The 68,429-nt window shown below is 27.0% G+C and overlaps 3 protein-coding genes and 1 pseudogene across 3 annotated transcripts; 1 reads left to right on the plus strand and 3 right to left on the minus strand.

The window, feature by feature from the left end:
• The first annotated feature begins 4,264 nt into the window (after positions 1–4,264).
• Positions 4,265–13,200, plus strand: LOC111614523. Its single transcript, XM_023355896.1, has 7 exons — positions 4,265–5,063; positions 5,624–5,694; positions 7,289–8,393; positions 10,643–10,845; positions 11,441–12,080; positions 12,809–12,933; positions 13,086–13,200. The coding sequence occupies exons 1-7, from the start codon at positions 5,015–5,017 to the stop codon at positions 13,170–13,172; spliced, it is 2,280 nt and encodes a 759-aa protein (XP_023211664.1). The 5' UTR covers positions 4,265–5,014; the 3' UTR covers positions 13,173–13,200.
• A 1,664-nt stretch (positions 13,201–14,864) lies between these two features.
• LOC111614527 (protein ALP1-like) lies at positions 14,865–16,163 on the minus strand. Its single transcript, XM_023355899.1, has 2 exons — positions 16,153–16,163; positions 14,865–16,077 (listed from the first exon to the last, which is right to left on the minus strand). Exons 1-2 carry the CDS (start codon positions 16,161–16,163, stop codon positions 15,057–15,059), a joined length of 1,032 nt encoding a protein of 343 aa, XP_023211667.1. The 3' UTR covers positions 14,865–15,056.
• A 1,378-nt stretch (positions 16,164–17,541) lies between these two features.
• LOC111614522 lies at positions 17,542–18,665 on the minus strand (annotated as a pseudogene).
• Positions 18,666–23,901: 5,236 nt separating this feature from the next.
• LOC111614520 lies at positions 23,902–25,408 on the minus strand. Its single transcript, XM_023355894.1, has 5 exons — positions 25,104–25,408; positions 24,932–25,029; positions 24,700–24,859; positions 24,201–24,314; positions 23,902–24,109 (listed from the first exon to the last, which is right to left on the minus strand). The coding sequence occupies exons 1-5, from the start codon at positions 25,363–25,365 to the stop codon at positions 23,973–23,975; spliced, it is 771 nt and encodes a 256-aa protein (XP_023211662.1). The 5' UTR covers positions 25,366–25,408; the 3' UTR covers positions 23,902–23,972.
• Between the last annotated feature and the right edge of the window lie 43,021 nt (positions 25,409–68,429).

Raw genomic sequence — 68,429 nt, forward strand, 5'->3', positions numbered from 1 at the left:
TAGAAATTTGTAATAAGATACATAATGCGGTTATAATAAAATATTGTGCGATTATTTTCATATAATTAAAATTAATATTTATTTATTTTTTAGAGAATACGAGGGAAGCGGCGCTTCCAACGCTTCTAATGACGGCACGCCACTGATTTTGATACGCGCTTCTTGTCCTTAATTACTCATATATTTTCTCATGGAGTTTCTAATTCACTGGCCAATGAATTAGAAACTCCATGCATATTAAATAAATGTAATTTTGCAGCTTATATGCAAAACACTTGAGTCATATGAGTCACAATGTGTTCAGAAGCTTCTATTTAAGAATGCTGCTGGTCAATATAGTCATTAAGTTTATGAAAATGGAAAAATCGAAGGTCTTGACAGTTTCAAAAAGGGCTAATTGTGGATATTCGTCTCACCGGAGCCACGATTTTAAAGGTGACTGATTTTTCCAAAGGTGAGTTATCCCTAGTGTTTAAAATAAAAGAATTAGCCCATTGCTGATCATGTTTTTTCCATGTTATTTTATTTAGCCTATTTGCCATAACCTTTGAGAAATTCCATTATTATATATGTATTTATTTTTATTTATTTAGATTTGGTTTACTCTGAAAAAAATTAAATAATTTAGCACTGTATATTTGAGTTGTTTTATTAATGTGGAATTATTTATTATTTTTTAAATTTATGTAAATTTGAAATATTATAACTAAATTAAACACCAAAACACTTGCTGAGCTTACTACAATTTAATATTCAAACGCTTTCAGCCTATTCTTATGAAACATCCTTATACCCCGTTCGCTTCGAGCATTTCGATCTAGATTGTGACTAAGGTCGGAGAGTGTTCCGTGGTGCGAACGCTCTCGACCGTTTCAATCTCGACTGAAACGAGGTTCAATCGCGATCGACTGGAGAGAGAGTTCTCGAAACTAGATCCAGTCATAAGAGAGATCCTACAATCCCACGCGCGCGAGAAAATATAAGATGGCTGCGGAACACGTGTCGGGCTATCGACAGAGAAATAAAAAAGACATCTGGAGAGACGACGACATCTGTCTATTATTAGATGTATGGCAAGAAAAAGTATTTATTTCTAACCAAAACTTCCATTTTGTTTGTTGGTGTTTGTGACTTACCGCGTAGTTACGTCAGTTTTATGATCGCGTGTAATAGCCAGGTTCTTCTCGAGCGGACTGCCTGTGCGAACAGCACGACGTTCGACTAGCGACAGTCACAATCCAGATTGTAGGTAAATCGAGATCGAAATGAGTCGTGGATTGTGTGCGAACGTAGTATTAGGAAATTATAGTTACACAAACCTGGAATGTATGACCCATTTAGATCATAGACAATTAGCCCGGGTAAGACAATTGTATGAAATTTATAAAGTTTCTTACCATTTCCAATGCGATATATTTAAAATAAGATTTATATCGTAAGAATATTCCGTTATCGTGTTTCAATCCCTTTATATTGAAAAAATCTTTATTAATTATAATGAAAGCGGAGATTAGTTTATAGAACAAATTAATATACTTAAATAAACTTTTGCAAAAGTAACGATATTAGACATTCCAGAGATAAACGGTTTGAATTTTGTAGATACACAAAGCATTTCTAGTACCAGAATAAAAGAAAAAAGTTATCTAATCAGTGAAATAACGAAATCCCAGTCAATTATGTTAGAGGGAATACATATAAAATTTTGGAATGGCTACATATGAGCGAGAGGACTAATTACGAACAAAATTAAATTACAAGGGAAAGTCCGAAGTTTGTGCGTGTTCGAGAATTTTCCATAGGACCTGCAACCCAGCATCATCTGCAGGTTTGTCGTTAATGTCCAACAGTGGATACGCGGGGGCGAAGGAATAATATCTTAAAGTACATGAAAATATAAATAACATTTAAATGTGTGGTAAATTTTCATAACTACAGTCGTTGTCAATTAAAAACGGCTTTGTGCCGAAAAAGCCGACCATGTCGATCAAAATACATACAGTACATGTGGATGCAGTCAACCATTACCGCAAATGAAAATGGTAAGTATATGCTTGTGAATGTATATAAAGGTTAACATTATTAACATTTCAAACAATGGCAATTAGTACAGTAGACCCCCTATAACACTGTTGATAATTCCGTGTTATATGAATTCCATGTTGTACGAGTCACTTAGATTTTAAAATTGCGTGCGCCGGGCTGTGAACGGCTCACGTATTTGTAAAATCTAGGGAGTCTATTGTATAATCAATCAATGTAGCTCCAATTTAAGAAAACATGACAAAAAATCTCTAGTAAAAAGTAATTGTAAATAGCTTTATTAAATACTTGCAATTAGTTTATCCAATGTAATTTACGAAAAGTGTACAGTTCACTCTCCTGAAGAAATCTTATATTGCGGCTTCGGTTGTCTGCTTGCCAGTGGAAGAAGCAGAAGATAAGAGAATAACAATATTTTCTCATATATATTCCATTGTCATAATTTTAAGTTAAAAGTAATATCTAATATTTTAAGTTTTCGTTTCGACGAAAGATGTTTCTTAAAATGTGATCACAACTTGTATAAAAATTTGACGCTTTTTTCAATTTTACTAATTCAGAAACACAAAATGTAGAGAAGGAGCAATCTACAAACAAAAATACGATGGTCTCTATGTCACGATAGTTTAAATTTTGCATAATTTGAACAAAATTTTGTCATAGAAACTATTCAAAATACAATAGATGCATTTTGTGCATGTGGATCTAACTCTACTTTTAAACAAAAAATAAAAATAATGGGATGTTCTACACTAATTAATACTTTCGTCACGCAAGATTTAACGTGAAAGAATTAGGAAAAATATTAAAAAAAAACACAACTAAAAATAAATGTATCCGAATAGTGCCCATTTTTGAATGCCTGTGGAGTTTGCATGTATTGTGAACATATTGTTCAAATTTATTGTTTATTTTTTTACTTTTACGTGGGTTTTATTGTGTTGTTGGAAGGTGGTTTTTTTTCCTACTATATCACCTATAATCGTTTTCGTAAACTATAAATTATAATACGAAAAAATAAGTAAGATGAAAAATTTTAATGTAAACTCATTTAAATTTTGTATTTAGAATTTTTCAAAAATTAAAATTTAAATGGAATGTTCTACTTGTGGAACAGTCTCTAAAAACGGTTTTAAAAAACCTGATGATGGCCTATAAGAGTAGGTTGAAAACGTTAGTAATTAAAATAATTCTCTGTCAGAAAATGCATTGAGGGTCGTAAATTTGTAATTCTTATAAAATATTGAAACTGAAATTTAATTTAATTCTGATATACTTGCAGGTGGTGAGCGGATTTATTCTATTTTTTTTCCTTTGTTCAGTTAAGTGTTGCTTTGCAACAAAAGAAGAAATGTTCTGTTTGACATTCATTTCAAATATAGTACATCTTCCCACACGTAGGAAATTATAACTGTAAGCTTAATAAATGGAAGTATGTTTTACAAAAATCGAGTAGATAAAATCACCGAATAATGGTGGTTTATCTGTACTTAATGAACATCTAAATTAGAGTTTACGTACTTCGGCTATAAAGAATGTGAAAATTACTTCTTAAGAACTATCTGCGTGCCTTGGATTTCTCCTTAATGCCCTAAAGATGATACTAAAATTTATCCTCCACTGAAATACTTTCATTTTCATGAATCCCTTTAAATGGACGCCAAAACTTAAGCCACCCTCTGTGGTTACCATCAAACTTCACCAATTCTAACTTTGGCAAGCGATACTGTGACTTCTTACCTGCCGATGACTTGTCTGCAGAATCTCTGACACTTCCAATGTCTACGTCTTTGGTTAGCGTCTTCAACCTGGTCTCCAACAGCATATATCTGCTTTGGTAGTCGGCAACGAAATGGGCTTCAGACGAAAATTCGTTATCATTTTGGAAAATCCTTCCTTTTACCCTTGGATCTAACTCTATCAGTCTGTCGTCATTGTAGACCAGCGGTTCTTAACCTTTTTAGTAGTCAGCATCCCCTTGAATCTGAAAATAAGCTCTTGCACCCCCTTAAAAATGTGTTTATATTTTTTATTTAAGAAAAAAAAACATTTATTGCATAAACAAATGCCGCGTTTATTTACAATATATATTACTATATAACATAAAAAGCATTATTTAAATTTTAATGACTAGGTTGTTTTTGTTTATTCATAATAATTCTATTATAACGATGCTCTTTTTTTTGAAAGAGCCACGTGTAAGTCATCAGATGCATTTAAGCGATCTCTGGCTTTTGTTTTGATGTGCAAAAGTGCTGTATTTATGGTAAGCAAAGAGGTCGCAACTAGTTTCTGTACTGCACGAGACAATGTGACTACATTAACTGCATGTACTGATGACTGATGACAAGCGCTATGTGCTGAGTGACAGTAGAGTAGAGAGTGAAGAAGTGGAGGTGCCATGTTGCTGGATACCACGGTTTGTAGAGAATACAGTCGCCTCGTTCTTACTTTTTTATATTTTTGAAATTTCTCTCATACCCCTGGAAATGCTCTTTCGCACCCTCAGGGGGTGCACGCACCCCAGGTTAAGAACCGCTGTTGTAGACAGACAACCCCACAAAAGATTTACCACAGTTTTATCAATATTAGCCGTAAGTTCACTCAATGTTTTCATCAAGCTTATTCGAACTCCTTTTTGGTGTAATAAATTTCCCTATCTTACAGCATTAAAAGTATCTTGTCGACTGCGACAGATGTTATAACACGACGTTACAAGGTTCTTGAACGAAATCAGACATATTCTAAACAAAACAAAACGTTTATTTATCTTGGAAATATACAGTCAGATGACAGCAAATATAAGTTTACAGAGACCTTCCGCTGTAAAAAAAACCCCCGAGAACACAGCTGAAAAAACGTGGACTTCTATGTTCCTCACTAGGGGTGTCCCGACATTATTAAAAAGAGCTAACAATATAATTTCAACAATTGTGAAATCCTATTGTTGATTACAAGCGATTGTTGTTGGATGCGATTTGTTCGAAAGCGAAATACTTTTGCGAAAATGAATGCTGAAAGTAAGTTAAATTATCAGATTATTTGTATAATTTTACTGATTAGTTTACAGCGTGTCCATAATGCTATAATAAACAATGTTATTGTCCTAACATTTTAAAAGTAGGGTTAAAAGATGAATAAAATTATTATAAAGTCAATACGATTAGCACCGCTGCTATATTATTTGCTTTCAATGGGATGTTTAATGTCATTAATAACATTTGCATTATAAATCAAATCCTTATTTCAATTCAAGGGAGATAACGGGATTTTTTATTATTTAAATTCGTGAAGTTGCATTAAATAGACAAATATGGAAATAATCATTATAATAATTACTTTTCATTTGCAGTTTTATCTCATGTTGAAATTAAAAAAGAAATTAGAATAACAGATCTATATATATAATCGAAATGGGTTAATAACAATAATAATAATATTAATCGCAGAGCCTAAAGGGTTAAGAACTTGATCGTTACTTGCAGCTTTGTTCTTTACAGTTTATTGTTTCATTAATACAATTAAGTATATCAGTAGTCTGTTAGAAAATAAATAATTATTAAAAAATGTTTTTTCACAGGTTATCACTGCTTTTCTAATGAAGTTTATTCGTCATTTGGATATGACAATTATGTTCTGTATGCTTATCAGGTCAGTGTAATAGAAAATTTTACTTTATGTCTTAGATAAACGTAAAATAAATAATATTTAATATGCGTGTTATATTTTAACTACGTAAAATACTTTTTTACGTAGTTAAAACATAACAAGCATATACAGTAGATCCCCCTATAAGACGGTAGATACGTTCCGTTCTTTATGAATCAATTTTGTAGGAATCATAGTTTACGGACTACGGCTGTTTGAAAGGTTTTCTTTCATAAAATTAATCGATTCTAGAGTAATTCGACTCAACATTTCCAAAATACGTATATTTTTTTGAAAATAATCCGTATAAACTACGTTATAAACAAAAAATTGTAGGNTTCGTGAAGATGCATTAAATAGACAAATATAAAAATAATCACTATAATAATTAATAAATAATCGAAATGGGTTGATATCAATAACAATAATTTAATCGCAGAGCCTAAAGGGTTAAGAACTTGATCGTGACTTGCAGCTTTGTTTTTTACAGTTTATTGTTTCATTAATACAATTAAGTATATCAATAGTCTGTTAGAAAATAAATAATTATTAAAAAATGTTTTTTTACAGGTTATCAGTGCTTTTCTAATGAAGTTTATTCGTCATTTGGATATGACAATTATGTTCTGTATGCTTATCAGGTCAGTGTAATAGAAAATTTTACTTTATGTCTTAGATAAACGTAAAATAAATAATATTTAATGTATGCTTGTTATATTTCAATTACGTAACATACTTTTTTACGTAGTTAAAACATAACAAGTATATATTTGATTATCATAATGCACTAAATACTATTTTTGTGATATTATGAATTCAGAAATACAATATCGAAAAACTTTAATCAGTTAATAATTTCAATAAATTTCGTATAACTTTAAAACATTGTTTAACAAAAAGTAGCAATTATAAATTGTTTTAATACCCGAAATTTTCTTCTCGACATTTTTAAATATCTTGATTAAATTTTCTACTAAAAAACAGAGAAAAATACAAATAATTTTTTACTAAATGTGATGTTAAATTAGAACTTTTTTAGAAATTACAATTAACAATGGCAAACAATTTTCAAAATGCATCTTCCTGTATGAAGTATTACCTCTTGTTTACTGTGCTACAAATGCATTTTGAATGGTATTTAAAATCTACTGAGACTGCATTCTTTTTATAAAATGCATTAAATATACTGGGAATTTTTCGACCTGTCATGTTTCGATCCAGAGTTCTCGTGAGCGGTAGGCTGCTACTTCGAGTGCTGGAAATCTGGCTGTCTTTTTTCTTTTTAACTCTGTCCTTTTTGTGGCACTACTACTTCTTTAACTAGCCATTTATGGGTTCGGCCAGGCCACAATGGGGCAACCGGGTGATGAGGGATGGGGCTCAACATATCCAGACAGACCACCCCCTTAAAAATTCCTGGTGATTTTTCGCTGGTCTGGATTCGATCCCGGGTCCCCCAGAGCTGCCAATTTGAATGCATGGTCATCCGGCCATGCAATCTGGCTGACATGTGTTGTTAGATTATTACAGATAGAAACTTAAGATATGAATTCTAAATTAATTTTTTTATAGTGCAATTTCTTACTTGTTATTTCAGTATACAATATTCTTTGTTCCGTATGAATTATGGGCAGGAATGCCTGAATATGGGCCGAATACAGAATGCTCAGAAAGTGGAATACTGCCAGAATATCAGCAGTGCGAACCTCAAGTGGGTGAATATGGATATGGGCCGGTTCCAGAATATTATGGATATGGGCCGGTTCCAGAATATTATGGAAATGGGCCATATGAAAGTATATATGGATATGGGCCATATGAAAATACATATGAACATGGGCCAGACTCAGAAAATGTCGGATTTGGGCCACAACCAGATATAAATCAACAGTGGTCGGCTCCAGAATATTATGGATATGGGCCATATGAAAATACATATGAACATGGGCCAGACTCAGAAAATGTCGGATTTGGGCCACAACCAGATATAAATCAACAGTGGTCGGCTCCAGAATATTATGGATATGGGCCATATGAAAATACATATGAACATGGGCCAGACTCAGAAAATGTCGGATTTGGGCCACAACCAGATATAAATCAACAGTGGTCGGCTCCAGAATATTATGGATATGGGCCATATGAAAATACATATGAACATGGGCCAGACTCAGAAAATGTCGGATTTGGGCCACAACCAGATATAAATCAACAGTGGTCGGCTCCAGAATATTATGGATATGAGCCATATGGAAATATATATGGATATGGGCCATATGAAAATACATATGAACATGGGCCAGACTCAGAAAATGTCAGATTTGGGCCGCAACCAGATATAAATCAACAATGGCTGGCTATAGAAAATTTTAGATACGGGCCTCACTCAAATTTAAACGAACATTGGCCTGCCCCAGAAATTATTAATTTTGTGCCTGAAGCAGATATAACTGAAAATAGGCTATGTACAGAAATAATCGTATATGAACCACTGGTAGAACTCCAGCAGTCCTCACTGCCAACACAAATGCTGGAACATTGTCTACAGCCAAAGTTATTTGAAGATGGAAAGATGCCATCTGTTTTTCCTGAATACGAGAAACCAAAAGAGTTTTCCAGATATGAGTCAGCAGCTCTTTCTTCTTTTAACTCAGTAGAACCAAACCATTTTTCATCAGAATCGATTCATCAGCTACAAAAAGGTAAATTTTATCAATATTATTCTCCTAAGAATTCGATAATGATATATTAATTGTCAGTGATGTGCGGTGATATTTGATGATGGGAAAGTTGTGTTTCCATAAAAACTAGTTAAGTAACGCTGTATCAGCGTGTAGTCGGAGCAAGGCAGCTCGCACCTTCATTTTCTAGATTATAAGGGTAAAAACAGACAAAGAATCATTAGTTCTCAACAATATATTTGATTTCTAATGAATCATTTAAAGGTACAAATATAAGCTCTGAATAAGCCATTAATTGCTATGCCAACGTCTCATGAAATTAAATCACTATGGGCCTTTGACTTACAGATTGACTCGTAGTGATCTTTATTGTAACTCTTTAAAAATACTATGTCAATTATTTTTTCACTCGACTCAATGCAACATGGAAAGACCAATAGCTGTCTCTTTTTTACTTATATCTACTCTTTTTATCTATATCTACTAACTCTACTTTTTATCTATATCTATTAACTCTACTTTTTATCTATATCTATTAACTCTACTTTTTATCTATATCTACCTATTTTATTTATATCTACTCTTTATCTATATCTATATATACTCTTTTTTACCTATATTTTGATTTTTGGAAGAGTTAATACCTCTGATTTATGTATAGTCTTTGAATATGCTAAGGTAAGGGGAAATTGTCTACAAGATCGCAATATACTGCTATCATTCAAAGAGCGTGTTATGGGAATTATTGAAAACAAATGACCATAGATGAACGGTTCCTAATAGCTATCGAATTCTACTAAAATAAATAGAGGAAGGACTGGAGGGTGAGCATTAGGAGCATATATAATGTAGCGTATAGTTCCTAGTGAACCATTGACGAGACCTTGCACCCATAAGTTTACTCTCAGCATGATTCTGGCATTAACTGAGGAATCAAATACTTGGGGAGACCGAGTCATCTTTGGACAAATGCAGTACAATATCTGGAGTGTTTTCAGATGCTATATAAATAACGGGGCACCCAGTTGAGTGAAAGTAGATTTTTTTCTTTTGTTTAACTTGATCGTTTGTTGGATATAGCTCTACTGCCGTTTGGAACTGATCAAGTTTAATTCTGGATAAATAGACTCGATAAATAGATGCTGCCGCATAGGACGTAGGCTTAGTCAATTCATTTTGACCTCTAATACTTTAGAAAAACGCGACCATCGTTTTGACCACTATCTCCAGTTCTACAAAAATTGATCATTTTTGAGAGTTGAAATTTTAATCAGTTCATCTTTATGTGATGATGAGTCGTCCTAGAAAATTTCATCAAGATCGGACAACTCATTCTAGAGTTATAATGTTAAAAAGGAATGCATGAAGTCAAGTGTTAGTCGTCACTCGGCTTCGCCTCGCTCCGACAATTTTACTGGTTAAAATTTACGAAATTACAGTATTTATCTAACAGAAAATCACAACGTCATTCATCATTATTGGAATAAAGTCTTTCTACAGAGGTTATAAATTGCAGAAAATTTTTTCATTGAACTTCCAGTTGATTTATAATTTATAGAATTAACGTTTTGATTTAAAGTATATAAATAGTAAATTATACGTTTGATTTCAACGCATAATAAGGACAGAAATTCAGATTTGATTTATAAATAAAATATGTAAGGCACAGATATTAAATAATTATCATAACTGTATGTAGAACGATTAAGGCGTATACCAGTATTAAGTAAACATAACTTTTTCACGACGATTTCCTTCTTATTTCTCTTTATGAGAAATTATAAGCATAGTGTTGATCCCTTTTTAGTTACGTCTGATTATATTCATAGATCCTATCTCACTGATATATACACTCTATACAAGAAATTTTGACAAATTACTTTAAAAAATATTAAAAAAGACACAAAAAGACAGATACAGTCGACCCCCTATAACACTGTTGATTATTTCGTTTTATATGAATTTCATGTTGTACGAGTCAGTTAGATTTTACAAATACGTGAGCCGTTCACAGCCCTGCACACGTATTTGTAAAATCTAAGTGACTCGTACAACATGGAATTCATATAAAACGGAATAATCAACAGTATTATAGGGGGGTCGACTGTATTCTGAAAATTTTGGTAACTCCGAAAACATTTTTTAAAGAATACTAACTCGATATATTTATTGAATGGATACAATTGTAATTTTCATAAATATATTCTATTTTAATGGTTATATAAAACTAGTATTCCTTTAACTAAGTTTCACGTTTTGTTTTACTTTAGTTTGCGAGTTTGAAATAAAAGACTCTAATCAAAGTCAAATGTCTGAAACTTATTTGGGATATAACAGTTCAGCAGAATATGTTAATAATTCAGAGAAAGATATTACAAAAGAAAAATATGAAAAAGTGTCTGAAAATAGAATTACAAATAGTAAAAATGAAGATACTTTTAGTGAATTCGACGCTACAGAAGAGTTTCCAAGTGTAAGTTTAAATTAAATTAAATTATTCAGAAACTTTTTATGTCTGATATCATGTAAACATTGAATATTGATAAATACAATGTTATTATAGTATTAAGCATTACTCAAAATATATTTATTGCAACTCTGTTCTGGGGAATATTTTGAATTAAAATCATATGGCTTTCGGTTCAATCCGAAAGTTATACAGTGTATCTATACAGTGTATCTATAAAGTTATACAGTGTACAGTGTACCTATAACACTGTAGATAATTTCGTGTTATATGAATTCTATGTTGTACGAGTCACTTAGATTCTACAAATACGTGAGCCGTTTACAGCCCGGAACACGTATTTGTAAAATCTAAGTGACTCGTACAACATGAAATTCATCTAACACGGAATTATTTACAGTGTTATGGAGGGGTCTACTGTATATCTAACAGAGGCTTGCTGTATTATTTATTTACTATGTATTTGTAGAAACACATGCCTATGAATATGTTATTAAATTCCCTTAGTAATTTGGCTATTACTTTACAATAAACTGTTAAACGATTATTCGGTTGAAGTTCATTTAATGTTGAAGTAATAATTTGAAATTTCAATTTTCAGAAGAACGTGCCAAAACCGCTATTGTCTCCAGCACAAATCACATCGATTGTAAATGACGGTTTTACACTACGACCGTTATTTAAAGCGTTTATGGAGCTGGAACATAAATCGTTGGTATGTGATGTAATATACGAAGAGGAGGAGCTTGACTATGAAAGTGTTCTGTCCGAAACTGATTATAGCATTGAATTAGATACAATTTCAATTCAAGAAAAAGTTGCTGATACCATAAACGGAAATAAACTATTTGACGATTGTATTACGGATCAAAACATTATAATGGTTCAAGATCATTCGCCTGTTCACGAAACATGTGAACTAGTATTAATCAGCTCGACGTCGACACCGATTTATGTCGAATCACAAAAATCTAATTTAACAACAGAAATGTACGAAATTAGTGACGAATTACCTACGGAAAATTACAAAAACCTTGCAGACAATTTATCTCAAATGGATAATTGTAGAAAATTAATTGAAGAAAATTTAATTAAAGAATTATCTGATACAAGTCAAGAAATATCAAAAAATGAAATTGTCGCCATGCAATTAAATGAAAATGAATTTGATCCAAATATAGAAGTTTCAAAAATCAATGAAAATGCCGTAAGAGATGAAATCGGATTAGTAATATTTGAAGGTAAGAGAATAAATATTTGATAGTTTATGTTTGATTTTCCCTTTGTATAACTCAACATTGCATGATATTATTTCCAAGTCTTCAGTCTTTTAAGTTGATTTGCTTTAATTGTTTATTATATTCATAAAAAATTCAAGTTGAAGTAACTCTTTTAGAACATCCTTTAATGTATACAGAGATTTTTCTAATGAAAAAGAATTTCATACTGATTAAACTAATTTAAATCTTACAACAAAACAGTCATAAAACATTAAAAAACAATAAATCATAAAACACTAATAATGTAACTCACAAGACATTGATTTATTAATCTTTATCAACCTTTAAGTCGCATTAACATTGACATGAAATAATTGCACTAACAGATAATATCTCAACACACATTATAATTTATAACTTTGTTTAATATTTATTGGTATAGTTTATAAATTAATTCTTATTCATGAAAATGTACGAACGAAAGGACTTCTTGTTATCAATATAATATTACAGTATATACTTAAATTTTAATAAGAGAGTAATAACAAGATTTCTTTCTATACGAAGTACACCGATAATCCGTTAATGTATAAAAAACACTTGTAAATTTGTATTGTCTTCGTTACAAATGAAATCCTTCAGTCCTTATTTTATTCTTGTTTAATATTGTGTGTATACGTGATGACGGTGTTATAATTTTTAATGAATAAATGATTTATTTTTAAATCATAAAATCGTTTTTCTTTCAGAAAATCATAAGAAAGACGAAGAGGACAATACCAAAATCTTAAATAAAACTGATGTGAAAGAAATCAAATATGCTGCCTCTGAATGTTTATTCGAAGAGAAATCCATGCCACAAACACAAAAAAAAGTGAGAAAATATGTTTAAATTGTTTTATTTTTGCAATTGTTTATTATGTTTAATTGTAAATAACTAAAATTTTAGATTTTATTTCATCAATTATGTATAAAATATATTAAAATGAGTTTTATTATCGTTAATTTATGAAAATCTTTTTTTAGGGCGTAACAAGATGCGTGGACGTATTCAGACGTGTTCTTCGCAGGCTTGGAAATTTACTTTTTCCATGTATAAAACGGATAATGTAATATTTTTCTGAATGAAGATTGTACGCAGATTAGACAATGTGTACAATTTTCAGTGTAGTGATTACTACACTCGATTAAAATAACAATATATTTTTGTTATTTTCTTTAAAATTCACTTTAAATATTGTAAATACTTTATAAGATTTTGAAAATTGAAAAATAAATTATAAAAAGTTTATAAAATTGAAAAATATTTTAAAGTAAACAAATCTCTGATTGGTGTTTTATTTTTATTGTATTTTCGCAATTATTTAAGTTTGGTGTCTTAAATATCACCAGTTTTATTTATATTCCTCGAACATAAAACTAACAAAATATAACTGGAATGTTTATTATATCTATTTAGTAATATTTTACATTTAAAATACATTTATTCCTTACATCCTTTCTTGTGTCATGTCTACTATTCGTATAGAGTGATTGTGGCCTTTAGACTCTTTTTTTCGTGAGACACAGTTGGAACAATACCACGAAGCAGAACGAATGTTTTACAGCTTTTTCAAATCACGAGTACACGGAAGATATCAGTTAACAGAAAGAACACTTCATAGACAATTGGTATTTTTTCAGAAAAGTTTCTAATACTAGGAACGGTACAACCATTCATTCTGTAATATAATATCGATCGTTTCTTCTGTCCTTCTAATAATTTACAAGTAATATAGTTAGATTTGGTATATAAGGGGCGTATAAGGGCATTTTTGCGTATAAGGGGCATTTTTGCTGTTAAAGTTTGGTTGAGAAAGGTCGAGAGGGTGAGTAGATAGGCAAATAATATATGTCATATCTCGGACTTAATATTGTTACCAACTCCTCGATTATATATGTAGAGATTGATATCTGTAATAACGTAGTATGAGTTAATATGAAAGCAAGAGTTCAGATAAAGAAATATATGAAATAAACAGTCAGTTCAACAATAATTCAAACAAATAAAAAAACACAAAAAGTACCGGTTTATTAAACTTAAGAAAAACCACAGAAATTTTTCGGGATTGATCCATATTAGTTATGTCGGGCCCCGTTACTCACAACCTGCTACCCTATTGTAAGCATTGCCGATTGAGCTTGGTGAAAAGGCCCTCATACAGAGCTGTGTGAGAAAAACAATTTGCATACTTCAACATCTTAGAAATATAAATTGAATAGTATGTCAGTAAATAAGTATCGTAAACGAAAATTTTCACGGGAATCTTAAGTTGTCCGTGATAGATATTTTGTGATTATTCCTGCTAGAAAATTTTTGTAAAATTACTTTTTCAGAATAACGCATAAATGTTGATTATTCGCTTAAAAAGAAAAAGAAAAGAAGATCCACCAGATTGGTTTCAAGCTTGGGCCAGTAAGCAAGAACAAGAAAAGAAAGAGGATCGTGAGAGAGAAGATCAGCACTGGCAGCAATTTAAAAAGATCGAAGAAAAGCGTTTGAAACAAGAGAAAGAATGTGAAGAGAAGAGAATGAACATGATGAGTTCTGTTCTAAATGAATTGCAAAAAATTGCAGAAAAATAAAATAACAATATGTAAATTCATTGCATCTGACTTGTTTTATTTACAATAATTTTTACATTTGATATTTTTAATCTTTGCTCAATTTTTACATTTTCCCCAATTATTTAACTTAAGTATAATTCAATGAATTGTATTAGTGAGAATAACATTTATTAAATGATTTCATATAACTAATGAGAAAATGATAAAATTGTACATAAAATTTTAAATTTATATGATTTTACACATATATTTTAATAAAGTTTCTGATAATAAAGGCTAATAAATACATTTCTAACACACCGGTTTCATACATGCTGGGTTGATCAGCCAGTTTCAAATATATTATTGTATTAAAAACAAATTTCGTCTAGTCTCCTCGTCATTGTATCCTTACACTAGATTATCACTTTCTTGTGAATTGTCTCCTATACTACTATTTTGTAGTCTCATGACACCATAAAGATAATCAGCAATAGCATCCCTCTTATTATTTGCTGCATTAGTTGAATGTTGGCTTGGGTGAGGCTGGAAAGGAGTGAAATGTTTATCCTCATCTGGACTAACATCACTTTGTAGAATACAAAGATTATGTAAAACACAAGCAGTAAGAATAATTTTAGTTAAGTATTGCTTGTTTCTTACGAACAAAAATTTCAGTCGACGAAAGCGTCCAAACAGATCACCATATGCTTGTTCTATTACTATGCGAGATGAACTTAGTCTTTTATTAAAATATTTCTGTTTGGAATTCAGATGTCCATTGTCCTTGTAAGGAACCATCAAATATGTCTCTAGTGGGTATGCTGAGTCACCAAGTAAATGGCAGTTCTCTGGGAGTGGGAGAGTTTTATTTGATAACCCAATCCCTACATCACTGTTTCGCCACACCCTTGCATCATGTGCAGATCCCGGCCAGCCAGCATAAACTGCAGTAAACATTTTGTCACTTCTGCAGATCCCTTGAAGTATGACTGCAGTGCACTGCTTCCTGCTGTAATATTCTTGCTTTTCATGATGACAAACTGTTACTTGTATTAATGTCCCATCAACACATCCAAAGACATTTGGAAAGCTGTTTCTGCCCCTTAATGATGAAAAGTTTTTTACCACTTCTTGGGCATCCTTATCAACTGGCCATTTAATGAAAATTTCTTTTAAATTACAAACACCTTTACAAAATACTATGAACAACCTATGAGCATGTCCTTTATCTAGTCCAAAACGGTCACCTACGCCTCTAAAGGATTCCTGATTTCCTAAAATCCATAAGGACAATAGGACGACCTTTTCTTTTTTTACCTCTGTAATGGATGACCGTCCAATTTTCTTCGTTTCTTTTAAATTCAGAATCTGGCAAAGGTATTCGACACTTTCACGCTGAAGTCTGAAGTGGCCTTTAAAATCCAGATCACTGTATCGAGGAATAATTTCCTCATAATTTTTTCCGCGGTTGCACCACAACAGATCTTGCCATTCCAGCAATTACTTCGTCGTCATGTTTACGCTTCCTAAATAAGACATTGTATCGCAAAAATGAATTTCTTTTAAAATTTTTCGAATTAAATAATTCGTTAAACATTCCAACAATTGCACTGAGAGCCGCCATTTTGGAACTGCAGCGCTGCCCCGTGTGCGTTGTTAAAACACATTCAGCAGCGATCGCAGCGCACTTGCAGCCTAAGCGGCAGCGCTGCAGAGCAGTGCTGAATTTAACAACAACCCGCAAGTCAGGCATACATCGTAATCTCTGCAGTGGACGGCACTCAGAAGTGACAGACGAATTACAACTTGAACTACAACGTTCCCATTTTCGGATCTCAAGAAAACTTTCCAGGGCAAAGATTCATGTCGGACGATGAAGTAAAGGATAAGGTCAAAGAATTTTTTTACCACCAGAATTAGCCACCAGCCATTGACATCTGCGTGTGAGACACTGGGATCTTTGCTTAAACAAACATGGAGATTTCTTTTAGATTCGCAATAAATGTTTGCCAGTTCTGATATGTGTTCACTTTTCATTTGGACAATTCTTATGCATTAATTATCAGCTTATATAAGATTTACGTGCCAAAATTTTATAAAAACACAAATTCCTTCTTCTACAAAAGAATTACACTTAACATTCTGCAAATATGTTGCTTTTTTGATGGAGTTTAATACACGGTCGGTTAATTTTTTAACTTTATCTGACCGCTTCTATTCAAAATTTCAAATTTAAAAATAAAAACAGTCTATATTAGCCATCATTCTTTAATGCCGCACTTTAGGGTGGTATGTCTTTGGCATCGGCATATTCGCGCGTCCATAGCACTCACCTAGTTCTGCACCGGTGGCATTCGTTGTCCCAATGAGGCAAAGATTAAAAATAATTTAACCGTCGATTGACCTTCCACAAATATACGAAGAAAAAGATTTCCGTTTCCTTTGTTTTTCCGGAATAACAAATTGTGTATTTGCATATTTTGTGCCACAAGAAACATCTCTGAAACAGGAAGCGTATGCTAAGAATGAGAGGAAATATGTGTAACTTAAAATTCTGTTTTTTTTTTCGCTAAAAACGAAATAAATGAATTAAAGAGAGTGACTGTTGTCTGTCAATAATAGATAAGCAGAAATTAAACGATTTTGCGGCATTTTAATAAATGACCCACTTACTGTAGAAATCTTAAGAATTAAAGTCGACGCGCAGGATAACGATGGATATATCAATACTTACTCAATACATCCATACACAAACATACGAATATTTCTGAGTCATTATAAAAATTCATTTTTATTCTCTATTTTTCTGTCCGGAATTAATTTTAACAATAATTATTTTACGAAAAAGACATAATTTATATTCATAAAATAACAAGAAAATAACTTATTTGATATTTTATTTAATATTTTTTTTGTTATCAAAATGTTAAAGGCAATTGAAATTTTTGACATTTAACGAATTCCTTAACTGATTCTATCGGCATTGTTACGCCGACATCGAAGGTTGTGGATTATTCAGAGTTGGAATAGTCAATACCGATAATCTCTTCAGTTTATTTTTCCAGATTTCGTTGTTAAGGAACGTCTTCAGACGATCGACGTATTGTCTGTAGTAGTGGATGTTTCCGTGTTTGGCACCTTCTATCCATAAAGGTTTGACCGCGCGAGAACAGTTTTTGAAAATTGCAAATACGCAATCGAAACTGATTGTTTTGTCTTTGGTGCCATAAATAATGAGAGTCGGCGATTTAATTTTTGACACTTTCTCTAATTTCTCACTCGGAAGACTGAAACGGTACTTTATATTCTTGAATATGGGTAATATCAGACGAGATACAGAAAGGAGAGGAGAATGTAGAACCACTCCGGCCACTTTATATCTAGAAGCCAGATCGATGGTAGGTATCGCTCCTATATCTTGACCATACAGAATAATTCGTTTGGGACCGATATTATGTCTAACTTGAAGAAAACCCCAGGCAGCTTCCGCATCCGCGAGTAAATTGCATTCTGAAGGTTTTCCGGTGCTCTGTCCGTATCCGGAATAATCGTAAGTGAATACGTTATGACCCATTCTTCTTCCCAAAGACAGTAAATAATAACTGAGAAGTCCGAGATCCGAAGTGTTGTCGTGACTGTAAAGTATTGTTTCTTTTGAATCCGGATTGCAATTGATGAACATACAAGCAATTTTATTGCCTCGAGAAGTTCTGGTAAACGATACATCAAAAATTCGTTGTAATTCGTTTTCTGAGAAAAACCAACCGATACATGGATTAAGGCACAGACTCAATTTAGTCTTTTCGTTGTTGAGTTTAAAGACGTAATTCGTTTTGATGGGTGGCACTAGTGTTAATTTAGTTAAGATTTTCCACGGTAAAGGTGGGCAACAGAATATAGAGATGAGGCTCCTTAGCTTTGGAAAGTAACTCATCTCTGCCTAGATTTTACATCGCTACCCGTCGCCTATTGTTATATTGTTGTCATTCCAATAAAGTAGAGTTTACGTATTGTTTAAACACGTCACATTTAATAATAACTATTTTACAGAACAATAAGTATATAAAATTATGATACGTAATTTATTCCGTGTGAAAACTTTAATGAAAAATAATTTTATAAATTAAATCTGTTTAGCAGCGGTTCACACTTTGCAATTTTCAATTGCCCAGGCAAGTGCAACCGCAATGGCTACAAGTTTTAGGCGGAGATCAGGGTACACACTCCAGCATTGTCCAATGAAATTCTATTAACGACGACGTAATTAGAAAAATAAACCAACCTTTAGAAGAAAACCCAAAGATTATAATTTTAATATAGGAGTCTACGGGCATTCGTCAATTATGGATCGATTCTGTTGATCGTGATTCCAACTCGGTGCTCCGATTCACCTCCAGTTTGAATAGTCACGATGAGATAACCTCGAAGACATTCGCTCATTGGTTTTAAGGGGAAGACATCACCAGACTTATGCTTTTGTCCTATCCCAATATTTGTAAAATCTTGATGAATTCAATCCCAGCAACGCATACATTGTATCTTAGCTTCCTGCTTATCTCACGGCACAGTTAACAAAACCGAAATTCCTCATTTTCATCGACTTCTTCAGTCTCAGCACATTTTCGCTTATATCACGGATATCGAGTTTCCTAGGACAAAGAGATTGTCAATTACGAAATTTCGGAGGTATGTTTTTCGAGAAATTCAACATTCGGCCAAATGAATTTTCGAAAATTAAATTCCGCACTTTTATACTTCGGTATTCCAGATATGTTCTATAGGAAATATATCATATAATAATGTCCTACATTGGACCAGTGTCCCATATCAAAAACACCCAAAAACAAATTTAGAACTCGTCGTCATCTTGAATATATCTCCCAACCACTCGAAAATGACAATTACGAGAGTTGTCGTGTATGCCCTATTGACTTAATTTATGAGATAACAATGCTTGTTAATACAGTGACACGGCAGCAAAGTATAAACCGCAAGTACAAACATCCAGAACTTAGATTGCAGACTCATGTTGATCGCAATCGCACAAGAGCATCCGTACCCGCTCCTCTATTGCTGCCATTTTACTTCTACACACTTTCCGATGCGCGAACTTCGTATTGAGACTGATAGATCTTACTTGTGGCTAGTTGGCTTCCCGTATTTACAACGGTCTATTTTATGCGCAGGTCCAATAAGTGCGGCTTTCCCCTAATAATAGAAAATTGACTTCAGATAAAACGTAAAATAAACTAAAAATAAAGTCACGATAAATTTTACGTAATGCTCTAAAATTTTATAATTCATTAAATCAATTTATAATTATTATTTATGATAGTTCATATTTTTATCTGCATTGCGTAATATCTTTTATTTTCTATAAATTATGAATTTATTTTATAATTATACAGTATTTTCTTTTACTCACTATTCACTACACAGTAGGCTATAAACTATAGGCCAATTTATTTTGATGTAATATTTCATGTTAAATAAAGTGAGAGTCAAAGTGAAAGAGTCGATTGGACCCTGTGGTCTCTTTTCACACTTCTTATTTTCTGAGAAGTGAAAGAAGTTTTTATTGAAACAAAAGATGAGGACGATGATTACATCTGGCCATTATTATTTTTTCTCTGGAGAGGGTCGATGGCCTTATTGTCAAACTTCCAATTTTTATAAAAAGTACCAGTATATAGGAAATGTTGAAAATGTGCTTCAACTTTTCCAGTTTCTCTTTGTACAGATTTTCTTTATATACATATATAGAGAAAATTTGTACAAAGAGAAATTGAATAAATAAATAAATAAAATATATATAATTATTTATTTATCTCCGTATTAATTATGAATAAAAATACTTAGAAAATGTAATATAAAGTTAAAAGCTACAGTTTTTAAATAAATGTATAATTTCAAATTTACTGGTTATAATTATTATTAATAAATAGTTCAAAAGATTTATTGATGATGTAAGTAAAAACCTAATATTAAAATAAAATAATTTTATACTATATTACAATTTTATTCAAAACCTAAAATATATATAGAAAAATAAAAATTACATAATGAATTTATTCCTTTATCAGAAAAATATTTGAGTTAAATATTAAACTATATTCATTTTACATTTTTAGCTTTTAAGAAACAGCTTTAAGCTTTAGTTTATTATTATTATAATTCTTATTTTTATTTACTTATGTTTTTAAATTACTATTTTACGATAGAAAGAATAATGTAAAGGACGGAAAATTTAATGAAATATTATTATTTTAAGTTTAAAGAACACATTTTTAACGAGACACATATTACGAAATACAAAATGTTTCCAGCAAAATAGATGAATTAACAATCCATTATAAACCAGCTCTTATTTTCAACTAAATACAAACAACACCTTAACACTGGGGTAGAATGGATTATATAAAAGTGTTATAAAAAGTAAAATCACGATAATATTTTCACAATAAAATGTAGAATTAAAACATCACATCATCCACCGAATAGAACAAACAACATATTATAACTTATATTTCAGTAATTTTAGAGTATAATTTATTCTGTTACATAATAAAAGTTGCATTATATAAATTATGTTAGGTAATGTGTAAAGGTTGTGTGACATAAAAACGGAAAATGTAAAAATGTGTTTTAAATCACATATATATATTTTTTTTAATTATAAAAATACAGTGAATTGTTTTCATTCTTTCATCCACAGTTATATAATATCCAATTGTAGGACTAAACTGCCATAATGGATATTTTCGTCATGTATAATATGTTCACTGCTCACAACAATAATAAAAAGTACAAAACGTATATCGATCTTTAGAATATAAAAGATTTAAGATTGTGGATCGATCTAATATAGAAACAAGCCCTGAGAAAAAACAATAAAGAAATTATTTTTCTCTTGTCAAAGTGGCAAAGTGAGAAATTACGCATTCTTTCGCTAAAAAACGTCCAACTTCGAAGCTTTTTTGATTCTTTCCGCCTTTAGGAACTAAAAGACTTTTTCAAAACCCATCACGAGTTCGACCAGGTCCATTTGTGCTAAAGTGTTCGTCCTTCTAGAGCCCTTGGAGAAAAGCTATTTGATCTTAAAGAAATGCAAAATATATAATGAGTAATTTAAGTCAAATAGGAACACTTTAATATAAATGTCTGTTTTGAAAGTAAAATGGCAGAGTAATGCAGTGATAGAATTTTTTAATATTTTAATTTTTTATGTTATCATTTAATATTTTATACTGTGTGAATAATATAAACGTTTACAACGTATAAAGAAACGTTTACAACAATTACCTTTTTCCTATTAAAATTTTTTCTACAGTTGTAATAAAGAACACAAAAATTTTTACTCAAAAAATGACTTCGAGTACATTATAGAGTTATATAATGCAAAATTTGATGAAAAGAACAACATTTCTAAATTCTACAATTATAATTATGATTGTTACTTTTAAAATGTTTTCTTTTATAAAAAAGGAAATCTTAAGATTTGATTCTAACAGTGCGTCCTGTAATCGAAGAAATATAGTATTAATATTTAGTTATATTATATAAATGCTAAAATATCTATAAGATATCATTAACATTTTAAAAGTATATTTGTAAAAAAAATGTAATGTAACATTGCTAATAAAATTTCATAAAATGTTATAATTTTTCGTTGCTTGAATAGAAAATTGTTTAACGGAAAATAAAAAGTTTTGATATGTATGTATATATTATCACCTTTCCTTAAGCAATTCAATTTATATCATAATCAAATTTATTAAATTATAATTTTTAATATTAAAATTGAATTGATAAAAATTACAATTAAACTAAAATATAAATAAAACTATATCGTTTCTTTTGTAGTTATTCAAATATGAACATTACACTAGAATAACTAATTAACTAACTAAATAAATAAATAAATATATATACTGTATATACTATACATATATATGTTTTGTAGTCTTTCATCTTAATAAAAAACTAATCTTTTGAGTGTAAAGTGATCTAATGTAACTTATTAATTTTTTTAGCTTTTTAAAAGCTATCTATGTTTGAAGCTTTGTAGTCTATAATTATTTTTCTAAAACTTTTTTTACTATTCATGATCAATTGTCGATGCTTTCTCTAAGCTTCATAATTACAGATTTCATAGATTGAACTGCATAGAGCATATAATTGTATCGTATTCATTATTAATTATTCACTTTATTTTTATATATTGTCTTTATACATATTTATGTCAATACAGTAAAACTTCTGTTTTAAAAATAATCACTTTTAGAACAAATCGGTTCACGAACAAAATTCCGAACTCATATTTATCTCGGTTGCCGTACGACAACTCGGTTGCCGAACAAGCTACTCGCAAGAGCCGACTACAGATTAGAGAGACACAGACCGTCAACTCCCTATACTTGCTATGTTAAAGAAAGTCGACGACTCAACTAATCAGCGATAGGACTACCGATTCAGGAGTTGGTGGCTCTGAGATCGCCCGTGTCATTAGACGTCACGATACGAATTTCGATGACGTTGTTATTTAAATTACATTTCAATGCGCATGCGGGAACGATACGACTTCCGTTTTTCGGTACGCGCCGCAGTTGAATTTAAATCAAATTAATTAATAAAAACCGCTTTAATTGACGTAATATAAATGGAATCCAAGAATTCGTGTTTAAAGGTTCTTAAATCAAATTTAAAAATTTATTATATAAAATATAGTATTATATTATATATTATATTTCATTTGTAGGCATTTTTACCATGAAATACAGCAAAAAAGTAAAAAAAGTTTTACTTTGAGGGTTAGGAACGGATTAATCCATTTTATATTGTTTCTCATGGGAAAATTTATTTACGTTTATAGCAACTTTTAGGAAGAAATTAAATCTAAAACCGAGGTTTGACTGTATATATATTTATTAATATTTAATTAACTCCTGGAGCAGTTTAATCTAACAGGTTCCTACGCTAAAACAATAAATGACATAATATAAAATGCGTTTAGTAAGTGGGTTATTATAATACATTAATAAGTATTATTATAAAAAATATCTCTAAGTATATAGAAAGGTATAGCATTTCCTATTAATATAAAAAAATCATATTTTCAATTTTTAGACTAAGCATCGGAATGTAAGGTAAATATCTCATTAAATAATTTAATTCAATCTAAAAATATTTGCTCAATAATATAAATGTGTAATGAGATTATAGAAATTAGTACATTACATTAAAAATGCTTTGATAATTTAAATTTTTATTATAATATTATGTAGCAAACGTAATATTAATACAAATTTATAGAATTTTTATTATTCAAACTGCTGTAATAGATAATTGTTGATAAATAATAATAATTGTAAATATTAAGTTCAGAAACTTGTTTTCTCCCAGTACAATTATTGAAAACTTTCCACTAGCAGATAACTGTAGATTTTCATAATTTCTCTCGACTGATAAATATAAAAATAAATGATTTTATATAAAAGAAAGTTTTTAAAGTTAGGTCTATACAATATTTATTTATATTTAATATATAGATACCCAATGGTCCAATATTGTTTAATTTAATTCGATGTATAAATTTCGTATCTTCCCAATCCTCTGGAGGTTCTATAAATGTCGACTCTAAACCTTCGTCATACCAATAAAGTTTTGCTTTAAAAAATGAAATTTTTGATTACTTTATAATTTTAACTACATAAAATCTATCATTAGTATTAATTATTTATTATAATTTGTAATATTACAAATATTCAGACTGCTAAACTTTAACAAAAAGGAACAGTGATTCTAAGGACGGATGAATTTAACGTCCGTTTTTCAGATGTCCCGTCTGCAAGGTGGGAACCTTACTCTCCTCTATCCCCTGACCAAGCGATCTCTTCCCCTTCGTGTCCCCCTCAGTTCTCCGAATTCTTGACCATTCCAGATGTGGGGAGTTAAGGGGAGTGGTGCTAATGAGTAGCAGATTTTAAACTCTGCTTACATAATTAATAAGTTTATATATATTTTTTAATTAGATGTAAATTATATCACTCACTATGCATAGTTGAAGCATCGAAATTACTATTACAATCACACAAAAGAGCTTTTTCTTCTTTCGAGTCGCAATCTGTTAAATTGCAATATACCATCCAGCATTTTCCATTAAAAATAATACAGTTTTCTCCTTCAATCATCGTTATACATTGGCATTTTCCCTGATTTTAGTAACGATTAAAATAGAATTCTCCGTAAAATTATAAAATAATTAAAGCTATTTATATATTTACCTCACGACAATAACCAGCAATGCAGAATTCCCAAGTCGAAGGATCATTAATGTCAAAATATCGAAAGTCATGCCAATTATTAGTTTGACAATTTTTCTCTAAAAAATATATTTTAAGAAATTATGTACTTTTATTTAAGAGTGTTATAAGAGTTGGCTTAATATAGATTTACCGTTATTCAACTTTTTGATTAGAGCATATACTTGAATAAGACGCGTAGGTGATAATCCTATGGTTACATGGTTCCAATTCCTCAGATCTCTGCAATCAATAGCCATATGCAATGATTTTATAAGAGAAAATTCTGTCTCTTTTGCAGTTGGAAGTTGTTTTTCTTGTCCAAATATTAAATTAATAAATAAAAAAAGTAATATAATATTACTCCAGAATTTAACACTACGCTTTGAATGCCAGAAAACCATTATTAGTAACATATAACTCCGTAGATCAACAAATAGTTTCTGAATTTTTTATAAACAAAAGTTCAATTATTGCTTAACACTTTAAATAAAAATAACATTTTAATACCTGAATTATTATAATTAACTATTAAATACGTAGAATTTTTGTGCTCACAATTCGCATTTCTTAATATTTTCAAGAATAAAATTCTATCTAATATAATTAGAATATTTATTAAATTTCATTTATTAAATAATTACTAAAATATTCTAAATTCATTTAAACCTCTTAAATCGGAAATAATTTCAGAAAAATAATGTCAAATAATTTTCCTAAACTTTAAAATTACTCAATTAAAATTTTCGAAAATGTATTAACATTCTTATCTAAATAAAAATTGTAAATAATATTATCAAGTAATTATTTTATTATTACAATAGATACGAGCCACTTAAAATCGGAATTCTTGCTAACTCGAATTTTATTTTTGTCTCCACTTAATTTCCACAAACTTAATTACATATTGGTTAAATCAGTCTAATCAATCATCTATTATCAGATAATTTACCGTACTATTGAGTGAGACAGTAAATTGAATTTTCCGAAAGTCCTTACGAAATTAATTGTAAGATTCTAACTTCTAAACCCTTCACCCTCGGCTAGAAGGCCTGATCCAGTTGGGGCAAATTTAAATTTCACATCGATTTCAGACTTGGATCCTTTCCAACATTTGATAGTCAATTACCTCACAACCGAGCCGAAACACTATATTGGAAAACCGATTTCTTCAAAATTCTTTGATGTATTGAGAAATTCAATATTTTTATATCAGTTTTTCAATATTTCGAAGAACTTGAAAAAATTTGTGTTTTTTTTATTTTTGCATATTTTAATGTTACCATTAAATTTAATGTCGTAAACATGATTATCCTTATTCTAGTACTGTACATTGATGTATGTATTAATATGAAATTGACTTTTAAACAATAGAAAGAATTCAGGGGATGAAACAAAACAATCTACCACTTTTACTTATAATTTATAATTTTCACGCAATTAAAAAGTAAAATCATATTATTTTCTAACCTTTACAGTAAACTTAAATCATTTAAAGCAATTTATTCAATTTGACTTGTTTGTTCTCATCAGTGACCGAGTAGGCAACTGAAATCTTGGCCGATCACTTGAACTCTAGTATTTGGTAGCAAGTTCCTTACCAAAGGCTGGCCGCGAGATGGCTTTCCGGGTTTACCTTATATATCTAATACCTAAATAGGGGCTAGTTTTCGATAGAGAGTCCTCTTGCCGGGCATTCTGCCCTGGCAAATCGCCCATATATTGCGTCGCCTTATTTCATCAATCCAATCTGGTTTCGATAGAAAGTCCCGACTTTTATCTTCTACTTTCGAGTCTTTTAGTCTCTTAAAAAGAAGTAATCAAAACATCCAATTTGCTTGTAATTAATTAACATTTTTCCAATATTTCACCTTTTAATTTTATGACAAACAGAAATAAACTATAATATAAGTTGGTTTATTATATAATCTATGCGCATGTGATTGTAATTAAGTATATTTTTTTATTTTATTAATCTTGAATTTTAATTTGGTTACTTTTCTGTTTTTAAAACTATTAAATAGTAAAAGTGTACTGTACTGTACATATTCTTCTTGACTTAAATACCAAAAAAATAATTTATTTATTCCTTAAAGAATATTTAGCACATTTCTGATTAAAGAAAGTGATAAATAATTACACTCTTTCAAGGTTCTTTAGAATCGTCAATCGATAATTTGCTACTCTTCTTATCTCTCAACAGACTTTTTATTGAAATTATTTCTTTCTATTATTCTCTTATCTGTGATTATTTCTTAATTGATGCAGAACCCGAATTTGAAAAATTGCAGACAGCAATTTAAAACGCTATAAATTTCAGCAAAATGCTTACATTTCTACATTTAAAATATTCTTAAGTTCTAAAAAATAGCCAATTCATAAATAAGTACTCGTTTGGGAATCACGATTTCCTTATTATATTATCAGAATATTCAACTAACAATTAGTAAATTATGCATCATGATTCTGAAGCATTTTTCTTATGGATGATTGTTTTTTCTTAAATATTTTCATAAAATTAACTACGAGCAATAAGAAACCTAATAATAAAACGTTTGAATTTTGTTTTGCTTACCATTCATCTACAGATCAGATTATAGAAATTTATTTTAAAATATTTATATTTATGGAAAAATTTATTCTTTTAGAAATCATTATTTGTTCTACTCATCTACCGCACTTAAAATGATTCATTGATGTAGAAGTAATGGGATTTAATGTTGTTAGAAAAATGCTATATAATTTTTCCCTAAATTAACTTTGAAAGATTTTGTAAAAAGCAGAAGATGTGATAAAGAAGGAAATGAATGTGAGAACCAGGATGGCCTATTTGGCACCAGTTGTGAGCTGGCTACCGCCTTTACGGTCTTTTTATCACTGAATGTAAGTGATTACATTGGGAAAACTCTGATACCAAGAAGGTTACGCCTACTACTAGAGTTTTTTGAGCGTTTTCATGGATGCCAACGACGCGGCTCGTATATATGAGAGTAGGAGCAAGAGAATGGAGCAAGGAATGACGAGATACAGTTTGAAGAATTCACTCGACACAGTTAACTACACTTAAACATTATTTGACGACACGAAAGTTCCTACAGTAAGTTACACATTTAAGTATTATAGTGTTACGCGCGTTATCAGTGCTAAGAGAAAAAGTTTAAAAATTCCAGTATCTTACGAATCTGAACTAGAAATCTTCACGTCGCGTCGAGGAGCGCAGGAAATCAGTCTTTGATGTCGATTAACAGTTCTCGTTGTGGCGAAGTTTCCAGTTGTTGGACAGAAATAGCACACAACCACAAAGGGTGACGAGAAATCCGAAGGATCCATAGAAACACATCGCAGATATACAAAGGAGGCACACAAACGAACCTGAGAGAGATAATAGCATACTGGCACAGATCTTAAAAGCTTGAAGAACGTTCTGCGACTGATTAAAATTGACCATTCTTTGTCATATTCAAAGGTGCAAATTCCCCCGAGGTAAATAAGAATCGAGGGAAGAGTGTTATAAGAGTCACGATCGACTCTGAGAAAGCGTAAGTTGACACTCTTTCGGATCAGAAAGTTGACATATTCCGACTTCTGATAAAGTCGATGATATGTCAACTTTCTGATCTAAAAAAAACGAAGAAAAGCAACCCAATGATGATCTTATCGATCATCATTGGGTTGCTTTTCTTCGTTTTGTTTGATTCTCACAGAAGAAAAATATGGAAACGGAAGAGGATTGGATTGGATTGATTAGATAAAGCAACTTATTAGCTATCTGCCAAAGAGTAGTGTCTTTCTATGGAAAACTGACAGGGTCTTAGATAAGTAAAAAAAATCCGGAAAACTACACGTATCCAGCTTAACGAACGGGCTGGACACAAGGAATTCTTCTTGACAGTGTTCAGTGGTTATATTCATCGGCTATTGATAGACGAAGAGAAAGAGTAGAATAGAAAGAAGGAGAAGGAGAATTCATTTGAAAGAACTAAGTAAAATATTATAATTGGAATTTAATAGTAAAATTTGAGCTCGAGAAATAAATCCTTAAAATCAAGAAATATAAAAAAATATTGTATAAAGGTGCAAAGAAAAGTTTATACTTTTGAACCAAGAGACTAATTCAAGCTGCCTAATTTCACCCTCAAGTTAAATCAGTATAATAAGTCTAATTAATAACTTATAGTCATAATGGACTAACATTAATAAAATAATATTTTAAAGACTAGAAACATTAATCAATTAAATTAACTAATCTTAAAATGGCGATATACTAGCTGTAGACATGACGTGCGATCATTATAATTATTTGTGTGATATTCATTTATTAACTAATTTATTTGATTTACTGTAGGTAAATATAATTATATAACATAATCGGACACAAAGTACAATTTATATGATAATCAACGACTATACTAAGGTAAGAAAATTAGATTTTACAATTAGTTTATTTTATTGACTTTAAAAACGACTTTATACCTATCTAACAGAACATGTAGCTATTGTAACAAACACATTAAAAATAACTTCACATTTGCTTCCATATTGATAAAAATCTAATTAGATAATTCCAACCATATTAATAACCTGATATAATGTTATGAATTATATTTAACATGAAGTAATTATTATAATGTAACGAATGTGAAAAAATTAGATACTATTACGAAAAACTACCTTGTTCTCAGAATAACATGAGAATTAACATTTACAAATAATAATTTTATCAATGTAGTTTACCTTTATTTATTCTTTGTTAAAAACTAAAGTGATAATAAAATTGGATTTTTAAGAAGTCGTTTGAAATTATTACGAATTAACTTTAAACGAATATCATATAATATCATATAAAAATATTCTAGTATGACTATTCCTAAGATTGTCGGCACTTTTTCAATGCCTAACGGCCTTTCATAAATTACTTTATATGTAAAAAAATTAAAATCTTACAAATAAAGAAAAAAATTTATGTTAGTTGGTGATAGCGTTGTGTCTGTCTGAGGAAAATGACATTCAACTATCAGTTATTAATATTAAAGAGGGTAAACATAAAATGTGTGAAATACTGAACTTCCATGACTCAAAGTGATTTTCATAGCCATTCGTATGCTTACAAAGCATCATTGATCTGTAAATACTGCTTGATAATAAAACATCACTTATATGCGTTATTATCAAACACGATATCACTCATAGTGCCAATTCTTTTAAAATATGTTACACGAGTAAAATTATCACAACAAAATTTAAATAAATTGTACTATCTTGCATAAGTTCAACAACATAAATTAAAAATTTGTTAAACCTACCAGATTATATTATCTGTGTCATCATTACATAGAAAAAACAACTGAATATTTAACTATTAAAATTACTTACTATGCTAATAAAGTAGTCAAATTTACAACTAAGAAACAGTTGAGATGAACAAAATTGTGAAAATTATCAACAAAGAAAATTTTAAAATTTATAGTAAATATATAAATAATGTAATTTAGACATATTCAAGAAATATAATAAAATTTTTAATTTAAAAGTTGTTTTTTATTTATTAATTAAAATTAAAGTTTATTCTTATTATAAAGACTACATGTATTACAGATTTAACCTTCATGATTAATTATTTAGGATAATGTCATCTTAGCATCTGATATGTTCTTTATAATGATCAACATTCTTTACTTTAAAAATTTTTTTTTGTTGAAAGAATCTTCCTTATTGGTTAAGTTTATGGTCAAATCAAGATAATGTAAAATTTTCCACAAAACAGTTCAGTTTACTGATATTAGATGGTATTAGTAAAACACTGTCTATATTAATTTTCTGATGTTCTATGCTTTAAATTTATTATAATAAAAATAACTATTATTTGTGAAATCTTATAAATTTATGTATTCTAAAGCAAGAAGTTAGCAGTTTTTCAAATACTTTTATATAACTTATAGAGAGGTAGCTCATAGTTATAAGCAATTTTAATATAATACTACCAAGTCATTGAATAGTAAAAATAAATTTATCTATTATGTCGAAAAATACTAAGATATGAAATACACTACTGCTATAAGATAGAAAAATGTTTTATAAATATATAAAAATTAATAACTAGTAGTTGAAATTGAAAAAAGTAAGTTGAAGTTTGACTTCACTGCTGGAAATTTGTTTCATTACAAACCTTCTGTCAAGTGATTAGTGCAAGAAAATTGGTTTTTGTTCTTGAGATAGTGTCAAATCACAAAAGAGATGATAAGTATCAATGATGGGGCAATGTTTGCTTGTTATTCTGGTGTAAACAGATATCTTAAATATATTGGATTAATAAAATATCTGTTAAATATAATTTTTTGAAAATTTCTTATGAATAAGTTATAAAAAGTGTATAAATATTCAAAGAAAATATATTTCTTGTTAAAATATACTTTTTGAATAATTTTGATTATTATTGAAAAAAGAATGCTATTAGAAAATGTTAAACATTTTTAATGAGATGAAAGCCTGATTTGATGATCTCAACTTATGGAAAGCAGCCTAGAAAAAATTAAAATATTAAAATGTGGAAAGTCAAAACAAAAAATATAATTTTACCTTGAAACATTTTTTTTTAACTTTGAAAATCAATATCAATATACAGTAAATTTTACTATAAAAAATTAATGTAGATTGAAAAAGACACATTCTATATTTATACACTAAGTGTAATTATAATATTAATGAAAATTTTTAAATTTTACACATTCCTATGAAACCTTTCACAAACTGAAATGGCACAGAGCAAAGAAGCAATTACCATTAATTTATACAGGAAAAATTTTTGAGTGTTCATAGACTCAATATTTTGAGTCTATGAACACTCAAAAATTTTTAATAATACAAATAACATATCAAACCTAAAATAATGCTAACACATAATAAAAGCAGGAATAATATGATAAAATACACAGACTATATAAAGTAGAGCTGTAAGTACAGTGTATTTATTGAAACTATACTAGAAGTACCCTCTAGTAAATACCCTTTAAGTTATGAAAGTGCCAATCAAACCTTTAAATTCCACTTTCAAATAATTTCATCACTATCATCCATCCTTTCTATGTTAAGCTTATTGAAAAGATTGGCTAATTTTTTCTTAAGTAAATTATACCAGAACATTATACTTTGTACACCCATCAACCTGCTCAAGCAATAACTTTTTCTATACTACTATNTATTGTTACATGTTAATTGATTAATTTTGTTGTAAAAAATTAATTTATTTTAATTTAATTATTTCTTTTATAGACTTAATTCTTTTAATTTATTTTCTGAATTATTTTTTAAGAAATCATTTAGCCCTATTTTATACCGTAACGAAATTATGTAGAAAATTGTTCGAAAATAACTCAAGAAGTCGCGAATAAATTCAAGATTTGAATGAATTCCTGAAAGCAAATTTTAATAAAAATAATGCATTTTGAATGTTTTTGTTATGGACGAATTTTTTAAATTTTTATTTGATGGTTAAATTTAAATGAATCGATAGGTTACGCCCCTTCTAATACTAAATAATTCTGTTTATTAGTGAAGGCGAATTAAATGCACAATACTGCTACAGTAACAAGATACAGCAATAATACTATAAATATTTGATTCGAACCATATTAAGTGGAATATATATTTTATATCTATACAATTATGAACTGTAGTTTACAAAATGTGTTAAAAAATCAATTTATACGATTCAGAACAAATAAGAGTAAGTTTTGAAACACTTTCACCGACACATTGCGTGGCAAGGTGAAACAATGTTTAGTTCCTATCATTCAGTTGTTGACTTAACAGTCTGTGAAGTGTTTTGAAAATTCTTGTAAGATATAGTATAGCACGTGTTCTGCTTATGATATTAATTATAATATTTTATTCGATAATAAAATTTATCACACATGTATACCCATAACTTTTAAAGAAAGATTTTATTTTTAATTTGTTAATATGTATTAATATTGATTATATTTTTGCAGTTAAATTGATAACAAATAATATATATTCTATAGGAAATATCTAAATTTTTAATTTTTATTTTATGAAATTAAAAATATTTTATACAACGAAGAAAACAAATCTATAGGAAAAAAGGAAGATATATCTAATCTTTAATATTATTATAGCCATGTATCATTATAACATAAGTAATATATTTAACTATAGAAAATTATTTAGCATATTTTATTTATATTATATTAAAATTTTTGAAGTTTTATTAATCTGCAAATAAATCTAAACTAAATTATACGTTTTCTATATCATTGCAGATTATTGAGAATTTATAGGCCTAATTATAAAAATTAATCATCAATTTAATGCAAAATAAGTAAATAATTATGTTTAAAGGCGTAAAAGTACTAGGGGAGATCGGGGCAACTTCGGCAGGCCGGGCAAGTTTGTCAAGCGCTTTTTTTAAAAAACAAATTAAAAGGAGACTTTGGTTATAGGTTAGGCAGTTGAGTTTTATTGGTGGCTTGTTGAGTGTAGTGTTTTTATTGTTCTCCAACAAGCGTAGTTGAATTATCAAGCAAATTTTCATTTTCGTTCAATTCCATATAATATTTTTTTTCCATTTATATTGAATTGGCAGGTTTTGTTATAATTCCATGATAACGAAAGTTACTTTTCCTGTTAGAAGGATGTAACTTCAACTTATTCACGTGGCCAGATCGTGGCTTGGCATTCTGTTCTCAGGGTTGTACTTAATGTTTCGAAATCATGACTAGCGGGGTAAGATCGGCAACATAAAGCCACATTAGAAGCAAAGGATAAAAATCAAACAGATGATAAATGAAAACATGTTTGCATTTGTTATTCATGTATATATGTCTTTGAACTTGCATTTCGTTGTAATAATATTAAATGGGTGTTGGATTTGTATTTCTTTGTTTTAATAGTGAATTCCAACTTATACATTGTTAATAACATAATTTTATATACGTGCCTATCTTGCCCCATTACTGTTGCCCCTATACCAGGGGCAACTTTAATAAAAATAATTAAAATAATTACAACTTTACAAAAAGAGAGAAGTTGCCGATCTTGCCCCTATACCCGGGGCAACTTCGTCAATTTCTCTCTTCTTGTAAAGTTGTAATTATTTTAATTATTTTTATTTCCAAACTGATTTTAACCAGTTCTATAGTAAGGTAACATTCCAATAGACAATATGCAAAGCTTTTTTTTTCAGTTTACTGCAGTATTTATTACACAAAATTTAAGTAAAGCTTAACATGCCGATCTTGCCCCGATCTCCCCTATATCTTACGGTCAATTTACGGCTAATTACTTTAGATTATTATTAATTTCTCTAAAAATCAATAGGAAGATATCTTTTTGAAATGTTTCTACTTTTTGTTTCGTAATTTAAAAAACATTTATTTCATTCTAAACTATTCAATGCAATATGATGTTTAAACTAGGTCCTATTTAAGTTACTTTTAATCAAATTTTAATTAAGTATAAACATAAATATAAGTATTGTGTTTATTACACAATAGAATATTGAATAGACTTTAAACAATGTTAAACAAAACTTTACTCATTTTTCATAAATGTAATAATTGCAAAAATTTCAAATTAAATTACGTAGTTAAACTATAAAATGCAATTTGTGTATTTATATTTGAGAAATTTATATTTACAGTTTATTTATTTATTTTTTAGAATCACATTATTTTTAATTCTTTCGGAGAAATTTTCTTCTTATACATAAAATATTAGATTAAATTGCTTCTGGATAAAGAAAATTTGAGATATAAAAATGTTATAAAATTAAATAAAATATCTATTTATGGTTATAGATAGAAGAAAAAATTTTAATAAAATTTTTTCTTATGTTATAAACTTCAGTTTGTTTTTTGCTTCTGATGTTTAATATTAAAAACAAAAATAATAAATATCTAAAGAGCTGATATTAAATATCTTCATTAAATTATAACGTTTAAAGAATTACTTCTATTAACTGTTTTTTTCATGTTATTTTTGATTTTATAATATATGAATAACAATGCTTTATAGTTTTCACTTCAGAAGTGTTGTTTTGTTTATTACTATTATTACTAAAAATAAGTAAATAAAAATGTATTATTATTTATTACATTTACATATATAAATTATTTTTATTGAAAACTTAAAAAAATTAAATCTTTAAATAATTATTTTATATATTTTTAGGTTATGAAATGTATTTTTCTTTACTTTAAATTTATTTCTCTCCAAAGTTTTATTTTTCTTTCATGTTGCGCTGGATATAAAACGCCATTGTTTCTCACTTGACACTCGTTAAATTCTTTTGTTGCAAGTTATTGTAGTATTGAAAATTCCCTAAAGGCGTTAACAATATTTTAAATCATGATTACAATGTTACAATTTTTATTATTATTTCTTTTATCTAAAAAATTAACCGAAAATGAACTTATTTCTATCTTTAAAACGTTAATAGCTATAATTACTATTTATTAATGTTGCAAAGTTAATAGCTTGAAGACATTAATAGTTGTAAATTATAGAACAATAAAAAAGCTATAAATTTATTAAACTGTAATTAAAATGAATTATGTTTAAGATTAAACAATTTACTTAAATTTCTTTTNTTTACACGTTCTTTTGTTAATGAGTTACATCTTGTGCTACTTTACTAAAAATTCAGAAACTTTCTTCAAATAAATGTTTCGTGTAGAAATGTTTGAAGTTTCGCAAATATATTTTAATTTTGGAGTTACGACAGATTTTTTATTTTTTAAATATAGAAATTTCTAATAGAACGAATCTCTTTTAGACAAAATTTCGTTCATTAAAATTTCAAATAGATCAAAACTCTTAAAAATTTGAAGTTGGAAACTTACTTTCATAGAATATTTTATAAATTAACTTATAATACATCCTCTTTTTTGAATTAAAAATATAAAATTGTTTATATAGCGTGATGAATTTCCAGTCTTTGTATTTATTCTTTACAATTTTAATGTTTTTTTTCTTTTGTTTAAGAGACTTATGTTTTGAAAGAAAATTAATGGAAATTCATCAATATTAAATATCTATTTGTTATATTTTTGTACGCCTCCTTATTTCTTTTCATGTAAGAATTAATTCATGACTCTTTGTTTGTTTTGACTCAATTACGCCCTGAAGTAAAACAGCAATATCATCATTATTGCCATTTTAAGTTTTTAGTACCGAAATGATTTACTTCCTTAATTATTTCTTCTTTCTTTTATATATCTAATTAAATATCTGTATTGTATAATCGTGGTTTTAAATAATAAATCCATTATGTAGAATAACAACGTTCTTTTCGTAGACAAGTATCTTCTTTTTATTTTACTTTTTATATGCGTTTAGTCATTGCAGAATATAGATAACACGGATTTTTCAATAAATTATAAAATAATCTGATAAAAATTTTAAATTTAAAATATATTTAAAGGTTAAAATTAATGGATTAAATTCTTTTTCTTATTTATTGTAGCATATTTTGCGAAGTGTAATTTATATCTTTTGTAAGAAAGTTACAAGATTTTTCTTTTCCATCGGCTTCAAATTATTACCTCATAAATTAAAATAACGTATTTTGCTATAAATTTTAATATAAAAAGTGATTAACTTAATTAAGTTGATGCCAGTCGTTGCCAATAAATCGATACCCGCTTTCTTAGTCTTTTGAACTATTCCCTTATGGTAGGTTTATGATGATCTGCAATCTAGCCTTATTAATAGTTTGCTAATTTTCATATTAACAAAGAAGATAATTTTTAACATCATCCGTCTTCATATTCACTTGCCAGCTCTGAGTCCTTAAATCCACTTCACGTTATCATTATTATATCAATAAAGCGTCAATAGTAGCTATATTTATTTATTCCAATTTAAAAATTATTTAAAACAAAAGTAAACATCAAATTTTCTTTATTTTCTACAATTACATCTTATTTTTTGCTATATAATTATCCAGATTAGCACGGATAATGTGATAGAAGTAGTGAAAAATAAATAAAAATACACATAAAAATGCTTATGTATTCCAAATTTTATGTAGAAAATTATCAATATTTTGCTAAATATTAAAAATTAAATTAATAATTGTTTTGTATTTTTTAAATTATTTTCATCTCATGCTGTTATTTGACAAAGTATATGAAATTGCACTTAAATATATGAAATTGCTTATTTTTTGGCTATGAACTGTGACTTTGAATTCTCCCTATGCAATTCTAAATAGGGATTTTTGTATAGACTTAATCATTATTTAATCAGTTTCCTGATCTTAATTAAACGCTAAACTTTACAAAGCCTAAAATGCTTTTATGTTTTATACGAATTAGGAAAAATGCATGTGGCAATTAAGATTGATGACTCGAGATCCTTAATGAACAACATAAACTAATTATTTATAAAATATTTAAGGAAAAATCGATATTTATGTCATTTTATCTTATATGTAGATCTACATCGTGACATTGATTGAAAAGCTAACATTTCCCAACAGATTGTATTCAAAGATTCCATTTTGCAGAATTGAAAATCGTGACATTATCTTAGAATATGGTGTACAATCCCTTAGTGAATGACAATTTACTGTTTCATATTCAGTAGCTCACAATTCTCTAGAGAATCCATGGCAACAATACGATTTATTGCGAAACCACGAGATAACCATAATCAGTATTACCATTGCTATTGAAACCAAACAAAATATCTGAAAATCACAGAATAATAAAAATAAATAAAATATTTATGCTTAAAACAAACGTCAAGAGAACTGAAAATGCTTGTTTTGAGCATAAATATTTCACTATTAACATGTTTTTGTCTNCCATTTTAATGTTTTTTTTCTTTTGTTTAAGAGACTTATGTTTTGAAAGAAAATTAATGGAAATTCATCAATATTAAATATCTATTTGTTATATTTTTGTACGCCTCCTTATTTCTTTTCATGTAAGAATTAATTCATGACTCTTTGTTTGTTTTGACTCAATTACGCCCTGAAGTAAAACAGCAATATCATCATTATTGCCATTTTAAGTTTTTAGTACCGAAATGATTTACTTCCTTAATTATTTCTTCTTTCTTTTATATATCTAATTAAATATCTGTATTGTATAATCGTGGTTTTAAATAATAAATCCATTATGTAGAATAACAACGTTCTTTTCGTAGACACGTATCTTCTTTTTATTTTACTTTTTATATGCGTTTAGTCATTGCAGAATATAGATAACACGGATTTTTCAATGAATTATAAAATAATCTGATAAAAATTTTAAATTTAAAATATATTTAAAGGTTAAAATTAATGGATTAAATTCTTTTTCTTATTTATTGTAGCATATTTTGCGAAGTGTAATTTATATCTTTTGTAAGAAAGTTACAAGATTTTTCTTTTCCATCGGCTTCAAATTATTACCTCATAAATTAAAATAACGTATTTTGCTATAAATTTTAATATAAAAAGTGATTAACTTAATTAAGTTGATGCCAGTCGTTGCCAATAAATCGATACCCGCTTTCTTCATCTTTTGAACTATTCCCTTATGGTAGGTTTATGATGATCTGCAATCTAGCCTTATTAATAGTTTGCTAATTTTCATATTAACAAAGAAGATAATTTTTAACATCATCCGTCTTCATATTCACTTGCCAGCTCTGAGTCCTTAAATCCACTTCACGTTATCATTATTATATCAATAAAGCGTCAATAGTAGCTATATTTATTTATTCCAATTTAAAAATTATTTAAAACAAAAGTAAACATCAAATTTTCTTTATTTTCTACAATTACATCTTATTTTTTGCTATATAATTATCCAGATTAGCACGGATAATGTGATAGAAGTAGTGAAAAATAAATAAAAATACACATAAAAATGCTTATGTATTCCAAATTTTATGTAGAAAATTATCAATATTTTGCTAAATATTAAAAATTAAATTAATAATTGTTTTGTATTTTTTAAATTATTTTCATCTCATGCTGTTATTTGACAAAGTATATGAAATTGCACTTAAATATATGAAATTGCTTATTTTTTGGCTATGAACTGTGACTTTGAATTCTCCCTATGCAATTCTAAATAGGGATTTTTGTATAGACTTAATCATTATTTAATCAGTTTCCTGATCTTAATTAAACGCTAAACTTTACAAAGCCTAAAATGCTTTTATGTTTTATACGAATTAGGAAAAATGCATGTGGCAATTAAGATTGATGACTCGAGATCCTTAATGAACAACATAAACTAATTATTTATAAAATATTTAAGGAAAAATCGATATTTATGTCATTTTATCTTATATGTAGATCTACATCGTGACATTGATTGAAAAGCTAACATTTCCCAACAGATTGTATTCAAAGATTCCATTTTGCAGAATTGAAAATCGTGACATTATCTTAGAATATGGTGTACAATCCCTTAGTGAATGACAATTTACTGTTTCATATTCAGTAGCTCACAATTCTCTAGAGAATCCATGGCAACAATACGATTTATTGCGAAACCACGAGATAACCATAATCAGTATTACCATTGCTATTGAAACCAAACAAAATATCTGAAAATCACAGAATAATAAAAATAAATAAAATATTTATGCTTAAAACAAACGTCAAGAGAACTGAAAATGCTTGTTTTGAGCATAAATATTTCACTATTAACATGTTTTTGTCTTTTTTAATAAAAATATGACTACAGTAAATTTACAAGATACAAATAAAAATATAATTAATAAATCACATTGTGTAAAAGTAATCCGCCTAACTATTATCATTCAAATGTATTCATTTGTAAAGTGTTTGAATGATTCTTTGATGCAAGCTTTCTTTATAAAAATTAAAAAATTCTATTTTCTGTCTGAGGCTGTAATATTGAACCAATTTCTAGTCAAAGAAAACTTTTATCAAATAAAATTTCGAAGATGCTATTATGATTTATTGAATCTAAAGTCGATATTGCTTCGTAATTTGGGGCATTTATGAAAAATTTATAAGAAAATTTTTCTTCAATTTTATAAATAGTGAAGAAATGATTTTTAGAATAGATTCGATTTTTACAATGGAAAGTATATTTCCATTTATATTTATATTTATTTTTATAATGGAAATATAATTTCCATTGTAAAAATCAGTTGCTTTGATTTTCGAAGAACATTCATAACAGGCTCGACTTTTTGGAGTTATTTTCCATCGAAATGTTTGAAAAATATTCTTACGATATTTATTTTTGTTTAACTTTTTCATTTGTTACCAATAGTCTTACTGTTTACCTGATATATATGTTATGAATATATTGTTATGTTGAAAAGTTGACAAAACGTAAACAAATACACACACACAACAAACAAACACATAAACACACATTGGAATTAACTGACGAAAGTTTAATTTATACTAATTTCAAGAGAAAGCTTAATTAAGAAATGAACTTAATACATAAAAGATTTTAAAGAGTAATATAAAAAAAACAAAAATCAAATTTATATAGAATTTTGTTTGAAAGAATAAAATTTATTAAGAACTCTAACATTATTATTTATTTTTTCGTAAGCAAAGCACTTTATTTTTGTAATTTCAAATTTTTTCTGAAAAATTATTTATGGCTTGCTGTATTATTGTAAACAATGTGTTTTTAAGTTTAATAGTAATTGAATATTTTCGAATTTAATGAATTTAAAAAAAATAATTCTTATTGCTTTTGAAGATATTTTATTTCAAGTAAAATATTCTATAGTTATTCTTATTTTATACGAGATTTTATTTACATTGCCTGTATATAATGCGCACTAAAGAATTCATCCTGATTTTTTACAAGTTTAAAATATTTATATGTATTATAATTTAAAATAATTGTTATTCAAATATAAAATGAATACACATAAAATATTAGTTTAATTGCTTTATCTTTCATTTTATCAGCTAGATAATATAATTATCGTTCAATCAATCAGAAAATCATTTAATTTTTACTTTAATTGTTTTTTAATTTACTTTTTATAATATTGATAAAAAATTAATTCAAATATAGTATTTAATGCTTATTTAAACGTGTAAAACTTTTAAAAATGTAATTAAAAACGTCTAGGCTGTAGAAATAATTATACATATTTACAGAATAGGATTTAGGAAAATATAATTTGCACTTTTAAACATCAAATAAAATTTTAAATTGAGTTAGTTAAAGAACAATTATAATTTAATTTTATATAATTTTTAATTGAATAACTATTCAATTAAAATTATATCATTTTGAATCTGTTATAGTATAAAATTTATAAACAGCATTATAGAAATATTTGCATGCTGAACAAATTTGTTTGATGAGATCAGTCATGACACGTGATAGTGTATAAATATATAAACAAATCATTAGTTTGATATGCAAATTTTGGACGTAAGTATTAGGCACACAGATAAACAAATAGTTTAAAAAATAGGACAGGAATACATTTCCATAATAAAATAACTTCTTCAGAAAACTGTAAACAATATTTTTAAACGAGCATTCACAGGCGACAAGGGATTTCAGCTGATTGAATAAAATGTCTGAAATTTTAATGTCAGCTTAAAGCTAGTTTCATGCTTCTTTTGAAAAGAAGTAGTTGTAAAGTTAGATAATTTTATTCTAACTTATAAACTGGAAAATTAAATTATGATATGAATCAGTATTACGCAGCCATATGTTATATGCAGTTAATTATATTTTATCTAAGAAATCTTTAAATGATTAAATAAGAACTACAGAACGTTTTTGACTTAAAAAGTTATGCAATAGATAGGCTGCTTAAATTATTTATAATTTTTGCTTTATTACTTTTGTTCCGAAATGAATTTTATTATAAAAATAGCGTGTTCATTAAAAGTCAGATTTACCCTTGTATTGTACAGAACAGTAAATTCAGGTCTAACTATCTGCGAAAACACGAATCCATTTATATCATTCCCATCGTAAAACACGACCCTATTGTTTATAGAAGAAATTTATATAAAATACATAAAATATAGCAAAATATTGATCTCAATTAACCGAATGCGCTTCCAAATTATTAAATTTGAATACTACATATTTGTAGCATACTTTTTGGAATACTTTCTAGAATTCCAGTACTCGTGGGTATTATTCGCCCAATTTTTAGCCTCGTCTATAATTAAAAATTATGATATAATAATAAGGAAAATTATTCCTAAACATGATTATAAAATATGTAATTAGTTTAAAATCTGTTAGAACAAAAAGTTTTAAGTAAATTATAAAGTTCAAACTATGCACAAAATAAATTAAACATTGTGAAGACTAATTGGATTAATTTTCGTAATATAAAATATAGAATATAATAACTTTAATATGTATTTCTTGAAATCCAATTACAAATCTCTGAACATTCTCGAAATCTGATTATAAACAAGACAAACAAGTCAAATTTATGTTATTCATGAATAAATTTTGTTTATAAATTTATGATTTATAAATCAAAAAATTTTTTTAAATCAATAAATTAGTTAAGATGATAATAAAATGTTTTTTGATAATTTTATTTTATAAATCATTCGTTTCGTAAATTAAGTTACAGCAAATTTAAGTTATTATTATTATACGTAGATATGTTACAAACTTTCTAATTCCAAGCACCTTTATTCTGCTTGTTTGATATTTTTTCAATATCTTAAAAAGAATTTTCTTGTGAATCTATAAAATTTTTCTTTTTGTATAAATTACTCAGAAACGCAAGTATTCAATGTAAGCATTACTTCTCTTTCGTCTCTCGGATTTCATAATTCTTTGGAGAGTGGGAATCGGTTGTGTGTCAGACTTTACTTTTATACAAATTAAAACAAATAGTATATTAACATCAAATCGTTTGTTCTCCTAATAGAGATATTAAGAGGATTTCATACCATTACGTTATATTCCTTCGCTTTTTATTCCGAAACTTTCAGTTTTTTAAAAACCATAGTAAACTTTTCTGTTTTTGTTGCGTTAATCTTATTATTATTTTATTTTTTATCCTTTTTAAATTACCTTTTTGTCACTTATCTTGTCTTTGATTTTAATACAATTATTTGCAATATTTTTATATTTTTTCTTGTCAAATTACTTTGCGTACAAATTTATTTACAGTTATTGGGCTGCGATTTAGAAAAGTTGTAGACCTATAAATTTTCACTGTCGTCTGTCGGGCTGTCCTTCCTTAATGTCGAGAAAGGCGTTAGACAGGTAAAAAATGAGACCGGATATGGAAACCTTTGAAGCAGAAGACCCAGATTAACTCTACAAGAAAATTTGCAGTCATGTTATTTCATTTCAAAATTTCCCTTGAAAAGTATTAGATAGATGACCGGCACGACTCTACTTGTTAAAGGAAAAGCATAATTACAGAAGCAAGCCACTAATAATTTGAGGTGGAGAGAATATATTTTAAATTAAATAGATTGCAAATACGATTAAAAATTTTGCAGCAGGGCGCATTTGTATCACCCTCCTTTCTGCATTTCGTCTAAAGATTTCTGCTATTGTACTGTCTGTATGCATTTTTAAAATGTTTATTTACTTTAAGTTATACAAAATTTTACTTTATGTAAATTTCAAATTTGTATTACTTCTTTATGTATTTTACACTTTGATATATATTTTAATGCGTAATTTTATTAAGGAATATTGTTTTATTGTATTTTGGAGGCAGCAATCTCATGCCTTATAGAACATATTCGAAAATAAATCAGATAAACGTTAATATAGCTAATTTTGATTCAAATACACATCGAGATAAAAATGTCACGAGTTTCAATCTTGTTATTATAAAAGCATTTTTGTATGTTTTAAACTACGAATATGTTGGGAATTTTTCGTTAAAATATTTTGGCAACAATTTTCTATCTGAAAATCATTCTGAACATAAAAATTACAGCAAATAATTAAAAAATTAAACAATTGAAAGCTAATCATCGTTTTGACTATGGCTATTTTTCTGCGGTTACATTCAGATGAACAATTTTACTCATATTACAATAAGGGCATGTAATAAAGATAAAATATGAATACTCAACATTTTTCAAACAGCAGAAATACAAATATTACACGAAAAAAACATTTATATGATAGGTCGTATAAACTGCTTGAATGCGTTTGACAGAGTATTTATGATCGTCGAGGATAGATACAACAAAAAATAAGATAAAGGATATATCACCTAATGCTTGTTTTGTGTTAACTTTACGTTTTCTTGCTATAAGTAAAATTTCCCGCAGTTAAGTTTTTTCATTTAGAACTGGAAGATCGATCATCATTTTAGATTTTCCAATTTTGAAAGAAAAATTGCTGGCGAATCTTATAAACTGTACGGAAGAATTTAAAACGGTATGTTTAAAATTAGAAAAAATAAAGGTGAAAAATGATTTCTATTATTACTACCGATAAAAATTCTTATCTTAGCTGATAATTATTTCATTGAATCTAACGAAGATCTGTATTTACAAATAAACAAAAAGTTTATAGCTGTCAAGCCAGCCGAATAATGGAATAATTTGTTTATTTGTATTTTGAATATTTCAATGTTTATAAATTTTACTGTGCAAATGTTTACAATTGCACACGATTCTTTTAATTAAAAGCAATTATATTTATTGTCCGTACGTTGTAGTAAAGTGTGGAGACATCAATCATAATAATGTATAATTAAAGGTTAGTGGTGACTTGATTGAGGTGATGTGTATAGAAATTTAAATAATTTCTATTCAAAATGGATAGTCATTTTGCTCTAACAAACTTTGAAAGAGTTGCGTAATTATATTGTACAGGAAACGTCTTTAATTTAAATGACGTAAAAGATATATAACGATATTCAAATAAATCAAATTTAATTAATATATTTAATTAATTCTATCTCTATAATTGACAAATACTCAAGATATGAGCTGTAAGTAATTTGATAGATTAATAATTTATTTACTTATTTTAATTCGTATGTAAACAAAATACATTACAGTATAGAAACAATATATACGGAAGCAGACGGTGTAAGAAGATTTTTCAGAGTAAATGTTTACAGATCGCACTTCTGTATTATTTAAATACATAATTTTGAAATAAAGTATTTTATAGATCTAGAATAACTTTAATTCTTTAATTTAATATTAGCTAAATTTTAAATATACAAAATATTTGTTAAAATAAAAGAACTTTCATAAACTTAAAATATCAATTCTTTCCTATGAAATATCAGTATTGATTTATTATCAATACACATAATATTATAAACATTATGTCCTATGTCTGAAAAAATATACACACAAACTTCTATAACTGATGAATAATTCACTTTTTTTTAAAGAGATTTCTGAAAAAAAATATCAGCTGTGTTTTATCATAACAGATTATAATAAATTTGCGTAAAATCATAATTTATATAAATTTTGAAATATGGGTATCATTCAAATTTTCCGATTATTTATTGATTTTTATTAATGTAATATACTGTATTATACAATACATGCATGGCATTTTGTTGCTTAACTGTTAAGTATTGCAAGCTTCCTTCTCGAATAATATGACTGTCTGAATTTGGAATTATCGAAATATATATACCTTACATTTTTTAGATTCCCTATATAATCGTTGAACATATATATATGCAAATTATTTTATAGTTTTCTTTTATTTCTGCTTTTAAATTCAACATTTCTATGTCTTTCATGCCCCTCTGTATGTTAAGATTTTAGTAATTCATATCGTAATCTGATTTTACGATATGAATCATGAGAAAGGTAGATGGATAATTCAAGCGTAATTAAAGATTTTTGGATGATTAATTATCCTAGAAGTTAGTTAATGGCAATCAGTATTCTGGATTGGTCAAGAATGATCATCTAAAGATGGAAATAAAGTTTACATTGGAATAAGATGGCAAAAAATTGCCATTTTATTCCATCTCTGCAGAAGGAATTTTCAATAATCGAGCACAAAGATATATTTTAAACAAAATTGTGCTTTAATAAAATGAAACATTGAATTAAAATTAATAAAGAATATGTAATAAATACTATAATTACGTAAAGAAATCCCGGTATGTTGACACCTAATATAAAATTTAAATTATTATATTATTTTGTATAAAGGCTACTTAGTACAGTATATAGAATTTTGATTATTTTTATATGTAAATTATATTTAAAAATAAAAATTTATAATTGAAATCGTTATTTGGTCTATTGTTATAAACACGAATTTATTTCATCGAAAAACTTTTATTCGAGTATATTGAATAAATTTACTCACTTAGTATATTATGTTACTTTTATATGGATGATATCTCATTTATACAACTCACAATCGACTAAAATATTAATATTCAAATAACTCATAAAATTTATACATATATTACAATTTTCCAAATTTCTGTAAAAAGTAGAAATTTGTATATTTTATTCATTAATTATTCAAAACAGTGACATTTGAATAATTCATATGTATAATTCAATAGCTGAAAGTTATCAAATATATCATAGTTATCAAAGAAATATATATTTTTGAATATTACCATCGTCGAAAAATTCTATTTTTATAAATTGTGCATAAAATTTAACTTGCCATATTTTTTAATAGTCTCTTTGGAGTAAAAACAACAATGAAATGAAGACATAACTTCCACATACTATAGTTGTTTGTATTTTAAGCTCTTCATTGCTCTAAACTCCATTGATTTATAAAACTTTCACTGACTATTGGACACATTATTCAGTGTATTAAAAATACTGTTTTCTAAAATATTCAGATTTTTTAAAAATTTTATAAATAAATAACTTATATATAAAACTTTTATCTAGAAAACTTTACATCGCTGTATTCTATAAAAATAAAATTAGAAATTGCTTTAATGCCAAATAATGTAAATTTAAAAAAAAAATAAAGTTTATCATAAAATCTATTATGAATTTTGTTATTGGAATATTTTACACGTATTTGAAAATAGCGATTTTAAACGTTAATTTTGCGAATTATTTAATCACTTTAGTATTCAATAATAAAATAATTGATTAAATATAAAAAAATTGATGAAGATAAAAATTTAATAAATGTACAGAAATAAAATATAAAGAATATAAATCGAATCTATTAATTATATTTATAGTTAATTTTTATTAAGGAAGAAATACATCCAAAGAATAGCGCTGTTACATATATATTTTTTCGAAATTAGATTTTAGAAGAATTCGATTGGTTCAGCAGACACAATAGTTCACGAAATTGATTTGACAAACCTTTGATTCTGTTTCTGCAGACCAAATTGAATCATGACATTTGTTACTTACGCTGAAAGCCATGTTAGGTTTTATATTTGAAGATGATATTTTTATTGCAATTTGATATTTTCCTTGATCTTTGAAATTAATAAAAACAGAAAAGAAAAGATTACTTCAATTTTTACTTTATTAGTTTTTATACTTATAAGAAACATTCTTTTAGAAATGTTTAAAGAAAAAAATTTAAAAGCAATGTGTTTTTCAATCTGCAATGATTCACGTACAGCCTGAAACGTCTATGTTATAGAAAAGAACAATGATTATAAAAAAACGACGATTTTTCTTTGTTTTATAAATAATATTTGAGTTAAAATATTAAATATTTATATTTAAACTGAGAGTTACTTGAAATGGAACTCCAATAGAAATTGGAATGAATTTTATTTCACTTTATGTCGCATTTTATGATGAGCAGGACAAATATGACTATTTATATGATTTTTAGTGCCTAACGATTATTATTCTTAAAACAAAAATTACAAAAGTTGTAACTCGTGTTACAACTTATCATTTTACATAATTTTTACATATATTTATGTGTACTTCAGTGTCTAGATGTACAGTACTAGCCTTTGTTATAATTTAGAAGTCAATTCATAGCTATAAATATTATATTCATAAATAATTATAAGCATTTAAATTAAAAGACAATAAATAAATAAGAGTTTAACAGGATGTTTATATATAAAATGAAACAATAATTATACTTGTAGAATCTTTTTATTTATATCAGAAGTCATGGCAGTGACTTTCCGCCAAGTAAAAACGTCACTGACTGACTGTATATATAGGAATCAGAGTTGCCTATTTTCGAAAGTCTATTTCTCCGTCCCTCAAACACCTGAAGTAATTCCGAATATCTCGTTCGAAAGAAAATTGTTTTCTAGAGTAGTATGCGAAATTTAAAAATTTTCTGTAATGCGGTTGCTGAAATATAAGCAATTGAAAAGTGAAAAAATCGCCAAAAAAGCTGTATTTTCTTCTGCTTCTCCTCCTCCTCCTCTTTCAATACTTCCTTAATTTTAATTTCAATACTTACCTTACTTTACAGCTTAAGAACAGTACAATTTTGTGAATATTTATTTCAATTTAATTTAATCTTTAAAAGTTTTAATTTTAGGATTTTATGAAAAACTACCTAAATTTTATAAAAAGTGAAATTTGATAAATTTTACGGCTCAAACAGTAAATATTGCACTGAGATTCTCACATATATGAAATTAAAAGTTTTCAAGTTGCTGGGTGAGAAAACGCCATTATTAACTTAAATTGACATAAGAATGAAGTTATTATTAAACTAATAAATTTTAATAAGAAGCTAAAATTAGTAATGTATGCCGGATATGACCAGTCACTTTTATAATCACTTAAATGGAGTTTTTGGACGAAAAATTACAAAATGACTTGTTTTGTATGCCTAAATTTAATTATTTTAAAAACATCATCCCAAAAATCATTTTTTTTCTTATCAAAATAAATTCTAAATAAAATAAATGATAAGTTTTTATCAGACGATAGTCAATAAAATTTCGTCATATTTATGGAATTTTTTCATATTTAAGTAGACAAATTGAATTTTCAACTGACAAGTATAAATTGACAAGTGGAATTTGTAAGATTCTAGCAAAAATTTATATTTATCAATACATTATAAGATATTGTAAGTCTGTGTCAATATTTCTTCGTACTTTTATAAAAGTATTCTTTTGTTTTTTAGTGGATTTTCAAATATTAAACAACAAAGGATAATTTTTTTCGTGAATTGTAGGTATTACTTTATTAAACACAATTTGCTCTCTAAAACTAGATATTTTAATTTCTGAACTTGAGGCATTAACTGTTTTGTGTTTCGCTTGTGCATAAGTTCTAATATAATATTAAATAAATATTGGTATAAAATATCAAATATCACAAGGAAAAACGAATACTTTGATAAATCTTTTATATTTTCGTTCTTTTTCTGGGTTTGATACGTAACCAGAGATATTAAATATCTTATTCTTTAAAGTAGATTTTTATCCTACAAGTGTAGCCAATCATTATCCAAGACATCAGTTACCTCTGAAAGTTATTCACGTTTATTGGTAGATTTTTCTTTTAATATCTTAGTACTTTTTTAAACATAAGCATACATCAAATATTTAATAAGGATTTTTAACACGTTATTTCATCTTGCACTTTTCTAGTTCTTAAATATGTGAGAACTAAATGCAAAATGAAATACTAAAGTACCATTTCTGGTCATTATTATTTTCTTATTTTTGTTTTAAAAAGTTTAATTTACATTATCCTTTATTAAACTCTTTAATGCTATTTTATTCTAACATTTATATCAGCTTATTACTTAAAAATGTTCAAAACTATTAAAAATGATATTTTTTGTCTTTATATTTTAGATATTTATTAATAACTGATTTTTGAAAAGATAAAAGTAAATAATTTCTTATTAAATTATGAAATAATAAAAGTTTAACATTAGTATTTAAATATATGTGTATGTATATGTGTAAAAATAAAAAAAAATATATGTAATGTTAAAAAATATGCAAAAAATAATCTTATTTGTTAATACTTCAGTTATTTAATTCTATTCAATCAAAATCGCGATTGTTTCTCATTTTATTTTTATATTTTTTTATATTATAACAGTTGTAAAATCCAATAAAATGCTCCCATGTTTTTAATATTACACAGAAAAAAATAAATTCAAAAAATCGACAAATTAAAGTATGATTAAAAATCGACTGCGATTTTTAATCATACTTTAATTTAAACCAAGCTTTCTATATCTGATCTCGATTTTTGTCTATATAACTCTGTTGTCGAGATTAACGAAGGACAGACAATAGACAGACAACGACAATGGAAATGTATAGTTCTGTAATTTAAAAATTGCAGGGAAAAAATAATAAACATCTTTATAAGATCTGCTTTTAGGATGTACAGTACGCATAAAAGTTAAGTGTATGTAATGAAAACTTTATTAAATCAAATAAAGAATTTGCTTTTTAAAAAATTCTGATGCGGTCATCTAAAATGAAAATTCATAAATTCAAAATAGTCATTAATATAGTGTACTTTCGATTATCCTGAATAAATAGAAAAAAGGTAATTTTGGTTAATAAAAATTCCTGTTAATCTGAAGTCATATAACCGGTAAATAGAACAGGTATATTTCAAACAAACAGGGATAATAACATGTAAAATTATCTCACATAATAAACTAGACACTTCAGCAAAGTATATCATTTTTCTTCCTCTCATAGTCAGCAGCTTGAGAAGCGGATGAACCATAAAGGGATTTGTGATGACTTAATGATTAATCCATAGATATATTTGGTATTCCGGCTAATCCGGCTTTACGGTTAATGCGATCCTAGATAATCTAAAGTATACTGTATTGTACTACATAAAATACCGTAATGTACTTTCATTTCATATTAATTCATAATAAATGTATTTTGAAGTTCTTATATAGGTATTTTTAATTCAATAAGATAAATTTACAGTTTAAAAAAATTTAGAAATTAATCTAATAGGTCTGCAATATTTTAAATTGCAGATCTATTGAATATATATACCCAATGTCGTCCACATGCCTGTATGTTTGTCCTTCGTTAATGTAGAGAACGGAGACTCAGACAGATGAAAATCGAGACCAGATATGAAAAGCTAGAGACCAAAGACCCCGATTACAAACTTCCGGTCTGGATTGGAAATCATGCAATTTCAATTAAAAATTTTTTCGGGAATGGACTTAAATAGATAAGCAGAATGACTCGACTGTTATCAGGAAAAACATAATGTACAGGGGCAAGATACCACTAAATTAGACCAGATATGCAAAAATTAGAGGAGGGCGACCCCAATTAATTATATATAAACTTCCGGTCTAGACCGAGAGTGACGTGCTTTTTAAATTATAAGATGATTAAAAATTTCAGTCCGTCATTGTGGCGATGTCACAATAAAAATTGCTTTTTTTAAATAATCTCTTTCATAGAAGTGATAGGAAATAATGTAAAAAATTCATATAAAGCATAACTAATCTACAGATTGCGAAGTTTTCGTGATAACAGTTAGTAATTATGTTAATTACCTCATTAATATTAATCTTAGCCTATTATATACTCAGGAGAGCACTAAATTAATCAACAGCTTATTAATAAATTTGAGGGCCATAAAAATATTGTCAATTGAAAAATTCTAAGTTTATATCACAAAGTTATGATTTTGTCATTTGTTTAGTTACATTAATCATTTTAAAATCGCATTTATCGCGATTGTTAAAGTTAATTTGGCATATTTATTACCATAATAAATTTCTAAAAGATATATTTCCGAAAAAATATGGCATTAACGAATAAGTAAAACTTATACAAAATTATAGTATAATAATAATGAAATTCAACGATTAAATATTGTATTAAAGACATTCAAGACTTGAATGGATCATTTCTAATTTTTGTCTTAATTGAAACAAAACAGAAACTTGTTCTATGATAATGTTAAAAGTGGATATATTCACGTCACTACATATATAGTCAAAATAACATTACATTGATATATAATGAATAAAATATACTCGTGAAGAGAGCCGTCGTATATCGAATTCAAACATTTTCTAGGCCCAGTGCCATAAATGCAAGATCTGTTTTTGGAAATTAATTTTCAAGCATATATAAACAAATGAAATGACTAATAAAACACGAGATATTTAAATAGAATATTTCACACATTTATAAACTAATCGCAAGGCAGATATCTACTTACATCATACATATCAAATGCATGAAAAATACACTTTATACATTAAAATAAACTTTTATGTAATGACAAAGATACATCAAATTTTAAAATAATATTGCACTTAGAATAGGCTATATCGTTACCATTTTTTAGAAAAATTATCTTAAATTTTTATACAGAAAATTAAAAAATTATATTTTTACTTGAACTAGGTTATTTAATAACATCAAATTACATATCTTTCAAATCAAATTAATTTTCTAATTTATCTTATAATCTCACGTCAAATAGACTATATATAAAATTTTCTTAGATTTGTATTTTTTAATGCGGAATTATATACATTTTTATTCAAATTAAATAAAACTCAAGAATTTTCTTCTATAAACTCAACTGAAATATTTGAAACATATTTTTCAACTGGAAGAACTGAGATCAGATTAAGCCGGTCAGTAATGCAAAAACCTAAAATATTTCTAAAAGCCATAAAAATACATATATAAATTTAATAAAGGAAATAAAAACATATGTTTAAACATTTATCAAAATAAACTTTATATTATTTTATTAAGTTTTTTACGTAGAGAACTAAATTTCGAGAACTCCACCATTTCCGAACTTTGCCAACCTTTGCTACCTTTCTTCCATCCAGACTTGATTTTAAAATATATCATCGTTTATAATCATTTTCAGTATAAATTTTTAATGAAATTGTTAAAGCAATAACAATATTTAATAATAACAGCAGTCGAAATAAAGATGTTTTGCGATGTAAACAAAAAATTGAAGTTCAAAACAATTTCAACAACTACAGAAAAATATTTTATCTAAAAACAAAAATTGATAATATTAAAAGTAATTTAATTTTTTAGTTTATGTAATTGTTGCTCTGATAAATATGCTTATTTGGATATTTCTATATCTTTGAATAAAGCAGGGGTGTCCAACCTTTTTGTTTCTGTGGGCCACATTGGAAGAAGTCAAGGAATTTTGGGCCACAAGTTTATATAATATATACTTGTGGCCCAATATACAAGTATATTTAAGGATTGACATGTCTAGATTATAATAATAAATATTAAAACTTTATCATAAAAAAGGATATTTTAAAAAATTACTTTTACAGACACTTTCAATTTTTACTTAGAAATATATAGGCTAAATTCATTTATTATAACAGAGACAAACGAAAATTTATTTGGAAAACACAAATATTTGTTTTATTTGGGTCTCTAATAAAAAGCGACGAAACACCACTTTAAAGTGCATTTTTATTCAAGTAATATATTTATAAATAATATTTAGCCCAAAAAGTAACCAAAGCGCCAAATGATATTTTTTACGTCAAACAAAAAAAAAGTAGCCACATTTGGCGCAATGTAACCAAATCGTGCAACGTTGGAAGAAATACTAAATAAGGCTGGAGTTGTGATTCAAAGGATTATAGACCCAAATGAGGGGGAAAGAGAGAAAGGACAAAAGATAAAGAAGTGAGAAAAATTGGAAAATTAAGGGTCAATATTTGTATAACAGAAAATCTATTTACCCTTTCTCATTACTTTTTATCTTTTGTCCTTTCTCACCTTTCCCTCCTTTTCCCAAATTTGTGTCTATAATCCTTTGAGTCGTAACTCCAGCTTTGTTTAGTAATCCTTCCTCATTCACACATCTCCAAGTATTTGGAAATGTTTCCTTTCCGCTCAAAAATAAAATATAAATAAAGGTTTACGGCTTCATGGAACTTCTTTTTTGAGTTTACACCGTTGAAATAAATAAATAATAAAAAAATTAAAACATTTGTTGGTTTTGTTTACATGGTTTATTGGGCCGCATTGGAACTTGCTTTGGGCCGCGGGTTGGACACCCCTGGAATAAAGAAATTATTAGGAAAAAAAATACATACTTTGGCTGCAGGAAAAAGTTTTATAAACCAAATAAAAGATAAATTTTATCTTTAATTTTTTTCTTGTAGTTTCTGATAAATTTCTATCAGAAACTACAAGAAAAAACATATATTTACTTTGCCTACAAATTCAATTTATTCAAATTATTAATTTTGTAACTTAATGAAACGTGTCATTATGTTTTCCATTATCAATATATTAAAATTGACTATTTATTTTAAATGTTGAGACCTGTAACAATAAATTTAAATTGTTTAAATTAAATTGCGTTTATTCTTAAATCCTGATTTTTAAAGACTTTTAATAGCTCTGAATAATTATTCAGATTGAAACCAACCGGATGAAGATCGAAAACAACTTGGTTCTTTGCTTCTATTAGTGTCAAATGCATAAAATATTTTATGTATGCACATTTTTAATATTATTTGATCAAAATATTAACCATAAATTTTTCATAAGATATATTTTAATCCTTTTGAGATCATTCTACGTTTAAACAAGAATATAAAATGTTGACACATTCTATATGTATGATAATTAAATGATTTTAGAAACTTTACGAGACTTTCTTCATTTACTAGGTATTTCAGTAGAATCAATATATATAAACTTTTCTATAACAAAATAAAAGCTTTATTTTATTTTATTTTTAAAATAATTATAATGTTACTTTCATTACATAAATGCATAAATAGATTAAAGTGCATAACTTCGAATAATACATAAATAATTCGCAATTATATTAATATAAAAACTTATTTATTTACTTATTTAAGCTACGAATAAATAAATGGAAGCGCGAATAAAATAAAATTATATTTAAAATAATTGTTTTTTTTTCTTAAATTCCATTTCTCCGAATGCAGGAATGGCTTATGATGCCGTTATAATATTTGACAAAGCTCTAACAAAAGTACTGGAAGAAGGAGGATCTTTTACAGATGGAGAAGCAATTATGGAAAAAAATGAGAAATGGAAAATATCAAAGTAAGCATCATTTCTTATTTTAAATATTTTACTATTTAAATATGAATTTTTCTCAAGTTTTTCCGACTACAGGAAACAGATGTTTGATATAATTCTTTAACAAATTCCATTCTGACATTAGAAAATAAACAGAAACCTTCGCATAGTTTAACGCATATTTTTCGTAGATTATATTATTTTAACAATCTTAGTTTTATAACATGTTTAAATAAGCATTTGTACAATTGCTTAATGAATAATATGTAAATTTAAGTAATTATTTAACGTATGCATATTAAATTATAATTTCGTATATAACTAATATAAATAGATATGTATAAATTCGTATTAATAAATAATAATCATAAATAAATATATATAATACACAGTATACTCAGGGCCAGATTTAGGCATATCGAGGCCCTAAGTTTAACTCTGTGTGAGGCTTCTGACCAATCCTCTTTAAAATTCTTTGACTCCACACTAATCTACAAATACAATTATAAATTAGACACGAAACTATTGTTTTTAAATAAAATTTCAAGTTTAAAAAATGAGACATAAAAAAATCTTACTAATGAACTATAACTGGTATAAAAAATAAGCTAAAGTTATATTTAACACTTGACTGTATGCAGATTAGAGACCGTTAATTTCTACGTAAAAATGCAGATATTTAGCCAATATGTTCATATACATACTGTATTAAACATCACTAGTTACTATAAATGAAAAACTATATTGTATCCACTTTTAAATCCACCGTCAAAGCTACCTACAAAACTCAGATGAATTTTATATTAAAAGAAATAAATCATTAGAAATTTAATATAAATACAATTAAATACTACACAAAATAAAAAGTAAAGTATATTTTGTTGGATTGTAAAATAAAAATTATTACAAAATTTGACTTCAATTTTTTTTGGTAGAAATTTTTTAGGCCCCCTTGGAACTCGCGCCTTTTAGCTACAGCTTACATAGATTAGTTGTAATTCTGTCCCTGTGTATACTCAATTGGAATGTAAAGGCCTAACGTTTGTAAGATGTGAAATTAATTTATTAACGATTGTTACAATCGTTAATAAATTAATTTCACATCTTAGAAACCTTAAAATAATCCTTAAAGTTTCTCTAACGAAGAAGTAAAATATCCTCCAACAAATTTATTCAAACCAATCTGGAAGAGATAAATTGGATGTTCTCCAGTTGTAATAAATGGAGTATTTTAGACTTAATGGAAAGAAAGTGTAATTTATTTACTTCAATGTGAGAATAAATGGGTTATATTTAAATGAAACTTTATCAAACTCATTTAACGAATTATTTATTAAGTAAATTGTTAAATTTTCTCAACTGGAGTGTTTTTATTGTAATTTTAACAAACAATTTAAACTCTAAAAGACTTTTTTTTGAATATTTTTTTACCATTTTATTCTTTAGAAAGTTTTTTTAATTAATTATCGCAAATTCAACGTTTTAAGATCAAAAATAGTTTTAATGTAACATGATAAAATATATTTGTTTATAAAATAATTAATAACTTCGAAGTTTATCGAATAATTTTCAATAAAATTTTTATATAATTTTTAAATAATAAGTTCCTAGATTCTAAAAATATATTTGAAAATTTATTGATTGTGTTTTTTCAATTTACGTTTTTTATTTTCTTTCTAGATTGAAAGATCTTTAAAATACAGTATATCTAAATAAATAATTTAATAAATATAAATTTTTATAAATTATTTTCAAAGAAAAGTATTATGAAAAGTGCTTTCTCTCTTGTAACGTGAAAAATAAAATAGTTGTATTTTTAAAAATAAACTTTTTAATTATAACTCTCAATATTATTAAATTGTGTTTACACTAATTTATTATAAATTTATTTTTATGAAATTTTCTGTTAAGTTTTGAAAATATATATCTATAAAATGCAATTCTTACAACACTTTTAAATATTCAATATAATTTTTTAAATTATATTTTATGATGAAAATAACACACATTCATTGGTAGTCAACATATTAAGACATTATCATTCTCAAAGAAGTGCGTACTGTACATTAATTGAATAATCAATAAGAGAAATTACGTTTCTTCTGTGCTGTTAAAAGCTACTTACTACAACTTTAATCCTAAGGGATGTTAGGAATACGTAACGTAGTTGATTAGTTTGTTTCTTGTAAAACCATTTCTGTATTCGAACAAATTCAGACAATCTCATTTAAGAAAAGTGCTTTCTCTCTTGTAATGCATGCCAATTTTAAAATAAAAAGAAGAAAGTATTAATAACGTGTATTGACAATTCCTTTTCCACTGTTTCACTGCTTATCAGTAAAGATGTTAAGTAATTCTGACATCTTCGTTCTTATATTTTCTAATAAATATTTCGTGAATGGTATGTTTAACTTGTTTTTTGAGGTCACAAACAAAATTTTATTACATTTCTTTCTCATAATTATATATTAGCTCACATAATATAATTATTTTCTAAATTTAATTTAAAAAATCTAGTATTTTTATATAAATTTTTTACAAGAACCGTATTAACCGATTTCTCCCCTGTAACAAGGCTTGCCTTTCGAACAATAAAACAATTTATAATAATAATAATATAAACTTTTTACGAGAAAAAATCAATAACTTTTTATTTTCATTATTTATAAGAAGTTATATTTCTTAAACTAGAGTTTAGCAATTTTGTAAAATGTTTAAGGCACTTGAAAAAATTGAATTTGTAAAGTCATTAAAATTTATTTCTTGCTTTTTATATATACAAATTAACGATATTTTCTGCTATTTTATGATTTTTTTCGGAATATATTATCATATTTTATATTATAAAGAGATTTAATGGGTATTTTAGAAGATTTCTAAAGTATTTCAGTAAAATTGTTTAAAAAAAATTTAGAGTATTTTAGAGAAATTTTATTATTTATAATACTTAGAAACATGTAGTGCTAATAGAAGAGAGTGGTAATGTTAAAGAAAATTATACTCTTTTGGCTTACTTACGTGATGAAAGTAGTAACTGGAGTTTGAGAACTGTTGCCAGGTTTTTCTGCAAAAAGAAAAATGCATTATCTGCAAGTAAACTGTTTTATTTTTATATTTCGTTAAGTTTAACTTTTAGAGTGTTTTTAATCTTTTAAAAATATTATCCAGAAATTTATTCTAGAAAATAAAATAAATTGGATAAACGGTGTTCCGAAATCCGAACCACAATGCGATTTCGATGGGAAGAAAGATTTTAAAGATGGGTTTCTACAAGAATATAGATTTAGAATAAAGGTAATTACTCAAATAAAAAAACATTGTATTTTTAGAATGGAAAATAATATTAATATNATTATAACAGTTGTAAAATCCAATAAAATGCTCCCATGTTTTTAATATTACACAGAAAAAAATAAATTCAAAAAATCGACAAATTAAAGTATGATTAAAAATCGACTGCGATTTTTAATCATACTTTAATTTAAACCAAGCTTTCTATATCTGATCTCGATTTTTGTCTATATAACTCTGTTGTCGAGATTAACGAAGGACAGACAATAGACAGACAACGACAATGGAAATGTATAGTTCTGTAATTTAAAAATTGCAGGGAAAAAATAATAAACATCTTTATAAGATCTGCTTTTAGGATGTACAGTACGCATAAAAGTTAAGTGTATGTAATGAAAACTTTATTAAATCAAATAAAGAATTTGCTTTTTAAAAAATTTTGATGCGGTCATCTAAAATGAAAATTCATAAATTCAAAATAGTCATTAATATAGTGTACTTTCGATTATCCTGAATAAATAGAAAAAAGGTAATTTTGGTTAATAAAAATTCCTGTTAATCTGAAGTCATATAACCGGTAAATAGAACAGATATATTTCAAACAAACAGGGATAATAACATGTAAAATTATCTCACATAATAAACTAGACACTTCAGCAAAGTATATCATTTTTCTTCCTCTCATAGTCAGCAGCTTGAGAAGCGGATGAACCATAAAGGGATTTGTGATGACTTAATGATTAATCCATAGATATATTTGGTATTCCGGCTAATCCGGCTTTACGGTTAATGCGATCCTAGATAATCTAAAGTATACTGTATTGTACTACATAAAATACCGTAATGTATTTTCATTTCATATTAATTCATAATAAATGTATTTTGAAGTTCTTATATAGGTATTTTTAATTCAATAAGATAAATTTACAGTTTAAAATAATTTAGAAATTAATCTAATAGGTCTGCAATATTTTAAATTGCAGATCTATTGAATATATATACCCAATGTCGTCCACATGCCTGTATGTTTGTCCTTCGTTAATGTAGAGAACGGAGACTCAGACAGATGAAAATCGAGACCAGATATGAAAAGCTAGAGACCAAAGACCCCGATTACAAACTTCCGGTCTGGATTGGAAATCATGCAATTTCAATTAAAAATTTTTTCGGGAATGGACTTAAATAGATAAGCAGAATGACTCGACTGTTATCAGGAAAAACATAATGTACAGGGGCAAGATACCACTAAATTAGACCAGATATGCAAAAATTAGAGGAGGGCGACCCCAATTAATTATATATAAACTTCCGGTCTAGACCGAGAGTGACGTGCTTTTTAAATTATAAGATGATTAAAAATTTCAGTCCGTCATTGTGGCGATGTCACAATAAAAATTGCTTTTTTTAAATAATCTCTTTCATAGAAGTGATAGGAAATAATGTAAAAAATTCATATAAAGCATAACTAATCTACAGATTGCGAAGTTTTCGTGATAACAGTTAGTAATTATGTTAATTACCTCATTAATATTAATCTTAGCCTATTATATACTCAGGAGAGCACTAAATTAATCAACAGCTTATTAATAAATTTGAGGGCCATAAAAATATTGTCAGTTGAAAAATTCTAAGTTTATATCACAAAGTTATGATTTTGTCATTTGTTTAGTTACATTAATCATTTTAAAATCGCATTTATCGCGATTGTTAAAGTTAATTTGGCATATTTATTACCATAATAAATTTCTAAAAGATATATTTCCGAAAAAATATGGCATTAACGAATAAGTAAAACTTATACAAAATTATAGTATAATAATAATGAAATTCAACGATTAAATATTGTATTAAAGACATTCAAGACTTGAATGGATCATTTCTAATTTTTGTCTTAATTGAAACAAAACAGAAACTTGTTCTATGATAATGTTAAAAGTGGATATATTCACGTCACTATATATATAGTCAAAATAACATTACATTGATATATAATGAATAAAATATCTCGTGAAGAGAGCCGTCGTATATCGAATTCAAACATTTTCTAGGCCCAGTGCCATAAATGCAAGATCTGTTTTTGGAAATTAATTTTCAAGCATATATAAACAAATGAAATGACTAATAAAACACGAGATATTTAAATAGAATATTTCACACATTTATAAACTAATCGCAAGGCAGATATCTACTTACATCATACATATCAAATGCATGAAAAATATACTTTATACATTAAATTAAACTTTTATGTAATGACAAAGATACATCAAATTTTAAAATAATATTGCACTTAGAATAGGCTATATCGTTACCATTTTTTAGAAAAATTATCTTAAATTTTTATACAGAAAATTAAAAAATTATATTTTTACTTGAACTAGGTTATTTAATAACATCAAATTACATATCTTTCAAATCAAATTAATTTTCTAATTTATCTTATAATCTCACGTCAAATAGACTATATATAAAATTTTCTTAGATTTGTATTTTTTAATGCGGAATTATATACATTTTTATTCAAATTAAATAAAACTCAAGAATTTTCTTCTATAAACTCAACTGAAATATTTGAAACATATTTTTCAACTGGAAGAACTGAGATCAGATTAAGCCGGTCAGTAATGCAAAAACCTAAAATATTTCTAAAAGCCATAAAAATACATATATAAATTTAATAAAGGAAATAAAAACATATGTTTAAACATTTATCAAAATAAACTTTATATTATTTTATTAAGTTTTTTACGTAGAGAACTAAATTTCGAGAACTCCACCATTTCCGAACTTTGCCAACCTTTGCTACCTTTCTTCCATCCAGACTTGATTTTAAAATATATCATCGTTTATAATCATTTTCAGTATAAATTTTTAATGAAATTGTTAAAGCAATAACAATATTTAATAATAACAGCAGTCGAAATAAAGATGTTTTGCGATGTAAACAAAAAATTGAAGTTCAAAACAATTTCAACAACTACAGAAAAATATTTTATCTAAAAACAAAAATTGATAATATTAAAAGTAATTTAATTTTTTAGTTTATGTAATTGTTGCTCTGATAAATATGCTTATTTGGATATTTCTATATCTTTGAATAAAGCAGGGGTGTCCAACCTTTTTGTTTCTGTGGGCCACATTGGAAGAAGTCAAGGAATTTTGGGCCACAAGTTTATATAATATATACTTGTGGCCCAATATACAAGTATATTTAAGGATTGACATGTCTAGATTATAATAATAAGTATTAAAACTTTATCATAAAAAAGGATATTTTAAAAAATTACTTTTACAGACACTTTCAATTTTTACTTAGAAATAAATAAATTCATTTATTATAAAAGAGACAAACAAAAATTTATTTGAAAAACACAAATATTTGTTTTATTTGGGTCTCTAATTAATAAAAAGCGACGANTAATAAAAAAATATTAAAAATTAATATTTATTTGTATTTTCCAATACTAACTTTTAAATTTTTAAACTAATACAATTTAACGGATATCTTGATACCTTTGACTCCTTGAATTACGTTTTTACAGTAAAATGTTTAAAATGTGTAACTCATCAGGGTAAGAAGTCTACATTATTTATTTTGATCAGTATTTTTAAAATCTCTTAGGTACACCTTCTGATCATTGTTTATAACATTAGTCAAACATCAAGTTCAGAATAACATAATTTAATACCTAATTTATTTATTAATAAATTTGTTTGTAATATTATCTGTGAATATATTATAAATTATAACAGAATTTAAATTAGTTTTATTAATTTTAAAATATTTTTTAGAATTAATTTTAGAAATAAAATTTAATTAAAAAAACAGCAAAAACAAATTATTCCTTGATATTTTTTCCTAGAAAAGATTAAATTAATCTGATGTATTATTTGATACAAAAGAAAAAATATATATATATATATATATATATATATACCACATACATAATATATATATATAACGTGCAGGGTGGTTTGGTCTAGACACCCTCTCCAAGGTAGAAATGCGATACAAAAGCCATCTTTATCTGTTTTATTTATGTATTATTGCAACTTCTGGAAGAGCTTGGAGTCCTGTGTTTGACCAGAAACGTGCTTCGTCTCGCCTTCTCGGCACAGTAACGTACGTATTTAAAAAATATAAAAAATATACAATATCGATTGTATTTTGGTGATGGCCAAAGGATGTTTAAGAAGACTGCAAAACTTTTTTGTATGTCTTTGGTATTGTATGTTTTTTATATTTTTTTAAATATGTGTCATATAAACAAACATCAGCTAACCCAATAAACATTAAAGCAGCCAAAGCCAAATTATTATTATTATAGCCACTTCTAGCCTGTTATTTGGCTTTGGTTGCTTTAATATGTGTCATCCTGGATTTTTAGAATGTTTTCTTATAATAATATATATAATAATGATTTTCATCAGAAGTTTTTGCTGTAAACTTATTAACAATTTAAAATACTTATCCCAAAATATTTTAAACTTTCTATCAGTTTTGTGGATGTGTTGTCTTGCGTTTTTTTTTTTTTAAATTATAAATATTTATTTTCTTTAATTCTTTGTTGGAGAATTTGCTTCTAGAGCAGTGTTTCTCAACCTCTAACGAATCGTCGCCCCCTTCAACATAGTATTGCCCCCTTCACTTCAAAATTCCAATGCCGAGGACCAAGACTAACGCCAAATTCGTACTGCATTGAATAGACTAGTGACTAGTATAATGTTATTTGTTTAATTATTGTACAATATAACGAATAAAATATCTAATTATTCTTAATGTAATGTTTTACTATATTGCCCAGAAAATTGTTTTTCGCCCCCAAAATATAAATTGTTACTAGTCGCCCCCTCAACATGGAAAACGCCCACATGGGAGCGATATTGCCCCTGTTAAGAAACACTGTTCTAAAGGAATATTTTGGGCTGCAATTTGAAAAAAATTGTAAATCTATAAATTTTCACTGTCGTCTGTCCGTCTGTTTTTCCTAAATCTCGAGACCGAAGTTAGATAAATGAAAAACGGGAGCTGATATAGAAACCGTAAGGATAGGAGGCCACGATTAAATATATAAGAACTTCTATGCTAACCAGAAGTCACGCTATTTTAATTAAAAATTTTCCAGCAAGACTATATTGTTAAAGGAAAAGTATATTTTACAGGGGCAAGCCACAACTAATTTGAGGTGGCGAGCATATATTTTAAATTAAATAAGTTAAAAACTGCAGCCTGGCATTGTGACGATGTCACAATAAATAATTAACGATTTGGTTGTTTGAAATGTTTGTTTTTAAATGTTATTTAATGTAATTTAATTTAATAAAATACATAAAATTAATATAGTAAAAGAAAGGTAAAACATATTATTTTAAAATAAAGAAATTTATGAATTTTCTTGATTAGATAGTTGTAATTTAATATAAATTATGTCCATTGTAGTTTTAAAAATACAAATAATTAGAAATAAAAAGATGCTTTGGTATTAAATAATGTTAAAATCTGTAATTCTGCCTGACTATAGTTAATTTTATTATAGAAAAAGTTTTTTTCGTCTTTCTAGAAGAAGCTATTCTGGATTTTTCATTAATGTTTTATTATATAAATAGTGTGGCTAATGTGGCGAATAAACTCTTCCATATAACATGAGCTTACTCATTTAAGTATGTAGTAAGCCATTCTGATGATATCTTTTGGGATTGCAAACGATTGTACAATCAATTCGGTAAAATAACGTTTCCTATTTTATCAAGCTTACTTCTTATCTCAACGCATTTTCTTATTGTACGACATTACGCTAAAAAATAGTATGAAGATAAATTAAGTATATTATTTAAAAAATAGTTATATAAAATATATCTAACGTTATGAAAGGATATTTATATCTGTTTCGTACATTGATAGCATATATTTTGATATTAAGGCGTAGCAAATATGGATAATCTTTGCAACATTTTTTATAAATGTATTACTTGAATTTAAATAATATTATACGTATTTAAATATGCAAAATATATTAACGTGTAGAGATTTTATTATATGCTAACTTAGCTAAAATCATGATATTCGAACGTAACTTGGTATCAGATAACGACAAATCTTGATATATTGTTATGTGATATTGTATAATTGAACAGGAAAATATTTTGTGCGCGACTTTAAATGTTTTTTTTTTTTTTTAATTTATCTGAAGGTATCCACAATAACCTGAAATACTANTTTATTCAAGTAATATATTTATAAATAATATTTAGCCCAAAAAGTAACCAAAGCGCCAAATGATATTTTTTACGTCAAACAAAAAAAAAGTAGCCACATTTGGCGCAATGTAACCAAATCGTGCAACGTTGGAAGAAATACTAAATAAGGCTGGAGTTGTGATTCAAAGGATTATAGACCCAAATGAGGGGGAAAGAGAGAAAGGACAAAAGATAAAGAAGTGAGAAAAATTGGAAAATTAAGGGTCAATATTTGTATAACAGAAAATCTATTTACCCTTTCTCATTACTTTTTATCTTTTGTCCTTTCTCACCTTTCCCTCCTTTTCCCAAATTTGTGTCTATAATCCTTTGAGTCGTAACTCCAGCTTTGTTTAGTAATCCTTCCTCATTCACACATCTCCAAGTATTTGGAAATGTTTCCTTTCCGCTCAAAAATAAAATATAAATAAAGGTTTACGGCTTCATGGAACTTCTTTTTTGAGTTTACACCGTTGAAATAAATAAATAATAAAAAAATTAAAACATTTGTTGGTTTTGTTTACATGGTTTATTGGGCCGCATTGGAACTTGCTTTGGGCCGCGGGTTGGACACCCCTGGAATAAAGAAATTATTAGGAAAAAAAATACATACTTTGGCTGCAGGAAAAAGTTTTATAAACCAAATAAAAGATAAATTTTATCTTTAATTTTTTTCTTGTAGTTTCTGATAAATTTCTATCAGAAACTACAAGAAAAAACATATATTTACTTTGCCTACAAATTCAATTTATTCAAATTATTAATTTTGTAACTTAATGAAACGTGTCATTATGTTTTCCATTATCAATATATTAAAATTGACTATTTATTTTAAATGTTGAGACCTGTAACAATAAATTTAAATTGTTTAAATTAAATTGCGTTTATTCTTAAATCCTGATTTTTAAAGACTTTTAATAGCTCTGAATAATTATTCAGATTGAAACCAACCGGATGAAGATCGAAAACAACTTGGTTCTTTGCTTCTATTAGTGTCAAATGCATAAAATATTTTATGTATGCACATTTTTAATATTATTTGATCAAAATATTAACCATAAATTTTTCATAAGATATATTTTAATCCTTTTGAGATCATTCTACGTTTAAACAAGAATATAAAATGTTGACACATTCTATATGTATGATAATTAAATGATTTTAGAAACTTTACGAGACTTTCTTCATTTACTAGGTATTTCAGTAGAATCAATATATATAAACTTTTCTATAACAAAATAAAAGCTTTATTTTATTTTATTTTTAAAATAATTATAATGTTACTTTCATTACATAAATGCATAAATAGATTAAAGTGCATAACTTCGAATAATACATAAATAATTCGCAATTATATTAATATAAAAACTTATTTATTTACTTATTTAAGCTACGAATAAATAAATGGAAGCGCGAATAAAATAAAATTATATTTAAAATAATTGTTTTTTTTTCTTAAATTCCATTTCTCCGAATGCAGGAATGGCTTATGATGCCGTTATAATATTTGACAAAGCTCTAACAAAAGTACTGGAAGAAGGAGGATCTTTTACAGATGGAGAAGCAATTATGGAAAAAAATGAGAAATGGAAAATATCAAAGTAAGCATCATTTCTTATTTTAAATATTTTACTATTTAAATATGAATTTTTCTCAAGTTTTTCCGACTACAGGAAACAGATGTTTGATATAATTCTTTAACAAATTCCATTCTGACATTAGAAAATAAACAGAAACCTTCGCATAGTTTAACGCATATTTTTCGTAGATTATATTATTTTAACAATCTTAGTTTTATAACATGTTTAAATAAGCATTTGTACAATTGCTTAATGAATAATATGTAAATTTAAGTAATTATTTAACGTATGCATATTAAATTATAATTTCGTATATAACTAATATAAATAGATATGTATAAATTCGTATTAATAAATAATAATCATAAATAAATATATATAATACACAGTATACTCAGGGCCAGATTTAGGCATATCGAGGCCCTAAGTTTAACTCTGTGTGAGGCTTCTGACCAATCCTCTTTAAAATTCTTTGACTCCACACTAATCTACAAATACAATTATAAATTAGACACGAAACTATTGTTTTTAAATAAAATTTCAAGTTTAAAAAATGAGACATAAAAAAATCTTACTAATGAACTATAACTGGTATAAAAAATAAGCTAAAGTTATATTTAACACTTGACTGTATGCAGATTAGAGACCGTTAATTTCTACGTAAAAATGCAGATATTTAGCCAATATGTTCATATACATACTGTATTAAACATCACTAGTTACTATAAATGAAAAACTATATTGTATCCACTTTTAAATCCACCGTCAAAGCTACCTACAAAACTCAGATGAATTTTATATTAAAAGAAATAAATCATTAGAAATTTAATATAAATACAATTAAATACTACACAAAATAAAAAGTAAAGTATATTTTGTTGGATTGTAAAATAAAAATTATTACAAAATTTGACTTCAATTTTTTTTGGTAGAAATTTTTTAGGCCCCCTTGGAACTCGCGCCTTTTAGCTACAGCTTACATAGATTAGTTGTAATTCTGTCCCTGTGTATACTCAATTGGAATGTAAAGGCCTAACGTTTGTAAGATGTGAAATTAATTTATTAACGATTGTTACAATCGTTAATAAATTAATTTCACATCTTAGAAACCTTAAAATAATCCTTAAAGTTTCTCTAACGAAGAAGTAAAATATCCTCCAACAAATTTATTCAAACCAATCTGGAAGAGATAAATTGGATGTTCTCCAGTTGTAATAAATGGAGTATTTTAGACTTAATGGAAAGAAAGTGTAATTTATTTACTTCAATGTGAGAATAAATGGGTTATATTTAAATGAAACTTTATCAAACTCATTTAACGAATTATTTATTAAGTAAATTGTTAAATTTTCTCAACTGGAGTGTTTTTATTGTAATTTTAACAAACAATTTAAACTCTAAAAGACTTTTTTTTGAATATTTTTTTACCATTTTATTCTTTAGAAAGTTTTTTTAATTAATTATCGCAAATTCAACGTTTTAAGATCAAAAATAGTTTTAATGTAACATGATAAAATATATTTGTTTATAAAATAATTAATAACTTCGAAGTTTATCGAATAATTTTCAATAAAATTTTTATATAATTTTTAAATAATAAGTTCCTAGATTCTAAAAATATATTTGAAAATTTATTGATTGTGTTTTTTCAATTTACGTTTTTTATTTTCTTTCTAGATTGAAAGATCTTTAAAATACAGTATATCTAAATAAATAATTTAATAAATATAAATTTTTATAAATTATTTTCAAAGAAAAGTATTATGAAAAGTGCTTTCTCTCTTGTAACGTGAAAAATAAAATAGTTGTATTTTTAAAAATAAACTTTTTAATTATAACTCTCAATATTATTAAATTGTGTTTACACTAATTTATTATAAATTTATTTTTATGAAATTTTCTGTTAAGTTTTGAAANTGATGTACATGTTTTTATAATTTTTTAAATTATATTTTATGATGAAAATAACACACATTCATTGGTAGTCAACATATTAAGACATTATCATTCTCAAAGAAGTGCGTACTGTACATTAATTGAATAATCAATAAGAGAAATTACGTTTCTTCTGTGCTGTTAAAAGCTACTTACTACAACTTTAATCCTAAGGGATGTTAGGAATACGTAACGTAGTTGATTAGTTTGTTTCTTGTAAAACCATTTCTGTATTCGAACAAATTCAGACAATCTCATTTAAGAAAAGTGCTTTCTCTCTTGTAATGCATGCCAATTTTAAAATAAAAAGAAGAAAAAGTATTAATAACGTGTATTGACAATTCCTTTCCCACTGTTTCACTGCTTATCAGTAAAGATGTTAAGTAATTCTGACATCTTCGTTCTTATATTTTCTAATAAATATTTCGTGAATGGTATGTTTAACTTGTTTTTTGAGGTCACAAACAAAATTTTATTACATTTCTTTCTCATAATTATATATTAGCTCACATAATATA

The sequence above is a fragment of the Centruroides sculpturatus genome, unplaced genomic scaffold (assembly GCF_000671375.1).
Source record: "Centruroides sculpturatus isolate CEXI.00-Female unplaced genomic scaffold, Cexi_2.0 scaffold1745, whole genome shotgun sequence".
NCBI classification, from domain to species: Eukaryota; Metazoa; Arthropoda; class Arachnida; order Scorpiones; family Buthidae; genus Centruroides; species Centruroides sculpturatus.

Coding starts and splice junctions, on each gene's coding strand:
- LOC111614523 (XM_023355896.1), top strand. CDS start 5,015: ATGCGATTTGTTCGAAAGCGAAATACTTTTGCGAAAATGAATGCTGAA. Junction 5,695..7,288: donor ATGTTCTGTATGCTTATCAG/GTCAGTGTAATA, acceptor TTGTTATTTCAG/TATACAATATTCTTTGTTCC. Junction 8,394..10,642: donor GATTCATCAGCTACAAAAAG/GTAAATTTTATC, acceptor GTTTTACTTTAG/TTTGCGAGTTTGAAATAAAA.
- LOC111614520 (XM_023355894.1), bottom strand. CDS start 25,365: ATGTTACTAATAATGGTTTTCTGGCATTCAAAGCGTAGTGTTAAATTC. Junction 24,860..24,931: donor TTGCTGGTTATTGTCGTGAG/GTAAATATATAA, acceptor TACTAAAATCAG/GGAAAATGCCAATGTATAAC. Junction 24,110..24,200: donor AAACAATATTGGACCATTGG/GTATCTATATAT, acceptor TATATTTATCAG/TCGAGAGAAATTATGAAAAT.